Source organism: Alligator mississippiensis, chromosome 9 (genome assembly GCF_030867095.1).
Source record: "Alligator mississippiensis isolate rAllMis1 chromosome 9, rAllMis1, whole genome shotgun sequence".
Lineage (NCBI taxonomy): Eukaryota > Metazoa > Chordata > Crocodylia > Alligatoridae > Alligator > Alligator mississippiensis.
In genome coordinates, this window is record NC_081832.1 from 30,623,235 (window position 1) to 30,695,323 (window position 72,089).

Genomic DNA, 72,089 nt, shown 5'->3' on the forward strand with positions numbered 1-72,089 from the left:
ACTACTACTACTACTACTACAAGAACAACCACTACTACTACTACAAGAACAACCACTACTTCTCCTACTACTACTACTACTACTACAAGAACAACCACTACTACTACTACTAGTACTACAAGAACAGCCACTACTACTACTACTACTACTACTACTACTACTACTACTACTACTACAAGAACAACCACTACTACTTCTAAAAGTACAACCACAACTACTACTACAAGAACAACCCCTACTACTGCTACAAGAACAACCACTGCTTCTCCTACTACTACTTCTACTACAAGAACAACCACTACTACTAGTAGTATTACAAGAAAAACCACTACTACTACTACAAGAACAACTACTACTAATACTATTACAAGTACAACCACTACTACTACCAGAACAACCACTACTACTACTACAAGAGAAACCACTACTACTACAAGAACAACCACTACTACTACTACTAGCATTACAACAACAACCAGGACTACCACTACAAGAACAAACACTACTACTTCCAGATGAAAAACCACTACTACTACTACTACTACAAGAAAAACCACCACCACGACTACTACTACAAGAACAACCACTACTACCAATACAAGAACAACCGCTACTACTGCTAGTATAACAAGAACAACCAGTACTACTACTACAAGAACAACCACTACTACTACTACTTCTAGAAGAACAACAACTACTACTACTACTACTACAAGAAAACACTATTACTTCTGCTACTACTGCAAGAACAACCACTACTACTACTACAAGAACAACCACTACTTCTCCTACTACTACTACTACTTCTACAAGAACAACCACTACTACTACTACTACTAAAACTACTGCAAGAACAACCACTACTACTACTACAAGAACAACCACTACTACTACTACAAGAACAACCACTACTACTACTACAAGAACAGCCACTACTACTACTACAAGAACAACCACTACTACTACTACAAGAACAGCCACTACAGCTAGTACAAGTATTACAAGAACAACCACTACTACTACTACAAGAACAACCACTACAACTACCACTACTACCAATACAAGAACAACCGCTACTACTGCTAGTATAACAAGAACAACCAGTACTACTACTACAAGAACAACCACTACTGTTACTACTTCTAGAAGAACAACAACTACTACTACTACTACTACAAGAAACCACTATTACTTCTGCTACTACTGCAAGAACAACCACTACTACTACTACAAGAACAACCACTACTTCTCCTACTACTACTACTACTTCTACAAGAACAACCACTACTACTACTACTACTAAAACTACTGCAAGAACAACCACTACTACTACTACAAGAACAACCACTACTACTAATAGTACTAATACTACTACTACTACAAGAACAACCACTACTACTTCTACAAGTACAACCACAACTACTACTACAAGAATAACCCCTACTACTACTAGAAGAACAACCGCTGCTTCTCCTATTACTACTACTACTACGAGAACAACCACTACTACTACTACTACAAGTACAACAATTTCTACTACTACAAGAACAACCACTACTACTTCTACAAGAACAACAACTACAACTACCACTACTAAAACTACAAGAACAACCACTACTACTACAACAACAACCACCACTACTACTACTGCTACTACAAGAACAACCGCTACTACTGCTACTACTACTACTACTACTACAAGAACAGCCACTACTACTACTACAAAAACAACCACTACTTCTCCTACTACTACTACTACTACTACTACAAGAACAACCACTACTACTTCTAAAAGTACAACCACAACTACTACTACAAGAACAACCCCTACTACTGCTACAAGAACAACCACTGCTTCTCCTACTACTACTTCTACTACAAGAACAACCACTAATACTAGTAGTATTACAAGAAAAACCACTACTACTACTACAAGAACAACTACTACTAATACTATTACAAGTACAACCACTACTACTACCAGAACAACCACTACTACTACTACAAGAGAAACCACTACTACTACTACTACAAGAACAACCACTACTACTACTACTAGCATTACAACAACAACCAGGACTACCACTACAAGAACAAACACTACTACTTCCAGAAGTAAAACCACTACTACTACTACTACAAGAAAAACCACCACCACGACTACTACTACAAGAACAACCACTATTACTACTAATAGTACTACAAGTACAACCACTACTACTACTAAAAGAACAACCCCTACTACTACTACAAGAACAACCACTGCTTCTCCAACTACTAATATTACAAGAACAACCACTACATCTACTACTACTGCTACTACAAGAACAAACACTACTACTACTACTACAAGAACAACCACCACTACTACTACTACTACTACTACAAGTAGAACCACTACTACTACTACAAGAACAACCACTACTAATACTACAAGAACAGCCACTACAACTACTACACGTATTACAAGAAAAACCACTACTCTACTACAAGAACAACCACTACTACTACTACAAGAACAACCACAACTACTACTACAAGAACAGCCACTACAACTAGTACAAGTATTACAAGAAAAACCACTACTACTACTACAAGAACAATCACTACTACTACTACAAGAACAACCACTACAACTACCACTACTACCAATACAAGAACAACCGCTACTACTGCTAGTATTACAAGAACAACCAGTACTACTACTGCAAGAACAACCACTACTACTACTACTACTAGAAGAACAACAACTACTACTACTACTACTACAAGAAACCACTACTACTTCTTCTACTACTACAAGAACAACCACTATTACTACTACAAGAACAACCACTACTTCTCCTACTACTACTACTACTTCTACAAGAAGAACCACTACTACTACTACTACTAAAACTACTGCAAGAACAACCACTACTACTACAAGAACAACCACTACTAATAATAGTACTAATACTACTACTACTACAAGAACAACCACTACTACTTCTACAAGTACAACCACAACTACTACTACAAGAATAACCCCTACTACTACTAGAAGAACAACCACTGCTTCTCCAATTACTACTACTACTACAAGAACAACCACTACTACTACTACTAGCATTACAACAACAACCAGGACTACCACTACAAGAACAAACACTACTACTTCCAGAAGTAAAACCACTACTACTACTACTACTACTACAAGAACAACCACCACCACGACTACTACTACAAGAACAACCACTACTACTACTACTAATACTACAAGTACAACCACTACTACTACTAAAAGAACAACCCCTACTACTACTACAAGAACAACCACTGCTTCTCCTACTACTAATATTACAAGAACAACCACTACATCTACTACTACTGCTACTACAAGAACAAACACTACTACTACTACTACAAGAACAACCACTACTACTACTACTACTACTACAAGTAGAACCACTACTACTACTACAAGAACAACCACTGCTTCTCCTACTACTAATATTACAAGAACAACCACTACAACTACTACTATTGCTACTACAATAACAAACACTACTACTACTACTACAAGAACAACTACTACTACTACTACTACTACTACAAGAACAACCACTACTACTACTACAAGAACAGCCACTACTACTACTACAAGAACAGCCACTACAGCTAGTACAAGTATTACAAGAAAAACCACTACTACTACTACAAGAACAACCACTACTACTACTACAAGAACAACCACTACAACTACCACTACTACCAATACAAGAACAACCGCTACTACTGTCAGAATTACAAGAACAACCAGTACTACTACTACAAGAACAACCACTACTACTACTACTACTAGAAGAACAACAACTACTACTACAAGAAACCACTATTACTTCTGCTACTACTACAAGAACAACCACTACTACTACTACTACAAGAACAACCACTTCTTCTCCTACTACTACTACTACAAGAACAACCACTACTACTACTAGTACTACAAGAACAGCCACTACTACTACTACTACTACTACTACTACTAGTAGTAGTACTACAAGAACAACCACTACTACTACAAGAACAACCACTACTACTATTACTATTACTACTACTACTACTACTACAAGAACAACCACTACTACTTCTAAAAGTACAACCACAGCTACTACTACAAGAACAACCCCTACTACTGCTACAAGAACAACCACTGCTTCTCCTACTACTACTTCTACTACAAGAACAACCACTACTACTAGTAGTATTACAAGAAAAAACACTACTACTACTACAAGAACAACTACTACTAATACTATTACAAGTACAACCACTACTACTACCAGAACAACCACTACTACTACTACAAGAGAAACCACTACTACTACAAGAACAACCACTACTACTACTACTAGCATTACAACAACAACCAGGACTACCACTACAAGAACAAACACTACTACTTCCAGATGAAAAACCACTACTACTACTACTACTACAAGAAAAACCACCACCACGACTACTACTACAAGAACAACCACTACTACTACTAATAATACTACAGTACAACCACTACTACTACTAAACGAACAACCCCTACTACTACTACAAGAACAACCACTGCTTCTCCTACTACTAATATTACAAGAACAACCACTACATCTAGTACTACTGCTACTACAATAACAAACACTACTACTACTACTACAATAACAACCACTACTACTACTACTACTACAAGAACAACCACTACTACTACTACAAGAACAACCACTACTACTACTACAAGAACAGCCACTACAGCTAGTACAAGTATTACAAGAACAACCACTACTACTACTACAAGAACAACCACTACAACTACCACTACTACCAATACAAGAACAACCGCTACTACTGCTAGTATTACAAGAACAACCAGTACTACTACTACAAGAACAACCACTACTACTACTACTTCTAGAAGAACAACAACTACTACTACTACTACTACAAGAAACCACTATTACTTCTGCTACTACTGCAAGAACAACCACTACTACTACTACAAGAACAACCACTACTTCTCCTACTACTACTACTACTTCTACAAGAACAACCACTACTACTACTACTACTAAAACTACTGCAAGAACAACCACTACTACTACTACAAGAACAACCACTACTACTAATAGTACTAATACTACTACTAATACAAGAACAACCAGTACTACTTCTACAAGTACAACCACAACTACTACTACAAGAATAACCCCTACTACTACTAGAAGAACAACCGCTGCTTCTCCTATTACTACTACTACTACGAGAACAACCACTACTACTACTACTACTACAAGTACAACAATTTCTACTACTACAAGAACAACCACTACTACTTCTACAAGAACAACAACTACAACTACCACTACTAAAACTACAAGAACAACCACTACTACTACAACAACAACCACCACTACTACTACTGCTACTACAAGAACAACCGCTACTACTGCTACTACTACTACTACTACTACAAGAACAACCACTACTACTACTACAAGAACAACCACTACTTCTCCTACTACTACTACTACTACTACTACAAGAACAACCACTACTACTACTACTACTACAAGAACAACCACAACTACTACTACAAGAACAGCCACTACAACTAGTACAAGTATTACAAGAAAAACCACTACTACTACTACAAGAACAACCACTACTACTACTACAAGAACAACCACTACAACTACCACTACTACCAATACAAGAACAACCGCTACTACTGCTAGTATTACAAGAACAACCAGTACTACTACTACAAGAACAACCACTACTACTACTAGTACTAGAAGAACAACAACTACTACTACTACTACAAGAAACCACTACTACTTCTTCTACTACTACAAGAACAACCACTATTACTACTACAAGAACAACCACTACTTCTCCTACTACTACTACTACTTCTACAAGAAGAACCACTACTACTACTACTACTAAAACTACTGCAAGAACAACCACTACTACTACTACAAGAACAACCACTACTAATAATAGTACTAATACTACTACTACTACAAGAACAAACACTACTACTTCTACAAGTACAACCACAACTACTACTACAAGAATAACCCCTACTACTACTAGAAGAACAACCACTGCTTCTCCAATTACTACTACTACTACAAGAACAACCACTACTACTACTACTAGCATTACAACAACAACCAGGACTACCACTACAAGAACAAACACTACTACTTCCAGAAGTAAAACCACTACTACTACTACTACTACTACTACAAGAACAACCACCACCACGACTACTACTACAAGAACAACCACTACTACTACTACTAATACTACAAGTACAACCACTACTACTACTAAAAGAACAACCCCTACTACTACTACAAGAACAACCACTGCTTCTCCTACTACTAATATTACAAGAACAACCACTACATCTACTACTACTGCTACTACAAGAACAAACACTACTACTACTACTACAAGAACAACCACTACTACTACTACTACTACAAGTAGAACCACTACTACTACTACAAGAACAACCACTGCTTCTCCTACTACTAATATTACAAGAACAACCACTACAACTACTACTATTGCTACTACAATAACAAACACTACTACTACTACTACAAGAACAACTACTACTACTACTACTACTACTACTACAAGAACAGCCACTACTACTACTACAAGAACAGCCACTACAGCTAGTACAAGTATTACAAGAAAAACCACTACTACTATTACAAGAACAACCACTACTACTACTACAAGAACAACCACTACAACTACCACTACTACCAATACAAGAACAACCGCTACTACTGCCAGAATTACAAGAACAACCAGTACTACTACTACAAGAACAACCACTACTACTACTACTACTAGAAGAACAACTACTACTACTACAAGAAACCACTATTACTTCTGCTACTACTACAAGAACAACCACTACTACTACTACTACAAGAACAACCACTTCTTCTCCTACTACTACTACTACAAGAACAACCACTACTACTACTAGTACTACAAGAACAGCCACTACTACTACTACTACTACTACTACTACTACTACTACTAGTATTACTACAAGAACAACCACTACTACTACAAGAACAACCACTACTACTATTACTATTACTACTACTACTACTACTACTACAAGAACAACCACTACTACTTCTAAAAGTACAACCACAGCTACTACTACAAGAACAACCCCTACTACTGCTACAAGAACAACCACTGCTTCTCCTACTACTACTTCTACTACAAGAACAACCACTACTACTAGTAGTATTACAAGAAAAACCACTACTACTACTACAAGAACAACTACTACTACTATTACAAGTACAACCACTACTACTACCAGAACAACCACTACTACTACTACAAGAGAAACCACTACTACTACAAGAACAACCACTACTACTACTACTAGCATTACAACAACAACCAGGACTACCACTACAAGAACAAACACTACTACTTCCAGATGAAAAACCACTACTAGTACTACTACTACAAGAAAAACCACCACCACGACTACTACTACAAGAACAACCACTACTACTACTAATAATACTACAGTACAACCACTACTACTACTAAACGAACAACCCCTACTACTACTACAAGAACAACCACTGCTTCTCCTACTACTAATATTACAAGAACAACCACTACATCTAGAACTACTGCTACTACAATAACAAACACTACTACTACTACTACTACAATAACAACCACTACTACTACTACTACTACAAGAACAACCACTACTACTACTACAAGAACAACCACTACTACTAGTACAATAACAGCCACTACAGCTAGTACAAGTATTACAAGAACAACCACTACTACTACTACAAGAACAACCACTACAACTACCACTACTACCAATACAAGAACAACTGCTACTACTGCTAGTATAACAAGAACAACCAGTACTACTACTACAAGAACAACCACTACTACTACTACTTCTAGAAGAACAACAACTACTACTACTACTACTACAAGAAACCACTATTAGTTCTGCTACTACTGCAAGAACAACCACTACTACTACTACAAGAACAACCACTACTTCTCCTACTACTACTACTACTTCTACAAGAACAACCACTACTACTACTACTACTAAAACTACTGCAAGAACAACCACTACTACTACTACAAGAACAACCACTACTACTAATAGTACTAATACTACTACTACTACAAGAACAACCACTACTACTTCTACAAGTACAACCACAACTACTACTACAAGAATAACCCCTACTACTACTAGAAGAACAACCGCTGCTTCTCCTATTACTACTACTACTACGAGAACAACCACTACTACTACTACTACAAGTACAACAATTTCTACTACTACAAGAACAACCACTACTACTTCTACAAGAACAACAACTACAACTACCACTACTAAAACTACAAGAACAACCACTACTACTACAACAACAACCACCACTACTACTACTGCTACTACAAGAACAACCGCTACTACTGCTACTACTACTACTACTACTACAAGAACAGCCACTACTACTACTACAAAAACAACCACTACTTCTCCTACTACTACTACTACTACTACTACAAGAACAACCACTACTACTTCTAAAAGTACAACCACAACTACTACTACAAGAACAACCCCTACTACTGCTACAAGAACAACCACTGCTTCTCCTACTACTACTTCTACTACAAGAACAACCACTACTACTAGTAGTATTACAAGAAAAACCACTACTACTACTACAAGAACAACTACTACTAATACTATTACAAGTACAACCACTACTACTACCAGAACAACCACTACTACTACTACAAGAGAAACCACTACTACTACTACTACAAGAACAACCACTACTACTACTACTAGCATTACAACAACAACCAGGACTACCACTACAAGAACAAACACTACTACTTCCAGAAGTAAAACCACTACTACTACTACTACAAGAAAAACCACCACCACGACTACTACTACAAGAACAACCACTACTACTACTAATAATACTACAAGTACAACCACTACTACTACTAAAAGAACAACCCCTACTACTACTACAAGAACAACCACTGCTTCTCCTACTACTAATATTACAAGAACAACCACTACATCTACTACTACTGCTACTACAAGAACAAACACTACTACTACTACTACAAGAACAACCACTACTACTACTACTACTACTACAAGTAGAACCACTACTACTACTACAAGAACAACCACTACTAATACTACAAGAACAGCCACTACAACTACTACACGTATTAGAAGAAAAACCACTACTCTACTACAAGAACAACCACTACTACTTCTACAAGTACAACCACAACTACTACTACAAGAATAACCCCTACTACTACTAGAAGAACAACCGCTGCTTCTCCTATTACTACTACTACTACGAGAACAACCACTACTACTACTACTATAAGTACAACAATTTCTACTACTACAAGAACAACCACTACTACTTCTACAAGAACAACAACTACAACTACCACTACTAAAACTACAAGAACAACCACTACTACTACAACAACAACCACCACTACTACTACTGCTACTACAAGAACAACCGCTACTACTGCTACTACTACTACTACTACTACAAGAACAACCACTACTACTACTACAAGAACAACCACTACTTCTCCTACTACTACTACTACTACTACAAGAACAACCACTACTACTACTACTAGTACTACAAGAACAGCCACTACTACTACTACTACTACTACTACTACTACTACTACTACTACTACTACAAGAACAACCACTACTACTTCTAAAAGTACAACCACAACTACTACTACAAGAACAACCCCTACTACTGCTACAAGAACAACCACTGCTTCTCCTACTACTACTTCTACTACAAGAACAACCACTACTACTAGTAGTATTACAAGAAAAACCACTACTACTACTACAAGAACAACTACTACTAATACTATTACAAGTACAACCACTACTACTACCAGAACAACCACTACTACTACTACAAGAGAAACCACTACTACTACAAGAACAACCACTACTACTACTACTAGCATTACAACAACAACCAGGACTACCACTACAAGAACAAACACTACTACTTCCAGATGAAAAACCACTACTACTACTACTACTACAAGAAAAACCACCACCACGACTACTACTACAAGAACAACCACTACTACCAATACAAGAACAACCGCTACTACTGCTAGTATAACAAGAACAACCAGTACTACTACTACAAGAACAACCACTACTACTACTACTTCTAGAAGAACAACAACTACTACTACTACTACTACAAGAAAACACTATTACTTCTGCTACTACTGCAAGAACAACCACTACTACTACTACAAGAACAACCACTACTTCTCCTACTACTACTACTACTTCTACAAGAACAACCACTACTACTACTACTACTAAAACTACTGCAAGAACAACCACTACTACTACTACAAGAACAACCACTACTACTAATAGTACTAATACTACTACTACTACAAGAACAACCACTACTACTTCTACAAGTACAACCACAACTACTACTACAAGAATAACACCTACTACTACTAGAAGAACAACCGCTGCTTCTCCTATTACTACTACTACTATGAGAACAACCACTACTACTACTACTACAAGTACAACAATTTCTACTACTACAAGAACAACCACTACTACTTCTACAAGAACAACAACTACAACTACCACTACTAAAACTACAAGAACAACCACTACTACTACAACAACAACCACCACTACTACTACTACTGCTACTACAAGAACAACCGCTACTACTGCTACTACTACTACTACTACTACAAGAACAACCACTACTACTACTACAAGAACAACCACTACTTCTCCTACTACTACTACTACTACTACTACTACAAGAACAACCACTACTACTACTAGTACTACAAGAACAGCCACTACTACTACTACTACTACTACTACTACTACTACTACTACTACTACAAGAACAACCACAACTACTACTACAAGAACAGCCACTACAACTAGTACAAGTATTACAAGAAAAACCACTACTACTACTACAAGAACAACCACTACTACTACTACAAGAACAACCACTACAACTACCACTACTACCAATACAAGAACAACCGCTACTACTGCTAGTATTACAAGAACAACCAGTACTACTACTACAAGAACAACCACTACTACTACTAGTACTAGAAGAACAACAACTACTACTACTACTACTACAAGAAACCACTACTACTTCTTCTACTACTACAAGAACAACCACTATTACTACTACAAGAACAACCACTACTTCTCCTACTACTACTACTACTTCTACAAGAAGAACCACTACTACTACTACTACTAAAACTACTGCAAGAACAACCACTACTACTACTACAAGAACAACCACTACTAATAATAGTACTAATACTACTACTACTACAAGAACAACCACTACTACTTCTACAAGTACAACCACAACTACTACTACAAGAATAACCCCTACTACTACTAGAAGAACAACCACTGCTTCTCCAATTACTACTACTACTACAAGAACAACCACTACTACTACTACTAGCATTACAACAACAACCAGGACTACCACTACAAGAACAAACACTACTACTTCCAGAAGTAAAACCACTACTACTACTACTACTACTACAAGAACAACCACCACCACGACTACTACTACAAGAACAACCACTACTACTACTACTAATACTACAAGTACAACCACTACTACTACTAAAAGAACAACCCCTACTACTACTACAAGAACAACCACTGCTTCTCCTACTACTAATATTACAAGAACAACCACTACATCTACTACTACTGCTACTACAAGAACAAACACTACTACTACTACTACAAGAACAACCACTACTACTACTACTACTACAAGTAGAACCACTACTACTACTACAAGAACAACCACTGCTTCTCCTACTACTAATATTACAAGAACAACCACTACAACTACTACTATTGCTACTACAAGAACAACTACTACTACTACTACTACAAGAACAACTACTACTACTACTACTACAAGAACAGCCACTACTACTACTACAAGAACAGCCACTACTACTACTACAAGAACAGCCACTACAGCTAGTACAAGTATTACAAGAAAAACCAATACTACTATTACAAGAACAACCACTACTACTACTACAAGAACAACCACTACAACTACCACTACTACCAATACAAGAACAACCGCTACTACTGCCAGAATTACAAGAACAACCAGTACTACTACTACAAGAACAACCACTACTACTACTACTACTAGAAGAACAACTACTACTACTACAAGAAACCACTATTACTTCTGCTACTACTACAAGAACAACCACTTCTACTACTACTACAAGAACAACCACTTCTTCTCCTACTACTACTACTACAAGAACAACCACTACTACTACTAGTACTACAAGAACAGCCACTACTACTACTACTACTACTACTACTACTACTACTACTACTAGTATTACTACAAGAACAACCACTACTACTACAAGAACAACCACTACTACTATTACTATTACTACTACTACTACTACTACAAGAACAACCACTACTACTTCTAAAAGTAGAACCACAGCTACTACTACAAGAACAACCCCTACTACTGCTAGAAGAACAACCACTGCTTCTCCTACTACTACTTCTACTACAAGAACAACCACTACTACTAGTAGTATTACAAGAAAAACCACTACTACTACTACAAGAACAACTACTACTAATACTATTACAAGTACAACCACTACTACTACCAGAACAACCACTACTACTACTACAAGAGAAACCACTACTACTACAAGAACAACCACTACTACTACTACTAGCATTACAACAACAACCAGGACTACCACTACAAGAACAAACACTACTACTTCCAGATGAAAAACCACTACTACTACTACTACTACAAGAAAAACCACCACCACGACTACTACTACAAGAACAACCACTACTACTACTAATAATACTACAGTACAACCACTACTACTACTAAACGAACAACCCCTACTACTACTACAAGAACAACCACTGCTTCTCCTACTACTAATATTACAAGAACAACCACTACATCTAGTACTACTGCTACTACAATAACAAACACTACTACTACTACTACAATAACAACAACTACTACTACTACTACTACAAGAACAACCACTACTACTACTACAAGAACAACCACTACTAATACTACAAGAACAGCCACTACAGCTAGTACAAGTATTACAAGAACAACCACTACTACTACTACAAGAACAACCACTACAACTACCACTACTACCAATACAAGAACAACCGCTACTACTGCTAGTATAACAAGAACAACCAGTACTACTACTACAAGAACAACCACTACTACTACTACTTCTAGAAGAACAACAACTACTACTACTACTACTACAAGAAACCACTATTACTTCTGCTACTACTGCAAGAACAACCACTACTACTACTACAAGAACAACCACTACTTCTCCTACTACTACTACTACTTCTACAAGAACAACCACTACTACTACTACTACTAAAACTACTGCAAGAACAACCACTACTACTACTACAAGAACAACCACTACTACTAATAGTACTAATACTACTACTACTACAAGAACAACCACTACTACTTCTACAAGTACAACCACAACTACTACTACAAGAATAACCCCTACTACTACTAGAAGAACAACCGCTTCTTCTCCTATTACTACTACTACTACGAGAACAACCACTACTACTACTACTACTACAAGTACAACAATTTCTACTACTACAAGAACAACCACTACTACTTCTACAAGAACAACAACTACAACTACCACTACTAAAACTACAAGAACAACCACTACTACTACAACAACAACCACCACTGCTACTACTGCTACTACAAGAACAACCGCTACTACTGCTACTACTACTACTACTACTACAAGAACAACCACTATTACTACTACAAGAACAACCACTACTTCTCCTACTACTACTACTACTACTACTACTACTAGAACAACCATTACTACTACTAGTACTACAAGAACAGCCACTACTACTACTACTACTACTACTACTACTACTACTACAAGAACAACCACTACTACTTCTAAAAGTACAACCACAACTACTACTACAAGAACAACCCCTACTACTGCTACAAGAACAACCACTGCTTCTCCTACTACTACTTCTACTACAAGAACAACCACTACTACTAGTAGTATTACAAGAAAAACCACTACTACTACTACAAGAACAACTACTACTAATACTATTACAAGTACAACCACTACTACTACCAGAACAACCACTACTACTACTACAAGAGAAACCACTACTACTACTACTACAAGAACAACCACTACTACTACTACTAGCATTACAACAACAACCAGGACTACCACTACAAGAACAAACACTACTACTTCCAGAAGTAAAACCACTACTACTACTACTACTACTACAAGAACAACCACCACCACGACTACTACTACAAGAACAACCACTACTACTACTACTAATACTACAAGTACAACCACTACTACTACTAAAAGAACAACCCCTACTACTACTACAAGAACAACCACTGCTTCTCCTACTACTAATATTACAAGAACAACCACTACATCTACTACTACTGCTACTACAAGAACAAACACTACTACTACTACTAAAAGAACAACCACTACTACTACTACTACTACTACAAGTAGAACCACTACTACTACTACAAGAACAACCACTGCTTCTCCTACTACTAATATTACAAGAACAACCACTACAACTACTACTATTGCTACTACAATAACAAACACTACTACTACTACTACAAGAACAACTACTACTACTACTACTACTACTACTACAAGAACAACCACTACTACTACTACAAGAACAGCCACTACTACTACTACAAGAACAGCCACTACAGCTAGTACAAGTATTACAAGAAAAACCACTACTACTACTACAAGAACAACCACTACTACTACTACAAGAACAACCACTACAACTACCACTACTACCAATACAAGAACAACCGCTACTACTGTCAGAATTACAAGAACAACCAGTACTACTACTACAAGAACAACCACTACTACTACTACTACTAGAAGAACAACAACTACTACTACAAAAAACCACTATTACTTCTGCTACTACTACAAGAACAACCACTACTACTACTACTACAAGAACAACCACTTCTTCTCCTACTACTACTACTACAAGAACAACCACTACTACTACTAGTACTACAAGAACAGCCACTACTACTACTACTACTACTACTAGTACTACAAGAACAACCACTACTACTACAAGAACAACCACTACTACTATTACTATTACTACTACTACTACTACTACAAGAACAACCACTACTACTTCTAAAAGTACAACCACAGCTACTACTACAAGAACAACCCCTACTACTGCTACAAGTACAACCACTGCTTCTCCTACTACAACTTCTACTACAAGAACAACCACTACTACTAGTAGTATTACAAGAAAAACCACTACTACTACTACAAGAACAACTACTACTAATACTATTACAAGTACAACCACTACTACTACCAGAACAACCACTACTACTACTACAAGAGAAACCACTACTACTACAAGAACAACCACTACTACTACTACTAGCATTACAACAACAACCAGGACTACCACTACAAGAACAAACACTACTACTTCCAGATGAAAAACCACTACTACTACTACTACTACAAGAAAAACCACCACCACGACTACTACTACAAGAACAACCACTACTACTACTAATAATACTACAGTACAACCACTACTACTACTAAACGAACAACCCCTACTACTACTACAAGAACAACCACTGCTTCTCCTACTACTAATATTACAAGAACAACCACTACATCTAGAACTACTGCTACTACAATAACAAACACTACTACTACTACTACAATAACAACCACTACTACTACTACTACTACAAGAACAACCACTACTACTACTACAAGAACAACCACTACTACTAGTACAATAACAGCCACTACAGCTAGTACAAGTATTACAAGAACAACCACTACTACTACTACAAGAACAACCACTACAACTACCACTACTAGCAATACAAGAACAACTGCTACTACTGCTAGTATAACAAGAACAACCAGTACTACTACTACAAGAACAACCACTACTACTACTACTTCTAGAAGAACAACAACTACTACTACTACTACTACAAGAAACCACTATTAGTTCTGCTACTACTGCAAGAACAACCACTACTACTACTACAAGAACAACCACTACTTCTCCTACTACTACTACTACTTCTACAAGAACAACCACTACTACTACTACTACTAAAACTACTGCAAGAACAACCACTACTACTACTACAAGAACAACCACTACTACTAATAGTACTAATACTACTACTACTACAAGAACAACCACTACTACTTCTACAAGTACAACCACAACTACTACTACAAGAATAACCCCTACTACTACTAGAAGAACAACCGCTGCTTCTCCTATTACTACTACTACTACGAGAACAACCACTACTACTACTACTACAAGTACAACAATTTCTACTACTACAAGAACAACCACTACTACTTCTACAAGAACAACAACTACAACTACCACTACTAAAACTACAAGAACAACCACTACTACTACAACAACAACCACCACTACTACTACTGCTACTACAAGAACAACCGCTACTACTGCTACTACTACTACTACTACTACAAGAACAGCCACTACTACTACTACAAAAACAACCACTACTTCTCCTACTACTACTACTACTACTACAAGAACAACCACTACTACTTCTAAAAGTACAACCACAACTACTACTACAAGACCAACCCCTACTACTGCTACAAGAACAACCACTGCTTCTCCTACTACTACTTCTACTACAAGAACAACCACTACTACTAGTAGTATTACAAGAAAAACCACTACTACTACTACAAGAACAACTACTACTAATACTATTACAAGTACAACCACTACTACTACCAGAACAACCACTACTACTACTACAAGAGAAACCACTACTACTACTACTACAAGAACAACCACTACTACTACTACTAGCATTACAACAACAACCAGGACTACCACTACAAGAACAAACACTACTACTTCCAGAAGTAAAACCACTACTACTACTACTACAAGAAAAACCACCACCACGACTACTACTACAAGAACAACCACTACTACTAATAATAATACTACAAGTACAACCACTACTACTACTAAAAGAACAACCCCTACTACTACTACAAGAACAACCACTGCTTCTCCTACTACTAATATTACAAGAACAACCACTACATCTACTACTACTGCTACTACAAGAACAAACACTACTACTACTACTACAAGAACAACCACTACTACTACTACTACTACTACAAGTAGAACCACTACTACTACTACAAGAACAACCACTACTAATACTACAAGAACAGCCACTACAACTACTACACGTATTACAAGAAAAACCACTACTCTACTACAAGAACAACCACTACTACTACTACAAGAACAACCACAACTACTACTACAAGAACAGCCACTACAACTAGTACAAGTATTACAAGAAAAACCACTACTACTACTACAAGAACAACCACTACTACTACTACAAGAACAACCACTACAACTACCACTACTACCAATACAAGAACAACCGCTACTACTGCTAGTATTACAAGAACAACCAGTACTACTACTACAAGAACAACCACTACTACTACTACTACTAGAAGAACAACAACTACTACTACTACTACTACAAGAAACCACTACTACTTCTTCTACTACTACAAGAACAACCACTATTACTACTACAAGAACAACCACTACTTCTCCTACTACTACTACTACTTCTACAAGAAGAACCACTACTACTACTACTACTAAAACTACTGCAAGAACAACCACTACTACTACAAGAACAACCACTACTAATAATAGTACTAATACTACTACTACTACAAGAACAACCACTACTACTTCTACAAGTACAACCACAACTACTACTACAAGAATAACCCCTACTACTACTAGAAGAACAACCACTGCTTCTCCAATTACTACCACTACTACAAGAACAACCACTACTACTACTACTAGCATTACAACAACAACCAGGACTACCACTACAAGAACAAACACTACTACTTCCAGAAGTAAAACCACTACTACTACTACTACTACTACAAGAACATCCACCACCACGACTACTACTACAAGAACAACCACAACTACTACTACTAATACTACAAGTACAACCACTACTACTACTAAAAGAACAACCCCTACTACTACTACAAGAACAACCACTGCTTCTCCTACTACTAATATTACAAGAACAACCACTACATCTACTACTACTGCTACTACAAGAACAAACACTACTACTACTACTACAAGAACAACCACTACTACTACTACAAGAACAACCACTACAACTACCACTACTACCAATACAAGAACAACCGCTACTACTGCCAGAATTACAAGAACAACCAGTACTACTACTACAAGAACAACCACTACTACTACTACTACTAGAAGAACAACAACTACTACTACAAGAAACCACTATTACTTCTGCTACTACTACAAGAACAACCACTACTACTACAAGAACAACCACTTCTTCTCCTACTACTACTACTACAAGAACAACCACTACTACTACTAGTACTACAAGAACAGCCACTACTACTACTACTACTACTACTACTACTACTACTAGTATTACTACAAGAACAACCACTACTACTACAAGAACAACCACTACTACTATTACTATTACTACTACTACTACTACTACAAGAACAACCACTACTACTTCTAAAAGTACAACCACAGCTACTACTACAAGAACAACCCCTACTACTGCTACAAGAACAACCACTGCTTCTCCTACTACTACTTCTACTACAAGAACAACCACTACTACTAGTAGTATTACAAGAAAAACCACTACTACTACTACAAGAACAACTACTACTAATACTATTACAAGTACAACCACTACTACTACCAGAACAACCACTACTACTACTACAAGAGAAACCACTACTACTACAAGAACAACCACTACTACTACTACTAGCATTACAACAACAACCAGGACTACCACTACAAGAACAAACACTACTACTTCCAGATGAAAAACCACTACTACTACTACTACTACTACAAGAAAAACCACCACCACGACTACTACTATAAGAACAACCACAACTACTACTACTAATACTACAGTACAACCACTACTACTACTAAACGAACAACCCCTACTACTACTACAAGAACAACCACTGCTTCTCCTACTACTAATATTACAAGAACAACCACTACATCTAGTACTACTGCTACTACAATAACAAACACTACTACTACTACTACAATAACAACCACTACTACTACTACTACAAGAACAACCACTACTACTACTACAAGAACAACCACTACTACTACTACAAGAACAGCCACTACAGCTAGTACAAGTATTACAAGAACAACCACTACTACTACTACAAGAACAACCACTACAACTACCACTACTACCAATACAAGAACAACCGCTACTACTGCTAGTATAACAAGAACAACCAGTACTACTACTACAAGAACAACCACTACTGTTACTACTTCTAGAAGAACAACAACTACTACTACTACTACTACAAGAAACCACTATTACTTCTGCTACTACTGCAAGAACAACCACTACTACTACTACAAGAACAACCACTACTTCTCCTACTACTACTACTACTTCTACAAGAACAACCACTACTACTACTACTACTAAAACTACTGCAAGAACAACCACTACTACTACTACAAGAACAACCACTACTACTAATAGTACTAATACTACTACTACTACAAGAACAACCACTACTACTTCTACAAGTACAACCACAACTACTACTACAAGAATAACCCCTACTACTACTAGAAGAACAACCGCTGCTTCTCCTATTACTACTACTACTACGAGAACAACCACTACTACTACTACTACAAGTACAACAATTTCTACTACTACAAGAACAACCACTACTACTTCTACAAGAACAACAACTACAACTACCACTACTAAAACTACAAGAACAACCACTACTACTACAACAACAACCACCACTACTACTACTGCTACTACAAGAACAACCGCTACTACTGCTACTACTACTACTACTACTACAAGAACAGCCACTACTACTACTACAAAAACAACCACTACTTCTCCTACTACTACTACTACTACTACTACTACAAGAACAACCACTACTACTTCTAAAAGTACAACCACAACTACTACTACAAGAACAACCCCTACTACTGCTACAAGAACAACCACTGCTTCTCCTACTACTACTTCTACTACAAGAACAACCACTACTACTAGTAGTATTACAAGAAAAACCACTACTACTACTACAAGAACAACTACTACTAATACTATTACAAGTACAACCACTACTACTACCAGAACAACCACTACTACTACTACAAGAGAAACCACTACTACTACTACTACAAGAACAACCACTACTACTACTACTAGCATTACAACAACAACCAGGACTACCACTACAAGAACAAACACTACTACTTCCAGAAGTAAAACCACTACTACTACTACTACAAGAAAAACCACCACCACGACTACTACTACAAGAACAACCACTATTACTACTAATAGTACTACAAGTACAACCACTACTACTACTAAAAGAACAACCCCTACTACTACTACAAGAACAACCACTGCTTCTCCAACTACTAATATTACAAGAACAACCACTACATCTACTACTACTGCTACTACAAGAACAAACACTACTACTACTACTACAAGAACAACCACCACTACTACTACTACTACTACTACAAGTAGAACCACTACTACTACTACAAGAACAACCACTACTAATACTACAAGAACAGCCACTACAACTACTACACGTATTACAAGAAAAACCACTACTCTACTACAAGAACAACCACTACTACTACTACAAGAACAACCACAACTACTACTACAAGAACAGCCACTACAACTAGTACAAGTATTACAAGAAAAACCACTACTACTACTACAAGAACAATCACTACTACTACTACAAGAACAACCACTACAACTACCACTACTACCAATACAAGAACAACCGCTACTACTGCTAGTATTACAAGAACAACCAGTACTACTACTGCAAGAACAACCACTACTACTACTACTACTAGAAGAACAACAACTACTACTACTACTACTACAAGAAACCACTACTACTTCTTCTACTACTACAAGAACAACCACTATTACTACTACAAGAACAACCACTACTTCTCCTACTACTACTACTACTTCTACAAGAAGAACCACTACTACTACTACTACTAAAACTACTGCAAGAACAACCACTACTACTACAAGAACAACCACTACTAATAATAGTACTAATACTACTACTACTACAAGAACAACCACTACTACTTCTACAAGTACAACCACAACTACTACTACAAGAATAACCCCTACTACTACTAGAAGAACAACCACTGCTTCTCCAATTACTACTACTACTACAAGAACAACCACTACTACTACTACTAGCATTACAACAACAACCAGGACTACCACTACAAGAACAAACACTACTACTTCCAGAAGTAAAACCACTACTACTACTACTACTACTACAAGAACAACCACCACCACGACTACTACTACAAGAACAACCACTACTACTACTACTAATACTACAAGTACAACCACTACTACTACTAAAAGAACAACCCCTACTACTACTACAAGAACAACCACTGCTTCTCCTACTACTAATATTACAAGAACAACCACTACATCTACTACTACTGCTACTACAAGAACAAACACTACTACTACTACTACAAGAACAACCACTACTACTACTACTACTACTACAAGTAGAACCACTACTACTACTACAAGAACAACCACTGCTTCTCCTACTACTAATATTACAAGAACAACCACTACAACTACTACTATTGCTACTACAATAACAAACACTACTACTACTACTACAAGAACAACTACTACTACTACTACTACTACTACAAGAACAACCACTACTACTACTACAAGAACAGCCACTACTACTACTACAAGAACAGCCACTACAGCTAGTACAAGTATTACAAGAAAAACCACTACTACTACTACAAGAACAACCACTACTACTACTACAAGAACAACCACTACAACTACCACTACTACCAATACAAGAACAACCGCTACTACTGTCAGAATTACAAGAACAACCAGTACTACTACTACAAGAACAACCACTACTACTACTACTACTAGAAGAACAACAACTACTACTACAAGAAACCACTATTACTTCTGCTACTACTACAAGAACAACCACTACTACTACTACTACAAGAACAACCACTTCTTCTCCTACTACTACTACTACAAGAACAACCACTACTACTACTAGTACTACAAGAACAGCCACTACTACTACTACTACTACTACTACTAGTAGTAGTACTACAAGAACAACCACTACTACTACAAGAACAACCACTACTACTATTACTATTACTACTACTACTACTACTACAAGAACAACCACTACTACTTCTAAAAGTACAACCACAGCTACTACTACAAGAACAACCCCTACTACTGCTACAAGAACAACCACTGCTTCTCCTACTACTACTTCTACTACAAGAACAACCACTACTACTAGTAGTATTACAAGAAAAAACACTACTACTACTACAAGAACAACTACTACTAATACTATTACAAGTACAACCACTACTACTACCAGAACAACCACTACTACTACTACAAGAGAAACCACTACTACTACAAGAACAACCACTACTACTACTACTAGCATTACAACAACAACCAGGACTACCACTACAAGAACAAACACTACTACTTCCAGATGAAAAACCACTACTACTACTACTACTACAAGAAAAACCACCACCACGACTACTACTACAAGAACAACCACTACTACTACTAATAATACTACAGTACAACCACTACTACTACTAAACGAACAACCCCTACTACTACTACAAGAACAACCACTGCTTCTCCTACTACTAATATTACAAGAACAACCACTACATCTAGTACTACTGCTACTACAATAACAAACACTACTACTACTACTACAATAACAACCACTACTACTACTACTACTACAAGAACAACCACTACTACTACTACAAGAACAACCACTACTACTACTACAAGAACAGCCACTACAGCTAGTACAAGTATTACAAGAACAACCACTACTACTACTACAAGAACAACCACTACAACTACCACTACTACCAATACAAGAACAACCGCTACTACTGCTAGTATTACAAGAACAACCAGTACTACTACTACAAGAACAACCACTACTACTACTACTTCTAGAAGAACAACAACTACTACTACTACTACTACAAGAAACCACTATTACTTCTGCTACTACTGCAAGAACAACCACTACTACTACTACAAGAACAACCACTACTTCTCCTACTACTACTACTACTTCTACAAGAACAACCACTACTACTACTACTACTAAAACTACTGCAAGAACAACCACTACTACTACTACAAGAACAACCACTACTACTAATAGTACTAATACTACTACTAATACAAGAACAACCAGTACTACTTCTACAAGTACAACCACAACTACTACTACAAGAATAACCCCTACTACTACTAGAAGAACAACCGCTGCTTCTCCTATTACTACTACTACTACGAGAACAACCACTACTACTACTACTACTACAAGTACAACAATTTCTACTACTACAAGAACAACCACTACTACTTCTACAAGAACAACAACTACAACTACCACTACTAAAACTACAAGAACAACCACTACTACTACAACAACAACCACCACTACTACTACTGCTACTACAAGAACAACCGCTACTACTGCTACTACTACTACTACTACTACAAGAACAACCACTACTACTACTACAAGAACAACCACTACTTCTCCTACTACTACTACTACTACTACTACAAGAACAACCACTACTACTACTACTACTACAAGAACAACCACAACTACTACTACAAGAACAGCCACTACAACTAGTACAAGTATTACAAGAAAAACCACTACTACTACTACAAGAACAACCACTACTACTACTACAAGAACAACCACTACAACTACCACTACTACCAATACAAGAACAACCGCTACTACTGCTAGTATTACAAGAACAACCAGTACTACTACTACAAGAACAACCACTACTACTACTAGTACTAGAAGAACAACAACTACTACTACTACTACAAGAAACCACTACTACTTCTTCTACTACTACAAGAACAACCACTATTACTACTACAAGAACAACCACTACTTCTCCTACTACTACTACTACTTCTACAAGAAGAACCACTACTACTACTACTACTAAAACTACTGCAAGAACAACCACTACTACTACTACAAGAACAACCACTACTAATAATAGTACTAATACTACTACTACTACAAGAACAACCACTACTACTTCTACAAGTACAACCACAACTACTACTACAAGAATAACCCCTACTACTACTAGAAGAACAACCACTGCTTCTCCAATTACTACTACTACTACAAGAACAACCACTACTACTACTACTAGCATTACAACAACAACCAGGACTACCACTACAAGAACAAACACTACTACTTCCAGAAGTAAAACCACTACTACTACTACTACTACTACTACAAGAACAACCACCACCACGACTACTACTACAAGAACAACCACTACTACTACTACTAATACTACAAGTACAACCACTACTACTACTAAAAGAACAACCCCTACTACTACTACAAGAACAACCACTGCTTCTCCTACTACTAATATTACAAGAACAACCACTACATCTACTACTACTGCTACTACAAGAACAAACACTACTACTACTACTACAAGAACAACCACTACTACTACTACTACTACAAGTAGAACCACTACTACTACTACAAGAACAACCACTGCTTCTCCTACTACTAATATTACAAGAACAACCACTACAACTACTACTATTGCTACTACAAGAACAACTACTACTACTACTACTACAAGAACAACTACTACTACTACTACTACAAGAACAGCCACTACTACTACTACAAGAACAGCCACTACTACTACTACAAGAACAGCCACTACAGCTAGTACAAGTATTACAAGAAAAACCAATACTACTATTACAAGAACAACCACTACTACTACTACAAGAACAACCACTACAACTACCACTACTACCAATACAAGAACAACCGCTACTACTGCCAGAATTACAAGAACAACCAGTACTACTACTACAAGAACAACCACTACTACTACTACTACTAGAAGAACAACTACTACTACTACAAGAAACCACTATTACTTCTGCTACTACTACAAGAACAACCACTTCTACTACTACTACAAGAACAACCACTTCTTCTCCTACTACTACTACTACAAGAACAACCACTACTACTACTAGTACTACAAGAACAGCCACTACTACTACTACTACTACTACTACTACTACTACTACTACTAGTATTACTACAAGAACAACCACTACTACTACAAGAACAACCACTACTACTATTACTATTACTACTACTACTACTACTACAAGAACAACCACTACTACTTCTAAAAGTAGAACCACAGCTACTACTACAAGAACAACCCCTACTACTGCTAGAAGAACAACCACTGCTTCTCCTACTACTACTTCTACTACAAGAACAACCACTACTACTAGTAGTATTACAAGAAAAACCACTACTACTACTACAAGAACAACTACTACTAATACTATTACAAGTACAACCACTACTACTACCAGAACAACCACTACTACTACTACAAGAGAAACCACTACTACTACAAGAACAACCACTACTACTACTACTAGCATTACAACAACAACCAGGACTACCACTACAAGAACAAACACTACTACTTCCAGATGAAAAACCACTACTACTACTACTACTACAAGAAAAACCACCACCACGACTACTACTACAAGAACAACCACTACTACTACTAATAATACTACAGTACAACCACTACTACTACTAAACGAACAACCCCTACTACTACTACAAGAACAACCACTGCTTCTCCTACTACTAATATTACAAGAACAACCACTACATCTAGTACTACTGCTACTACAATAACAAACACTACTACTACTACTACAATAACAACAACTACTACTACTACTACTACAAGAACAACCACTACTACTACTACAAGAACAACCACTACTAATACTACAAGAACAGCCACTACAGCTAGTACAAGTATTACAAGAACAACCACTACTACTACTACAAGAACAACCACTACAACTACCACTACTACCAATACAAGAACAACCGCTACTACTGCTAGTATAACAAGAACAACCAGTACTACTACTACAAGAACAACCACTACTACTACTACTTCTAGAAGAACAACAACTACTACTACTACTACTACAAGAAACCACTATTACTTCTGCTACTACTGCAAGAACAACCACTACTACTACTACAAGAACAACCACTACTTCTCCTACTACTACTACTACTTCTACAAGAACAACCACTACTACTACTACTACTAAAACTACTGCAAGAACAACCACTACTACTACTACAAGAACAACCACTACTACTAATAGTACTAATACTACTACTACTACAAGAACAACCACTACTACTTCTACAAGTACAACCACAACTACTACTACAAGAATAACCCCTACTACTACTAGAAGAACAACCGCTTCTTCTCCTATTACTACTACTACTACGAGAACAACCACTACTACTACTACTACTACAAGTACAACAATTTCTACTACTACAAGAACAACCACTACTACTTCTACAAGAACAACAACTACAACTACCACTACTAAAACTACAAGAACAACCACTACTACTACAACAACAACCACCACTGCTACTACTGCTACTACAAGAACAACCGCTACTACTGCTACTACTACTACTACTACTACAAGAACAACCACTATTACTACTACAAGAACAACCACTACTTCTCCTACTACTACTACTACTACTACTACTACTAGAACAACCATTACTACTACTAGTACTACAAGAACAGCCACTACTACTACTACTACTACTACTACTACTACTACAAGAACAACCACTACTACTTCTAAAAGTACAACCACAACTACTACTACAAGAACAACCCCTACTACTGCTACAAGAACAACCACTGCTTCTCCTACTACTACTTCTACTACAAGAACAACCACTACTACTAGTAGTATTACAAGAAAAACCACTACTACTACTACAAGAACAACTACTACTAATACTATTACAAGTACAACCACTACTACTACCAGAACAACCACTACTACTACTACAAGAGAAACCACTACTACTACTACTACAAGAACAACCACTACTACTACTACTAGCATTACAACAACAACCAGGACTACCACTACAAGAACAAACACTACTACTTCCAGAAGTAAAACCACTACTACTACTACTACTACTACAAGAACAACCACCACCACGACTACTACTACAAGAACAACCACTACTACTACTACTAATACTACAAGTACAACCACTACTACTACTAAAAGAACAACCCCTACTACTACTACAAGAACAACCACTGCTTCTCCTACTACTAATATTACAAGAACAACCACTACATCTACTACTACTGCTACTACAAGAACAAACACTACTACTACTACTAAAAGAACAACCACTACTACTACTACTACTACTACAAGTAGAACCACTACTACTACTACAAGAACAACCACTGCTTCTCCTACTACTAATATTACAAGAACAACCACTACAACTACTACTATTGCTACTACAATAACAAACACTACTACTACTACTACAAGAACAACTACTACTACTACTACTACTACTACTACAAGAACAACCACTACTACTACTACAAGAACAGCCACTACTACTACTACAAGAACAGCCACTACAGCTAGTACAAGTATTACAAGAAAAACCACTACTACTACTACAAGAACAACCACTACTACTACTACAAGAACAACCACTACAACTACCACTACTACCAATACAAGAACAACCGCTACTACTGTCAGAATTACAAGAACAACCAGTACTACTACTACAAGAACAACCACTACTACTACTACTACTAGAAGAACAACAACTACTACTACAAAAAACCACTATTACTTCTGCTACTACTACAAGAACAACCACTACTACTACTACTACAAGAACAACCACTTCTTCTCCTACTACTACTACTACAAGAACAACCACTACTACTACTAGTACTACAAGAACAGCCACTACTACTACTACTACTACTACTAGTACTACAAGAACAACCACTACTACTACAAGAACAACCACTACTACTATTACTATTACTACTACTACTACTACTACAAGAACAACCACTACTACTTCTAAAAGTACAACCACAGCTACTACTACAAGAACAACCCCTACTACTGCTACAAGTACAACCACTGCTTCTCCTACTACAACTTCTACTACAAGAACAACCACTACTACTAGTAGTATTACAAGAAAAACCACTACTACTACTACAAGAACAACTACTACTAATACTATTACAAGTACAACCACTACTACTACCAGAACAACCACTACTACTACTACAAGAGAAACCACTACTACTACAAGAACAACCACTACTACTACTACTAGCATTACAACAACAACCAGGACTACCACTACAAGAACAAACACTACTACTTCCAGATGAAAAACCACTACTACTACTACTACTACAAGAAAAACCACCACCACGACTACTACTACAAGAACAACCACTACTACTACTAATAATACTACAGTACAACCACTACTACTACTAAACGAACAACCCCTACTACTACTACAAGAACAACCACTGCTTCTCCTACTACTAATATTACAAGAACAACCACTACATCTAGAACTACTGCTACTACAATAACAAACACTACTACTACTACTACAATAACAACCACTACTACTACTACTACTACAAGAACAACCACTACTACTACTACAAGAACAACCACTACTACTAGTACAATAACAGCCACTACAGCTAGTACAAGTATTACAAGAACAACCACTACTACTACTACAAGAACAACCACTACAACTACCACTACTAGCAATACAAGAACAACTGCTACTACTGCTAGTATAACAAGAACAACCAGTACTACTACTACAAGAACAACCACTACTACTACTACTTCTAGAAGAACAACAACTACTACTACTACTACTACAAGAAACCACTATTAGTTCTGCTACTACTGCAAGAACAACCACTACTACTACTACAAGAACAACCACTACTTCTCCTACTACTACTACTACTTCTACAAGAACAACCACTACTACTACTACTACTAAAACTACTGCAAGAACAACCACTACTACTACTACAAGAACAACCACTACTACTAATAGTACTAATACTACTACTACTACAAGAACAACCACTACTACTTCTACAAGTACAACCACAACTACTACTACAAGAATAACCCCTACTACTACTAGAAGAACAACCGCTGCTTCTCCTATTACTACTACTACTACGAGAACAACCACTACTACTACTACTACAAGTACAACAATTTCTACTACTACAAGAACAACCACTACTACTTCTACAAGAACAACAACTACAACTACCACTACTAAAACTACAAGAACAACCACTACTACTACAACAACAACCACCACTACTACTACTGCTACTACAAGAACAACCGCTACTACTGCTACTACTACTACTACTACTACAAGAACAGCCACTACTACTACTACAAAAACAACCACTACTTCTCCTACTACTACTACTACTACTACAAGAACAACCACTACTACTTCTAAAAGTACAACCACAACTACTACTACAAGACCAACCCCTACTACTGCTACAAGAACAACCACTGCTTCTCCTACTACTACTTCTACTACAAGAACAACCACTACTACTAGTAGTATTACAAGAAAAACCACTACTACTACTACAAGAACAACTACTACTAATACTATTACAAGTACAACCACTACTACTACCAGAACAACCACTACTACTACTACAAGAGAAACCACTACTACTACTACTACAAGAACAACCACTACTACTACTACTAGCATTACAACAACAACCAGGACTACCACTACAAGAACAAACACTACTACTTCCAGAAGTAAAACCACTACTACTACTACTACAAGAAAAACCACCACCACGACTACTACTACAAGAACAACCACTACTACTAATAATAATACTACAAGTACAACCACTACTACTACTAAAAGAACAACCCCTACTACTACTACAAGAACAACCACTGCTTCTCCTACTACTAATATTACAAGAACAACCACTACATCTACTACTACTGCTACTACAAGAACAAACACTACTACTACTACTACAAGAACAACCACTACTACTACTACTACTACTACAAGTAGAACCACTACTACTACTACAAGAACAACCACTACTAATACTACAAGAACAGCCACTACAACTACTACACGTATTACAAGAAAAACCACTACTCTACTACAAGAACAACCACTACTACTACTACAAGAACAACCACAACTACTACTACAAGAACAGCCACTACAACTAGTACAAGTATTACAAGAAAAACCACTACTACTACTACAAGAACAACCACTACTACTACTACAAGAACAACCACTACAACTACCACTACTACCAATACAAGAACAACCGCTACTACTGCTAGTATTACAAGAACAACCAGTACTACTACTACAAGAACAACCACTACTACTACTACTACTAGAAGAACAACAACTACTACTACTACTACTACAAGAAACCACTACTACTTCTTCTACTACTACAAGAACAACCACTATTACTACTACAAGAACAACCACTACTTCTCCTACTACTACTACTACTTCTACAAGAAGAACCACTACTACTACTACTACTAAAACTACTGCAAGAACAACCACTACTACTACAAGAACAACCACTACTAATAATAGTACTAATACTACTACTACTACAAGAACAACCACTACTACTTCTACAAGTACAACCACAACTACTACTACAAGAATAACCCCTACTACTACTAGAAGAACAACCACTGCTTCTCCAATTACTACCACTACTACAAGAACAACCACTACTACTACTACTAGCATTACAACAACAACCAGGACTACCACTACAAGAACAAACACTACTACTTCCAGAAGTAAAACCACTACTACTACTACTACTACTACAAGAACATCCACCACCACGACTACTACTACAAGAACAACCACAACTACTACTACTAATACTACAAGTACAACCACTACTACTACTAAAAGAACAACCCCTACTACTACTACAAGAACAACCACTGCTTCTCCTACTACTAATATTACAAGAACAACCACTACATCTACTACTACTGCTACTACAAGAACAAACACTACTACTACTACTACAAGAACAACCACTACTACTACTACAAGAACAACCACTACAACTACCACTACTACCAATACAAGAACAACCGCTACTACTGCCAGAATTACAAGAACAACCAGTACTACTACTACAAGAACAACCACTACTACTACTACTACTAGAAGAACAACAACTACTACTACAAGAAACCACTATTACTTCTGCTACTACTACAAGAACAACCACTACTACTACAAGAACAACCACTTCTTCTCCTACTACTACTACTACAAGAACAACCACTACTACTACTAGTACTACAAGAACAGCCACTACTACTACTACTACTACTACTACTACTACTACTAGTATTACTACAAGAACAACCACTACTACTACAAGAACAACCACTACTACTATTACTATTACTACTACTACTACTACTACAAGAACAACCACTACTACTTCTAAAAGTACAACCACAGCTACTACTACAAGAACAACCCCTACTACTGCTACAAGAACAACCACTGCTTCTCCTACTACTACTTCTACTACAAGAACAACCACTACTACTAGTAGTATTACAAGAAAAACCACTACTACTACTACAAGAACAACTACTACTAATACTATTACAAGTACAACCACTACTACTACCAGAACAACCACTACTACTACTACAAGAGAAACCACTACTACTACAAGAACAACCACTACTACTACTACTAGCATTACAACAACAACCAGGACTACCACTACAAGAACAAACACTACTACTTCCAGATGAAAAACCACTACTACTACTACTACTACTACAAGAAAAACCACCACCACGACTACTACTATAAGAACAACCACAACTACTACTACTAATACTACAGTACAACCACTACTACTACTAAACGAACAACCCCTACTACTACTACAAGAACAACCACTGCTTCTCCTACTACTAATATTACAAGAACAACCACTACATCTAGTACTACTGCTACTACAATAACAAACACTACTACTACTACTACAATAACAACCACTACTACTACTACTACAAGAACAACCACTACTACTACTACAAGAACAACCACTACTACTACTACAAGAACAGCCACTACAGCTAGTACAAGTATTACAAGAACAACCACTACTACTACTACAAGAACAACCACTACAACTACCACTACTACCAATACAAGAACAACCGCTACTACTGCTAGTATAACAAGAACAACCAGTACTACTACTACAAGAACAACCACTACTGTTACTACTTCTAGAAGAACAACAACTACTACTACTACTACTACAAGAAACCACTATTACTTCTGCTACTACTGCAAGAACAACCACTACTACTACTACAAGAACAACCACTACTTCTCCTACTACTACTACTACTTCTACAAGAACAACCACTACTACTACTACTACTAAAACTACTGCAAGAACAACCACTACTACTACTACAAGAACAACCACTACTACTAATAGTACTAATACTACTACTACTACAAGAACAACCACTACTACTTCTACAAGTACAACCACAACTACTACTACAAGAATAACCCCTACTACTACTAGAAGAACAACCGCTGCTTCTCCTATTACTACTACTACTACGAGAACAACCACTACTACTACTACTACAAGTACAACAATTTCTACTACTACAAGAACAACCACTACTACTTCTACAAGAACAACAACTACAACTACCACTACTAAAACTACAAGAACAACCACTACTACTACAACAACAACCACCACTACTACTACTGCTACTACAAGAACAACCGCTACTACTGCTACTACTACTACTACTACTACAAGAACAGCCACTACTACTACTACAAAAACAACCACTACTTCTCCTACTACTACTACTACTACTACTACAAGAACAACCACTACTACTTCTAAAAGTACAACCACAACTACTACTACAAGAACAACCCCTACTACTGCTACAAGAACAACCACTGCTTCTCCTACTACTACTTCTACTACAAGAACAACCACTACTACTAGTAGTATTACAAGAAAAACCACTACTACTACTACAAGAACAACTACTACTAATACTATTACAAGTACAACCACTACTACTACCAGAACAACCACTACTACTACTACAAGAGAAACCACTACTACTACTACTACAAGAACAACCACTACTACTACTACTAGCATTACAACAACAACCAGGACTACCACTACAAGAACAAACACTACTACTTCCAGAAGTAAAACCACTACTACTACTACTACAAGAAAAACCACCACCACGACTACTACTACAAGAACAACCACTATTACTACTAATAGTACTACAAGTACAACCACTACTACTACTAAAAGAACAACCCCTACTACTACTACAAGAACAACCACTGCTTCTCCAACTACTAATATTACAAGAACAACCACTACATCTACTACTACTGCTACTACAAGAACAAACACTACTACTACTACTACAAGAACAACCACCACTACTACTACTACTACTACTACAAGTAGAACCACTACTACTACTACAAGAACAACCACTACTAATACTACAAGAACAGCCACTACAACTACTACACGTATTACAAGAAAAACCACTACTCTACTACAAGAACAACCACTACTACTACTACAAGAACAACCACAACTACTACTACAAGAACAGCCACTACAACTAGTACAAGTATTACAAGAAAAACCACTACTACTACTACAAGAACAATCACTACTACTACTACAAGAACAACCACTACAACTACCACTACTACCAATACAAGAACAACCGCTACTACTGCTAGTATTACAAGAACAACCAGTACTACTACTGCAAGAACAACCACTACTACTACTACTACTAGAAGAACAACAACTACTACTACTACTACTACAAGAAACCACTACTACTTCTTCTACTACTACAAGAACAACCACTATTACTACTACAAGAACAACCACTACTTCTCCTACTACTACTACTACTTCTACAAGAAGAACCACTACTACTACTACTACTAAAACTACTGCAAGAACAACCACTACTACTACAAGAACAACCACTACTAATAATAGTACTAATACTACTACTACTACAAGAACAACCACTACTACTTCTACAAGTACAACCACAACTACTACTACAAGAATAACCCCTACTACTACTAGAAGAACAACCACTGCTTCTCCAATTACTACTACTACTACAAGAACAACCACTACTACTACTACTAGCATTACAACAACAACCAGGACTACCACTACAAGAACAAACACTACTACTTCCAGAAGTAAAACCACTACTACTACTACTACTACTACAAGAACAACCACCACCACGACTACTACTACAAGAACAACCACTACTACTACTACTAATACTACAAGTACAACCACTACTACTACTAAAAGAACAACCCCTACTACTACTACAAGAACAACCACTGCTTCTCCTACTACTAATATTACAAGAACAACCACTACATCTACTACTACTGCTACTACAAGAACAAACACTACTACTACTACTACAAGAACAACCACTACTACTACTACTACTACTACAAGTAGAACCACTACTACTACTACAAGAACAACCACTGCTTCTCCTACTACTAATATTACAAGAACAACCACTACAACTACTACTATTGCTACTACAATAACAAACACTACTACTACTACTACAAGAACAACTACTACTACTACTACTACTACTACAAGAACAACCACTACTACTACTACAAGAACAGCCACTACTACTACTACAAGAACAGCCACTACAGCTAGTACAAGTATTACAAGAAAAACCACTACTACTACTACAAGAACAACCACTACTACTACTACAAGAACAACCACTACAACTACCACTACTACCAATACAAGAACAACCGCTACTACTGTCAGAATTACAAGAACAACCAGTACTACTACTACAAGAACAACCACTACTACTACTACTACTAGAAGAACAACAACTACTACTACAAGAAACCACTATTACTTCTGCTACTACTACAAGAACAACCACTACTACTACTACTACAAGAACAACCACTTCTTCTCCTACTACTACTACTACAAGAACAACCACTACTACTACTAGTACTACAAGAACAGCCACTACTACTACTACTACTACTACTACTACTAGTAGTAGTACTACAAGAACAACCACTACTACTACAAGAACAACCACTACTACTATTACTATTACTACTACTACTACTACTACAAGAACAACCACTACTACTTCTAAAAGTACAACCACAGCTACTACTACAAGAACAACCCCTACTACTGCTACAAGAACAACCACTGCTTCTCCTACTACTACTTCTACTACAAGAACAACCACTACTACTAGTAGTATTACAAGAAAAAACACTACTACTACTACAAGAACAACTACTACTAATACTATTACAAGTACAACCACTACTACTACCAGAACAACCACTACTACTACTACAAGAGAAACCACTACTACTACAAGAACAACCACTACTACTACTACTAGCATTACAACAACAACCAGGACTACCACTACAAGAACAAACACTACTACTTCCAGATGAAAAACCACTACTACTACTACTACTACAAGAAAAACCACCACCACGACTACTACTACAAGAACAACCACTACTACTACTAATAATACTACAGTACAACCACTACTACTACTAAACGAACAACCCCTACTACTACTACAAGAACAACCACTGCTTCTCCTACTACTAATATTACAAGAACAACCACTACATCTAGTACTACTGCTACTACAATAACAAACACTACTACTACTACTACAATAACAACCACTACTACTACTACTACTACAAGAACAACCACTACTACTACTACAAGAACAACCACTACTACTACTACAAGAACAGCCACTACAGCTAGTACAAGTATTACAAGAACAACCACTACTACTACTACAAGAACAACCACTACAACTACCACTACTACCAATACAAGAACAACCGCTACTACTGCTAGTATTACAAGAACAACCAGTACTACTACTACAAGAACAACCACTACTACTACTACTTCTAGAAGAACAACAACTACTACTACTACTACTACAAGAAACCACTATTACTTCTGCTACTACTGCAAGAACAACCACTACTACTACTACAAGAACAACCACTACTTCTCCTACTACTACTACTACTTCTACAAGAACAACCACTACTACTACTACTACTAAAACTACTGCAAGAACAACCACTACTACTACTACAAGAACAACCACTACTACTAATAGTACTAATACTACTACTAATACAAGAACAACCAGTACTACTTCTACAAGTACAACCACAACTACTACTACAAGAATAACCCCTACTACTACTAGAAGAACAACCGCTGCTTCTCCTATTACTACTACTACTACGAGAACAACCACTACTACTACTACTACTACAAGTACAACAATTTCTACTACTACAAGAACAACCACTACTACTTCTACAAGAACAACAACTACAACTACCACTACTAAAACTACAAGAACAACCACTACTACTACAACAACAACCACCACTACTACTACTGCTACTACAAGAACAACCGCTACTACTGCTACTACTACTACTACTACTACAAGAACAACCACTACTACTACTACAAGAACAACCACTACTTCTCCTACTACTACTACTACTACTACTACAAGAACAACCACTACTACTACTACTACTACAAGAACAACCACAACTACTACTACAAGAACAGCCACTACAACTAGTACAAGTATTACAAGAAAAACCACTACTACTACTACAAGAACAACCACTACTACTACTACAAGAACAACCACTACAACTACCACTACTACCAATACAAGAACAACCGCTACTACTGCTAGTATTACAAGAACAACCAGTACTACTACTACAAGAACAACCACTACTACTACTAGTACTAGAAGAACAACAACTACTACTACTACTACAAGAAACCACTACTACTTCTTCTACTACTACAAGAACAACCACTATTACTACTACAAGAACAACCACTACTTCTCCTACTACTACTACTACTTCTACAAGAAGAACCACTACTACTACTACTACTAAAACTACTGCAAGAACAACCACTACTACTACTACAAGAACAACCACTACTAATAATAGTACTAATACTACTACTACTACAAGAACAAACACTACTACTTCTACAAGTACAACCACAACTACTACTACAAGAATAACCCCTACTACTACTAGAAGAACAACCACTGCTTCTCCAATTACTACTACTACTACAAGAACAACCACTACTACTACTACTAGCATTACAACAACAACCAGGACTACCACTACAAGAACAAACACTACTACTTCCAGAAGTAAAACCACTACTACTACTACTACTACTACTACAAGAACAACCACCACCACGACTACTACTACAAGAACAACCACTACTACTACTACTAATACTACAAGTACAACCACTACTACTACTAAAAGAACAACCCCTACTACTACTACAAGAACAACCACTGCTTCTCCTACTACTAATATTACAAGAACAACCACTACATCTACTACTACTGCTACTACAAGAACAAACACTACTACTACTACTACAAGAACAACCACTACTACTACTACTACTACAAGTAGAACCACTACTACTACTACAAGAACAACCACTGCTTCTCCTACTACTAATATTACAAGAACAACCACTACAACTACTACTATTGCTACTACAATAACAAACACTACTACTACTACTACAAGAACAACTACTACTACTACTACTACTACTACAAGAACAGCCACTACTACTACTACAAGAACAGCCACTACAGCTAGTACAAGTATTACAAGAAAAACCACTACTACTATTACAAGAACAACCACTACTACTACTACAAGAACAACCACTACAACTACCACTACTACCAATACAAGAACAACCGCTACTACTGCCAGAATTACAAGAACAACCAGTACTACTACTACAAGAACAACCACTACTACTACTACTACTAGAAGAACAACTACTACTACTACAAGAAACCACTATTACTTCTGCTACTACTACAAGAACAACCACTACTACTACTACTACAAGAACAACCACTTCTTCTCCTACTACTACTACTACAAGAACAACCACTACTACTACTAGTACTACAAGAACAGCCACTACTACTACTACTACTACTACTACTACTACTAGTATTACTACAAGAACAACCACTACTACTACAAGAACAACCACTACTACTATTACTATTACTACTACTACTACTACTACTACAAGAACAACCACTACTACTTCTAAAAGTACAACCACAGCTACTACTACAAGAACAACCCCTACTACTGCTACAAGAACAACCACTGCTTCTCCTACTACTACTTCTACTACAAGAACAACCACTACTACTAGTAGTATTACAAGAAAAACCACTACTACTACTACAAGAACAACTACTACTACTATTACAAGTACAACCACTACTACTACCAGAACAACCACTACTACTACTACAAGAGAAACCACTACTACTACAAGAACAACCACTACTACTACTACTAGCATTACAACAACAACCAGGACTACCACTACAAGAACAAACACTACTACTTCCAGATGAAAAACCACTACTAGTACTACTACTACAAGAAAAACCACCACCACGACTACTACTACAAGAACAACCACTACTACTACTAATAATACTACAGTACAACCACTACTACTACTAAACGAACAACCCCTACTACTACTACAAGAACAACCACTGCTTCTCCTACTACTAATATTACAAGAACAACCACTACATCTAGAACTACTGCTACTACAATAACAAACACTACTACTACTACTACTACAATAACAACCACTACTACTACTACTACTACAAGAACAACCACTACTACTACTACAAGAACAACCACTACTACTAGTACAATAACAGCCACTACAGCTAGTACAAGTATTACAAGAACAACCACTACTACTACTACAAGAACAACCACTACAACTACCACTACTACCAATACAAGAACAACTGCTACTACTGCTAGTATAACAAGAACAACCAGTACTACTACTACAAGAACAACCACTACTACTACTACTTCTAGAAGAACAACAACTACTACTACTACTACTACAAGAAACCACTATTAGTTCTGCTACTACTGCAAGAACAACCACTACTACTACTACAAGAACAACCACTACTTCTCCTACTACTACTACTACTTCTACAAGAACAACCACTACTACTACTACTACTAAAACTACTGCAAGAACAACCACTACTACTACTACAAGAACAACCACTACTACTAATAGTACTAATACTACTACTACTACAAGAACAACCACTACTACTTCTACAAGTACAACCACAACTACTACTACAAGAATAACCCCTACTACTACTAGAAGAACAACCGCTGCTTCTCCTATTACTACTACTACTACGAGAACAACCACTACTACTACTACTACAAGTACAACAATTTCTACTACTACAAGAACAACCACTACTACTTCTACAAGAACAACAACTACAACTACCACTACTAAAACTACAAGAACAACCACTACTACTACAACAACAACCACCACTACTACTACTGCTACTACAAGAACAACCGCTACTACTGCTACTACTACTACTACTACAAGAACAGCCACTACTACTACTACAAAAACAACCACTACTTCTCCTACTACTACTACTACTACTACTACAAGAACAACCACTACTACTTCTAAAAGTACAACCACAACTACTACTACAAGAACAACCCCTACTACTGCTACAAGAACAACCACTGCTTCTCCTACTACTACTTCTACTACAAGAACAACCACTACTACTAGTAGTATTACAAGAAAAACCACTACTACTACTACAAGAACAACTACTACTAATACTATTACAAGTACAACCACTACTACTACCAGAACAACCACTACTACTACTACAAGAGAAACCACTACTACTACTACTACAAGAACAACCACTACTACTACTACTAGCATTACAACAACAACCAGGACTACCACTACAAGAACAAACACTACTACTTCCAGAAGTAAAACCACTACTACTACTACTACAAGAAAAACCACCACCACGACTACTACTACAAGAACAACCACTACTACTACTAATAATACTACAAGTACAACCACTACTACTACTAAAAGAACAACCCCTACTACTACTACAAGAACAACCACTGCTTCTCCTACTACTAATATTACAAGAACAACCACTACATCTACTACTACTGCTACTACAAGAACAAACACTACTACTACTACTACAAGAACAACCACTACTACTACTACTACTACTACAAGTAGAACCACTACTACTACTACAAGAACAACCACTACTAATACTACAAGAACAGCCACTACAACTACTACACGTATTAGAAGAAAAACCACTACTCTACTACAAGAACAACCACTACTACTTCTACAAGTACAACCACAACTACTACTACAAGAATAACCCCTACTACTACTAGAAGAACAACCGCTGCTTCTCCTATTACTACTACTACTACGAGAACAACCACTACTACTACTACTATAAGTACAACAATTTCTACTACTACAAGAACAACCACTACTACTTCTACAAGAACAACAACTACAACTACCACTACTAAAACTACAAGAACAACCACTACTACTACAACAACAACCACCACTACTACTACTGCTACTACAAGAACAACCGCTACTACTGCTACTACTACTACTACTACTACAAGAACAACCACTACTACTACTACAAGAACAACCACTACTTCTCCTACTACTACTACTACTACTACTACAAGAACAACCACTACTACTACTACTAGTACTACAAGAACAGCCACTACTACTACTACTACTACTACTACTACTACTACTACTACTACTACTACTACAAGAACAACCACTACTACTTCTAAAAGTACAACCACAACTACTACTACAAGAACAACCCCTACTACTGCTACAAGAACAACCACTGCTTCTCCTACTACTACTTCTACTACAAGAACAACCACTACTACTAGTAGTATTACAAGAAAAACCACTACTACTACTACAAGAACAACTACTACTAATACTATTACAAGTACAACCACTACTACTACCAGAACAACCACTACTACTACTACAAGAGAAACCACTACTACTACAAGAACAACCACTACTACTACTACTAGCATTACAACAACAACCAGGACTACCACTACAAGAACAAACACTACTACTTCCAGATGAAAAACCACTACTACTACTACTACTACAAGAAAAACCACCACCACGACTACTACTACAAGAACAACCACTACTACCAATACAAGAACAACCGCTACTACTGCTAGTATAACAAGAACAACCAGTACTACTACTACAAGAACAACCACTACTACTACTACTTCTAGAAGAACAACAACTACTACTACTACTACTACAAGAAAACACTATTACTTCTGCTACTACTGCAAGAACAACCACTACTACTACTACAAGAACAACCACTACTTCTCCTACTACTACTACTACTTCTACAAGAACAACCACTACTACTACTACTACTAAAACTACTGCAAGAACAACCACTACTACTACTACAAGAACAACCACTACTACTAATAGTACTAATACTACTACTACTACAAGAACAACCACTACTACTTCTACAAGTACAACCACAACTACTACTACAAGAATAACACCTACTACTACTAGAAGAACAACCGCTGCTTCTCCTATTACTACTACTACTATGAGAACAACCACTACTACTACTACTACAAGTACAACAATTTCTACTACTACAAGAACAACCACTACTACTTCTACAAGAACAACAACTACAACTACCACTACTAAAACTACAAGAACAACCACTACTACTACAACAACAACCACCACTACTACTACTACTGCTACTACAAGAACAACCGCTACTACTGCTACTACTACTACTACTACTACAAGAACAACCACTACTACTACTACAAGAACAACCACTACTTCTCCTACTACTACTACTACTACTACTACTACAAGAACAACCACTACTACTACTAGTACTACAAGAACAGCCACTACTACTACTACTACTACTACTACTACTACTACTACTACTACAAGAACAACCACAACTACTACTACAAGAACAGCCACTACAACTAGTACAAGTATTACAAGAAAAACCACTACTACTACTACAAGAACAACCACTACTACTACTACAAGAACAACCACTACAACTACCACTACTACCAATACAAGAACAACCGCTACTACTGCTAGTATTACAAGAACAACCAGTACTACTACTACAAGAACAACCACTACTACTACTAGTACTAGAAGAACAACAACTACTACTACTACTACTACAAGAAACCACTACTACTTCTTCTACTACTACAAGAACAACCACTATTACTACTACAAGAACAACCACTACTTCTCCTACTACTACTACTACTTCTACAAGAAGAACCACTACTACTACTACTACTAAAACTACTGCAAGAACAACCACTACTACTACTACAAGAACAACCACTACTAATAATAGTACTAATACTACTACTACTACAAGAACAACCACTACTACTTCTACAAGTACAACCACAACTACTACTACAAGAATAACCCCTACTACTACTAGAAGAACAACCACTGCTTCTCCAATTACTACTACTACTACAAGAACAACCACTACTACTACTACTAGCATTACAACAACAACCAGGACTACCACTACAAGAACAAACACTACTACTTCCAGAAGTAAAACCACTACTACTACTACTACTACTACAAGAACAACCACCACCACGACTACTACTACAAGAACAACCACTACTACTACTACTAATACTACAAGTACAACCACTACTACTACTAAAAGAACAACCCCTACTACTACTACAAGAACAACCACTGCTTCTCCTACTACTAATATTACAAGAACAACCACTACATCTACTACTACTGCTACTACAAGAACAAACACTACTACTACTACTACAAGAACAACCACTACTACTACTACTACTACAAGTAGAACCACTACTACTACTACAAGAACAACCACTGCTTCTCCTACTACTAATATTACAAGAACAACCACTACAACTACTACTATTGCTACTACAAGAACAACTACTACTACTACTACTACAAGAACAACTACTACTACTACTACTACAAGAACAGCCACTACTACTACTACAAGAACAGCCACTACTACTACTACAAGAACAGCCACTACAGCTAGTACAAGTATTACAAGAAAAACCAATACTACTATTACAAGAACAACCACTACTACTACTACAAGAACAACCACTACAACTACCACTACTACCAATACAAGAACAACCGCTACTACTGCCAGAATTACAAGAACAACCAGTACTACTACTACAAGAACAACCACTACTACTACTACTACTAGAAGAACAACTACTACTACTACAAGAAACCACTATTACTTCTGCTACTACTACAAGAACAACCACTTCTACTACTACTACAAGAACAACCACTTCTTCTCCTACTACTACTACTACAAGAACAACCACTACTACTACTAGTACTACAAGAACAGCCACTACTACTACTACTACTACTACTACTACTACTACTACTACTACTAGTATTACTACAAGAACAACCACTACTACTACAAGAACAACCACTACTACTATTACTATTACTACTACTACTACTACTACAAGAACAACCACTACTACTTCTAAAAGTAGAACCACAGCTACTACTACAAGAACAACCCCTACTACTGCTAGAAGAACAACCACTGCTTCTCCTACTACTACTTCTACTACAAGAACAACCACTACTACTAGTAGTATTACAAGAAAAACCACTACTACTACTACAAGAACAACTACTACTAATACTATTACAAGTACAACCACTACTACTACCAGAACAACCACTACTACTACTACAAGAGAAACCACTACTACTACAAGAACAACCACTACTACTACTACTAGCATTACAACAACAACCAGGACTACCACTACAAGAACAAACACTACTACTTCCAGATGAAAAACCACTACTACTACTACTACTACAAGAAAAACCACCACCACGACTACTACTACAAGAACAACCACTACTACTACTAATAATACTACAGTACAACCACTACTACTACTAAACGAACAACCCCTACTACTACTACAAGAACAACCACTGCTTCTCCTACTACTAATATTACAAGAACAACCACTACATCTAGTACTACTGCTACTACAATAACAAACACTACTACTACTACTACAATAACAACAACTACTACTACTACTACTACAAGAACAACCACTACTACTACTACAAGAACAACCACTACTAATACTACAAGAACAGCCACTACAGCTAGTACAAGTATTACAAGAACAACCACTACTACTACTACAAGAACAACCACTACAACTACCACTACTACCAATACAAGAACAACCGCTACTACTGCTAGTATAACAAGAACAACCAGTACTACTACTACAAGAACAACCACTACTACTACTACTTCTAGAAGAACAACAACTACTACTACTACTACAAGAAACCACTATTACTTCTGCTACTACTGCAAGAACAACCACTACTACTACTACAAGAACAACCACTACTTCTCCTACTACTACTACTACTTCTACAAGAACAACCACTACTACTACTACTACTAAAACTACTGCAAGAACAACCACTACTACTACTACAAGAACAACCACTACTACTAATAGTACTAATACTACTACTACTACAAGAACAACCACTACTACTTCTACAAGTACAACCACAACTACTACTACAAGAATAACCCCTACTACTACTAGAAGAACAACCGCTTCTTCTCCTATTACTACTACTACTACGAGAACAACCACTACTACTACTACTACTACAAGTACAACAATTTCTACTACTACAAGAACAACCACTACTACTTCTACAAGAACAACAACTACAACTACCACTACTAAAACTACAAGAACAACCACTACTACTACAACAACAACCACCACTGCTACTACTGCTACTACAAGAACAACCGCTACTACTGCTACTACTACTACTACTACTACAAGAACAACCACTATTACTACTACAAGAACAACCACTACTTCTCCTACTACTACTACTACTACTACTACTACTAGAACAACCATTACTACTACTAGTACTACAAGAACAGCCACTACTACTACTACTACTACTACTACTACTACTACTACTACAAGAACAACCACTACTACTTCTAAAAGTACAACCACAACTACTACTACAAGAACAACCCCTACTACTGCTACAAGAACAACCACTGCTTCTCCTACTACTACTTCTACTACAAGAACAACCACTACTACTAGTAGTATTACAAGAAAAACCACTACTACTACTACAAGAACAACTACTACTAATACTATTACAAGTACAACCACTACTACTACCAGAACAACCACTACTACTACTACAAGAGAAACCACTACTACTACTACTACAAGAACAACCACTACTACTACTACTAGCATTACAACAACAACCAGGACTACCACTACAAGAACAAACACTACTACTTCCAGAAGTAAAACCACTACTACTACTACTACTACTACAAGAACAACCACCACCACGACTACTACTACAAGAACAACCACTACTACTACTACTAATACTACAAGTACAACCACTACTACTACTAAAAGAACAACCCCTACTACTACTACAAGAACAACCACTGCTTCTCCTACTACTAATATTACAAGAACAACCACTACATCTACTACTACTGCTACTACAAGAACAAACACTACTACTACTACTAAAAGAACAACCACTACTACTACTACTACTACTACAAGTAGAACCACTACTACTACTACAAGAACAACCACTGCTTCTCCTACTACTAATATTACAAGAACAACCACTACAACTACTACTATTGCTACTACAATAACAAACACTACTACTACTACTACAAGAACAACTACTACTACTACTACTACTACTACTACAAGAACAACCACTACTACTACTACAAGAACAGCCACTACTACTACTACAAGAACAGCCACTACAGCTAGTACAAGTATTACAAGAAAAACCACTACTACTACTACAAGAACAACCACTACTACTACTACAAGAACAACCACTACAACTACCACTACTACCAATACAAGAACAACCGCTACTACTGTCAGAATTACAAGAACAACCAGTACTACTACTACAAGAACAACCACTACTACTACTACTACTACTAGAAGAACAACAACTACTACTACAAAAAACCACTATTACTTCTGCTACTACTACAAGAACAACCACTACTACTACTACTACAAGAACAACCACTTCTTCTCCTACTACTACTACTACAAGAACAACCACTACTACTACTAGTACTACAAGAACAGCCACTACTACTACTACTACTACTACTACTAGTACTACAAGAACAACCACTACTACTACAAGAACAACCACTACTACTATTACTATTACTACTACTACTACTACTACAAGAACAACCACTACTACTTCTAAAAGTACAACCACAGCTACTACTACAAGAACAACCCCTACTACTGCTACAAGTACAACCACTGCTTCTCCTACTACAACTTCTACTACAAGAACAACCACTACTACTAGTAGTATTACAAGAAAAACCACTACTACTACTACAAGAACAACTACTACTAATACTATTACAAGTACAACCACTACTACTACCAGAACAACCACTACTACTACTACAAGAGAAACCACTACTACTACAAGAACAACCACTACTACTACTACTAGCATTACAACAACAACCAGGACTACCACTACAAGAACAAACACTACTACTTCCAGATGAAAAACCACTACTACTTCTACTACTACAAGAAAAACCACCACCACGACTACTACTACAAGAACAACCACTACTACTACTAATAATACTACAGTACAACCACTACTACTACTAAACGAACAACCCCTACTACTACTACAAGAACAACCACTGCTTCTCCTACTACTAATATTACAAGAACAACCACTACATCTAGTACTACTGCTACTACAATAACAAACACTACTACTACTACTACAATAACAACCACTACTACTACTACTACAAGAACAACCACTACTACTACTACAAGAACAACCACTACTACTAGTACAATAACAGCCACTACAGCTAGTACAAGTATTACAAGAACAACCACTACTACTACTACAAGAACAACCACTACAACTACCACTACTACCAATACAAGAACAACTGCTACTACTGCTAGTATAACAAGAACAACCAGTACTACTACTACAAGAACAACCACTACTACTACTACTTCTAGAAGAACAACAACTACTACTACTACTACTACAAGAAACCACTATTAGTTCTGCTACTACTGCAAGAACAACCACTACTACTACTACAAGAACAACCACTACTTCTCCTACTACTACTACTACTTCTACAAGAACAACCACTACTACTACTACTACTAAAACTACTGCAAGAACAACCACTACTACTACTACAAGAACAACCACTACTACTAATAGTACTAATACTACTACTACTACAAGAACAACCACTACTACTACAAGAACAACCACTACTACTATTACTATTACTACTACTACTACTACTACAAGAACAAACACTACTACTTCCAGATGAAAAACCACTACTACTACTACTACTACAAGAAAAACCACCACCACGACTACTACTATAAGAACAACCACAACTACTACTACTAATACTACAGTACAACCACTACTACTACTAAACGAACAACCCCTACTACTACTACAAGAACAACCACTGCTTCTCCTACTACTAATATTACAAGAACAACCACTACATCTAGTACTACTGCTACTACAATAACAAACACTACTACTACTACTACAAGAACAACCACTACTACTACTACAAGAACAAGCACTACTACTTCTACAAGAACAACAACTACAACTACCACTACTAAAACTACAAGAACAACCACTACTACTACAACAACAACCACCACTGCTACTACTGCTACTACAAGAACAACCGCTACTACTGCTACTACTACTACTACTACTACAAGAACAACCACTAATACTACTACAAGAACAACCACTACTTCTCCTACTACTACTACTACTACTACTACTACTACTAGAACAACCATTACTACTACTAGTACTACAAGAACAGCCACTACTACTACTACTACTACTACTACTACTACTACAAGAACAACCACTACTACTTCTAAAAGTACAACCACAACTACTACTACAAGAACAACCCCTACTACTGCTACAAGAACAACCACTGCTTCTCCTACTACTACTTCTACTACAAGAACAACCACTACTACTAGTAGTATTACAAGAAAAACCACTACTACTACTACAAGAACAACTACTACTAATACTATTACAAGTACAACCACTACTACTACCAGAACAACCACTACTACTACTACAAGAGAAACCACTACTACTACTACTACAAGAACAACCACTACTACTACTACTAGCATTACAACAACAACCAGGACTACCACTACAAGAACAAACACTACTACTTCCAGAAGTAAAACCACTACTACTACTACTACTACTACAAGAACAACCACCACCACGACTACTACTACAAGAACAACCACTACTACTACTACTAATACTACAAGTACAACCACTACTACTACTAAAAGAACAACCCCTACTACTACTACAAGAACAACCACTGCTTCTCCTACTACTAATATTACAAGAACAACCACTACATCTACTACTACTGCTACTACAAGAACAAACACTACTACTACTACTAAAAGAACAACCACTACTACTACTACTACTACTACAAGTAGAACCACTACTACTACTACAAGAACAACCACTGCTTCTCCTACTACTAATATTACAAGAACAACCACTACAACTACTACTATTGCTACTACAATAACAAACACTACTACTACTACTACAAGAACAACTACTACTACTACTACTACTACTACTACAAGAACAACCACTACTACTACTACAAGAACAGCCACTACTACTACTACAAGAACAGCCACTACAGCTAGTACAAGTATTACAAGAAAAACCACTACTACTACTACAAGAACAACCACTACTACTACTACAAGAACAACCACTACAACTACCACTACTACCAATACAAGAACAACCGCTACTACTGTCAGAATTACAAGAACAACCAGTACTACTACTACAAGAACAACCACTACTACTACTACTACTAGAAGAACAACAACTACTACTACAAAAAACCACTATTACTTCTGCTACTACTACAAGAACAACCACTACTACTACTACTACAAGAACAACCACTTCTTCTCCTACTACTACTACTACAAGAACAACCACTACTACTACTAGTACTACAAGAACAGCCACTACTACTACTACTACTACTACTACTAGTACTACAAGAACAACCACTACTACTACAAGAACAACCACTACTACTATTACTATTACTACTACTACTACTACTACAAGAACAACCACTACTACTTCTAAAAGTACAACCACAGCTACTACTACAAGAACAACCCCTACTACTGCTACAAGTACAACCACTGCTTCTCCTACTACAACTTCTACTACAAGAACAACCACTACTACTAGTAGTATTACAAGAAAAACCACTACTACTACTACAAGAACAACTACTACTAATACTATTACAAGTACAACCACTACTACTACCAGAACAACCACTACTACTACTACAAGAGAAACCACTACTACTACAAGAACAACCACTACTACTACTACTAGCATTACAACAACAACCAGGACTACCACTACAAGAACAAACACTACTACTTCCAGATGAAAAACCACTACTACTTCTACTACTACAAGAAAAACCACCACCACGACTACTACTACAAGAACAACCACTACTACTACTAATAATACTACAGTACAACCACTACTACTACTAAACGAACAACCCCTACTACTACTACAAGAACAACCACTGCTTCTCCTACTACTAATATTACAAGAACAACCACTACATCTAGTACTACTGCTACTACAATAACAAACACTACTACTACTACTACAATAACAACCACTACTACTACTACTACAAGAACAACCACTACTACTACTACAAGAACAACCACTACTACTAGTACAATAACAGCCACTACAGCTAGTACAAGTATTACAAGAACAACCACTACTACTACTACAAGAACAACCACTACAACTACCACTACTACCAATACAAGAACAACTGCTACTACTGCTAGTATAACAAGAACAACCAGTACTACTACTACAAGAACAACCACTACTACTACTACTTCTAGAAGAACAACAACTACTACTACTACTACTACAAGAAACCACTATTAGTTCTGCTACTACTGCAAGAACAACCACTACTACTACTACAAGAACAACCACTACTTCTCCTACTACTACTACTACTTCTACAAGAACAACCACTACTACTACTACTACTAAAACTACTGCAAGAACAACCACTACTACTACTACAAGAACAACCACTACTACTAATAGTACTAATACTACTACTACTACAAGAACAACCACTACTACTACAAGAACAACCACTACTACTATTACTATTACTACTACTACTACTACTACAAGAACAAACACTACTACTTCCAGATGAAAAACCACTACTACTACTACTACTACAAGAAAAACCACCACCACGACTACTACTATAAGAACAACCACAACTACTACTACTAATACTACAGTACAACCACTACTACTACTAAACGAACAACCCCTACTACTACTACAAGAACAACCACTGCTTCTCCTACTACTAATATTACAAGAACAACCACTACATCTAGTACTACTGCTACTACAATAACAAACACTACTACTACTACTACAAGAACAACCACTACTACTACTACAAGAACAAGCACTACTACTTCTACAAGAACAACAACTACAACTACCACTACTAAAACTACAAGAACAACCACTACTACTACAACAACAACCACCACTGCTACTACTGCTACTACAAGAACAACCGCTACTACTGCTACTACTACTACTACTACTACAAGAACAACCACTATTACTACTACAAGAACAACCACTACTTCTCCTACTACTACTACTACTACTACTACTACTAGAACAACCATTACTACTACTAGTACTACAAGAACAGCCACTACTACTACTACTACTACTACTACTACTACTACAAGAACAACCACTACTACTTCTAAAAGTACAACCACAACTACTACTACAAGAACAACCCCTACTACTGCTACAAGAACAACCACTGCTTCTCCTACTACTACTTCTACTACAAGAACAACCACTACTACTAGTAGTATTACAAGAAAAACCACTACTACTACTACAAGAACAACTACTACTAATACTATTACAAGTACAACCACTACTACTACCAGAACAACCACTACTACTACTACAAGAGAAACCACTACTACTACTACTACAAGAACAACCACTACTACTACTACTAGCATTACAACAACAACCAGGACTACCACTACAAGAACAAACACTACTACTTCCAGAAGTAAAACCACTACTACTACTACTACTACTACAAGAACAACCACCACCACGACTACTACTACAAGAACAACCACTACTACTACTACTAATACTACAAGTACAACCACTACTACTACTAAAAGAACAACCCCTACTACTACTACAAGAACAACCACTGCTTCTCCTACTACTAATATTACAAGAACAACCACTACATCTACTACTACTGCTACTACAAGAACAAACACTACTACTACTACTAAAAGAACAACCACTACTACTACTACTACTACTACAAGTAGAACCACTACTACTACTACAAGAACAACCACTGCTTCTCCTACTACTAATATTACAAGAACAACCACTACAACTACTACTATTGCTACTACAATAACAAACACTACTACTACTACTACAAGAACAACTACTACTACTACTACTACTACTACTACAAGAACAACCACTACTACTACTACAAGAACAGCCACTACTACTACTACAAGAACAGCCACTACAGCTAGTACAAGTATTACAAGAAAAACCACTACTACTACTACAAGAACAACCACTACTACTACTACAAGAACAACCACTACAACTACCACTACTACCAATACAAGAACAACCGCTACTACTGTCAGAATTACAAGAACAACCAGTACTACTACTACAAGAACAACCACTACTACTACTACTACTAGAAGAACAACAACTACTACTACAAAAAACCACTATTACTTCTGCTACTACTACAAGAACAACCACTACTACTACTACTACAAGAACAACCACTTCTTCTCCTACTACTACTACTACAAGAACAACCACTACTACTACTAGTACTACAAGAACAGCCACTACTACTACTACTACTACTACTACTAGTACTACAAGAACAACCACTACTACTACAAGAACAACCACTACTACTATTACTATTACTACTACTACTACTACTACAAGAACAACCACTACTACTTCTAAAAGTACAACCACAGCTACTACTACAAGAACAACCCCTACTACTGCTACAAGTACAACCACTGCTTCTCCTACTACAACTTCTACTACAAGAACAACCACTACTACTAGTAGTATTACAAGAAAAACCACTACTACTACTACAAGAACAACTACTACTAATACTATTACAAGTACAACCACTACTACTACCAGAACAACCACTACTACTACTACAAGAGAAACCACTACTACTACAAGAACAACCACTACTACTACTACTAGCATTACAACAACAACCAGGACTACCACTACAAGAACAAACACTACTACTTCCAGATGAAAAACCACTACTACTTCTACTACTACAAGAAAAACCACCACCACGACTACTACTACAAGAACAACCACTACTACTACTAATAATACTACAGTACAACCACTACTACTACTAAACGAACAACCCCTACTACTACTACAAGAACAACCACTGCTTCTCCTACTACTAATATTACAAGAACAACCACTACATCTAGTACTACTGCTACTACAATAACAAACACTACTACTACTACTACAATAACAACCACTACTACTACTACTACAAGAACAACCACTACTACTACTACAAGAACAACCACTACTACTAGTACAATAACAGCCACTACAGCTAGTACAAGTATTACAAGAACAACCACTACTACTACTACAAGAACAACCACTACAACTACCACTACTACCAATACAAGAACAACTGCTACTACTGCTAGTATAACAAGAACAACCAGTACTACTACTACAAGAACAACCACTACTACTACTACTTCTAGAAGAACAACAACTACTACTACTACTACTACAAGAAACCACTATTAGTTCTGCTACTACTGCAAGAACAACCACTACTACTACTACAAGAACAACCACTACTTCTCCTACTACTACTACTACTTCTACAAGAACAACCACTACTACTACTACTACTAAAACTACTGCAAGAACAACCACTACTACTACTACAAGAACAACCACTACTACTAATAGTACTAATACTACTACTACTACAAGAACAACCACTACTACTACAAGAACAACCACTACTACTATTACTATTACTACTACTACTACTACTACAAGAACAAACACTACTACTTCCAGATGAAAAACCACTACTACTACTACTACTACAAGAAAAACCACCACCACGACTACTACTATAAGAACAACCACAACTACTACTACTAATACTACAGTACAACCACTACTACTACTAAACGAACAACCCCTACTACTACTACAAGAACAACCACTGCTTCTCCTACTACTAATATTACAAGAACAACCACTACATCTAGTACTACTGCTACTACAATAACAAACACTACTACTACTACTACAAGAACAACCACTACTACTACTACAAGAACAAGCACTACTACTACTACAAGAACAGCCACTACAGCTAGTACAAGTATTACAAGAACAACCACTACTACTACTACAAGAACAACCACTACAACTACCACTACTACCAATACAAGAACAACCGCTACTACTGCTAGTATAACAAGAACAACCAGTACTACTACTACAAGAACAACCACTACTACTACTACTTCTAGAAGAACAACAACTACTACTACTACTACTACAAGAAACCACTATTACTTCTGCTACTACTGCAAGAACAACCAGTACTACTACTACAAGAACAACCACTACTTCTCCTACTACTACTACTACTTCTACAAGAACAACCACTACTACTACTACTACTAAAACTACTGCAAGAACAACCACTACTACTACTACAAGAACAACCACTACTACTAATAGTACTAATACTACTACTACTACAAGAACAACCACTACTACTTCTACAAGTACAACCACAACTACTACTACAAGAATAACCCCTACTACTACTAGAAGAACAACCGCTGCTTCTCCTATTACTACTACTACTACGAGAACAACCACTACTACTACTACTACAAGTACAACAATTTCTACTACTACAAGAACAACCACTACTACTTCTACAAGAACAACAACTACAACTACCACTACTAAAACTACAAGAACAACCACTACTACTACAACAACAACCACCACTACTACTACTGCTACTACAAGAACAACCGCTACTACTGCTACTACTACTACTACTACTACAAGAACAGCCACTACTACTACTACAAAAACAACCACTACTTCTCCTACTACTACTACTACTACTACTACAAGAACAACCACTACTACTTCTAAAAGTACAACCACAACTACTACTACAAGAACAACCCCTACTACTGCTACAAGAACAACCACTGCTTCTCCTACTACTACTTCTACTACAAGAACAACCACTACTACTAGTAGTATTACAAGAAAAACCACTACTACTACTACAAGAACAACTACTACTAATACTATTACAAGTACAACCACTACTACTACCAGAACAACCACTACTACTACTACAAGAGAAACCACTACTACTACTACTACAAGAACAACCACTACTACTACTACTAGCATTACAACAACAACCAGGACTACCACTACAAGAACAAACACTACTACTTCCAGAAGTAAAACCACTACTACTACTACTACAAGAAAAACCACCACCACGACTACTACTACAAGAACAACCACTATTACTACTAATAGTACTACAAGTACAACCACTACTACTACTAAAAGAACAACCCCTACTACTACTACAAGAACAACCACTGCTTCTCCTACTACTAATATTACAAGAACAACCACTACATCTACTACTACTGCTACTACAAGAACAAACACTACTACTACTACTACAAGAACAACCACTACTACTACTACTACTACTACAAGTAGAACCACTACTACTACTACAAGAACAACCACTACTAATACTACAAGAACAGCCACTACAACTACTACACGTATTACAAGAAAAACCACTACTCTACTACAAGAACAACCACTACTACTACTACAAGAACAACCACAACTACTACTACAAGAACAGCCACTACAACTAGTACAAGTATTACAAGAAAAACCACTACTACTACTACAAGAACAATCACTACTACTACTACAAGAACAACCACTACAACTACCACTACTACCAATACAAGAACAACCGCTACTACTGCTAGTATTACAAGAACAACCAGTACTACTACTACAAGAACAACCACTACTACTACTACTACTAGAAGAACAACAACTACTACTACTACTACTACAAGAAACCACTACTACTTCTTCTACTACTACAAGAACAACCACTATTACTACTACAAGAACAACCACTACTTCTCCTACTACTACTACTACTTCTACAAGAAGAACCACTACTACTACTACTACTAAAACTACTGCAAGAACAACCACTACTACTACAAGAACAACCACTACTAATAATAGTACTAATACTACTACTACTACAAGAACAACCACTACTACTTCTACAAGTACAACCACAACTACTACTACAAGAATAACCCCTACTACTACTAGAAGAACAACCACTGCTTCTCCAATTACTACTACTACTACAAGAACAACCACTACTACTACTACTAGCATTACAACAACAACCAGGACTACCACTACAAGAACAAACACTACTACTTCCAGAAGTAAAACCACCACTACTACTACTACTACTACAAGAACAACCACCACCACGACTACTACTACAAGAACAACCACTACTACTACTACTAATACTACAAGTACAACCACTACTACTACTAAAAGAACAACCCCTACTACTACTACAAGAACAACCACTGCTTCTCCTACTACTAATATTACAAGAACAACCACTACATCTACTACTACTGCTACTACAAGAACAAACACTACTACTACTACTACAAGAACAACCACTACTACTACTACTACTACAAGTAGAACCACTACTACTACTACAAGAACAACCACTGCTTCTCCTACTACTAATATTACAAGAACAACCACTACAACTACTACTATTGCTACTACAATAACAAACACTACTACTACTACTACAAGAACAACTACTACTACTACTACTACTACAAGAACAACCACTACTACTACTACAAGAACAGCAACTACTACTACTACAAGAACAGCCACTACAACTACCACTACTACCAATACAAGAACAACCGCTACTACTGCCAGAATTACAAGAACAACCAGTACTAATACTACAAGAACAACCACTACTACTACTACTACTACAAGAACAGCCACTACTACTACTACAAGAACAGCCACTACAGCTAGTACAAGTATTACAAGAAAAACCACTACTACTATTACAAGAACAACCACTACTACTACTACAAGAACAACCACTACAACTACCACTACTACCAATACAAGAACAACCGCTACTACTGCCAGAATTACAAGAACAACCAGTACTACTACTACAAGAACAACCACTACTACTACTACTACTAGAAGAACAACTACTACTACTACAAGAAACCACTATTACTTCTGCTACTACTACAAGAACAACCACTACTACTACTACTACAAGAACAACCACTTCTTCTCCTACTACTACTACTACAAGAACAACCACTACTACTACTAGTACTACAAGAACAGTCACTACTACTACTACTACTACTACTACTACTACTACTACTAGTATTACTACAAGAACAACCACTACTACTACAAGAACAACCACTACTACTATTACTATTACTACTACTACTACTACTACAAGAACAACCACTACTACTTCTAAAAGTAGAACCACAGCTACTACTACAAGAACAACCCCTACTACTGCTAGAAGAACAACCACTGCTTCTCCTACTACTACTTCTACTACAAGAACAACCACTACTACTAGTAGTATTACAAGAAAAACCACTACTACTACTACAAGAACAACTACTACTAATACTATTACAAGTACAACCACTACTACTACCAGAACAACCACTACTACTACTACAAGAGAAACCACTACTACTACAAGAACAACCACTACTACTACTACTAGCATTACAACAACAACCAGGACTACCACTACAAGAACAAACACTACTACTTCCAGATGAAAAACCACTACTACTACTACTACTACAAGAAAAACCACCACCACGACTACTACTACAAGAACAACCACTATTACTACTAATAATACTACAGTACAACCACTACTACTACTAAACGAACAACCCCTACTACTACTACAAGAACAACCACTGCTTCTCCTACTACTAATATTACAAGAACAACCACTACATCTAGTACTACTGCTACTACAATAACAAACACTACTACTACTACTACAATAACAACTACTACTACTACTACTACTACAAGAACAACCACTACTACTACTACAAGAACAACCACTACTACTACTACAAGAACAGCCACTACAGCTAGTACAAGTATTACAAGAACAACCACTACTACTACTACAAGAACAACCACTACAACTACCACTACTACCAATACAAGAACAACCGCTACTACTGCTAGTATAACAAGAACAACCAGTACTACTACTACAAGAACAACCACTACTACTACTACTTCTAGAAGAACAACAACTACTACTACTACTACTACAAGAAACCACTATTACTTCTGCTACTACTGCAAGAACAACCACTACTACTACTACAAGAACAACCACTACTTCTCCTACTACTACTACTACTTCTACAAGAACAACCACTACTACTACTACAAGAACAACCACTACTTCTCCTACTACTACTACTACTACTACTACAAGAACAACCACTACTACTACTACTAGTACTACAAGAACAGCCACTACTACTACTACTACTACTACTACTACTACTACTACTACTACAAGAACAACCACTACTACTTCTAAAAGTACAACCACAACTACTACTACAAGAACAACCCCTACTACTGCTACAAGAACAACCACTGCTTCTCCTACTACTACTTCTACTACAAGAACAACCACTACTACTATTAGTATTACAAGAAAAACCACTACTACTACTACAAGAACAACTACTACTAATACTATTACAAGTACAACCACTACTACTACCAGAACAACCACTACTACTACTACAAGAGAAACCACTACTACTACTACTACAAGAACAACCACTGCTACTACTACTAGCATTACAACAACAACCAGGACTACCACTACAAGAACAAACACTACTACTTCCAGAAGTAAAACCACTACTACTACTACTACAAGAAAAACCACCATCACGACTACTACTACAAGAACAACCACTACTACTACTAATAATACTACAAGTACAACCACTACTACTACTAAAAGAACAACCCCTACTACTACTACAAGAACAACCACTGCTTCTCCTACTACTAATATTACAAGAACAACCACTACATCTACTACTACTGCTACTACAAGAACAAACACTACTACTACTACTACAAGAACAACCACTACTACTACTACTACTACTACAAGTAGAACCACTACTACTACTACAAGAACAACCACTACTAATACTACAAGAACAGCCACTACAACTACTACACGTATTACAAGAAAAAGCAATACTACTACTACAAGAACAACCACTACTACTACTACAAGAACAACCACTACTACTACTACAAGAAAAGCCACTACAACTAGTACAAGTATTACAAGAAAAACCACTACTACTACTACAAGAACAACCACTACTACTACTACAAGAACAACCACTACAACTACCACTACTACCAATACAAGAACAACCGCTACTACTGCTAGTATTACAAGAACAACCAGTACTACTACTACAAGAACAACCACTACTACTACTACTACTAGAAGAACAACAACTACTACTACTACTACTACTACAAGAAACCACTACTACTTCGTCTACTACTACAAGAACAAACACTATTACTACTACAAGAACAACCACTACTTCTCCTACTACTACTACTACTTCTGCAAGAACAACCACTACTACTACTACTACTAAAACTACTGCAAGAACAACCACTACTACTACTACAAGAACAACCACTACTAATAATAGTACTAATACTACTACTACTACAAGAACAACCACTACTACTTCTACAAGTACAACCACAACTACTACTACAAGAATAACCCCTACTACTACTAGAAGAACAACCACTGCTTCTCCAATTACTACTACTACTACAAGAACAACCACTACTACTACTACTAGCATTACAACAACAACCAGGACTACCACTACAAGAACAAACACTACTACTTCCAGAAGTAAAACCACTACTACTACTACTACTACTACTACAAGAACAACCACCACCACGACTACTAATACAAGAACAACCACTACTACTACTACTAATACTACAAGTACAACCACTACTACTACTAAAAGAACAACCCCTACTACTACTACAAGAACAACCACTGCTTCTCCTACTACTAATATTACAAGAACAACCACTACATCTACTACTATTGCTACTACAATAACAAACACTACTACTACTACTACAAGAACAACTACTACTACTACTACTACTACAAGAAGAACCACTACTACTACTACAAGAACAACCACTACTACTACTACAAGAACAGCCACTACAGCTAGTACAAGTATTACAAGAAAAACCACTACTACTACTACAAGAACAACCACTACTACTACTACAAGAACAACCACTACAACTACCACTACTACCAATACAAGAACAACCGCTACTACTGCTAGTATAACAAGAACAACCAGTACTACTACTACAAGAACAACCACTACTACTACTACTTCTAGAAGAACAACAACTACTACTACTACTACTACAAGAAACCACTATTACTTCTGCTAATACTGCAAGAACAACCACTACTACTACTACAAGAACAACCACTACTTCTCCTACTACTACTACTACTTCTACAAGAACAACCACTACTACTACTACTACTAAAACTACTGCAAGAACAACCACTACTACTACTACAAGAACAACCACTACTACTAATAGTACTAATACTACTACTACTACAAGAACAACCACTACTACTTCTACAAGTACAACCACAACTACTACTACAAGAATAACCCCTACTACTACTAGAAGAACAACCGCTGCTTCTCCTATTACTACTACTACTACGAGAACAACCACTACTACTACTACTACTACAAGTACAACAATTTCTACTACTACAAGAACAACCACTACTACTTCTACAAGAACAACAACTACAACTACCACTACTAAAACTACAAGAACAACCACTACTACTACAACAACAACCACCACTACTACTACTGCTACTACAAGAACAACCGCTACTACTGCTACTACTACTACTACTACTACAAGAACAACCACTATTACTACTACAAGAACAACCACTACTTCTCCTACTACTACTACTACTACTACTACTACTAGAACAACCATTACTACTACTAGTACTACAAGAACAGCCACTACTACTACTACTACTACTACTACTACTACAAGAACAACCACTACTACTTCTAAAAGTACAACCACAATTACTACTACAAGAACAACCCCTACTACTGCTACAAGAACAACCACTGCTTCTCCTACTACTACTTCTACTACAAGAACAACCACTACTACTAGTAGTATTACAAGAAAAACCACTACTACTACTACAAGAACAACTACTACTAATACTATTACAAGTACAACCACTACTACTACCAGAACAACCACTACTACTACTACAAGAGAAACCACTACTACTACTACTACAAGAACAACCACTACTACTACTACTAGCATTACAACAACAACCAGGACTACCACTACAAGAACAAACACTACTACTTCCAGAAGTAAAACCACTACTACTACTACTACTACTACAAGAACAACCACCACCACGACTACTACTACAAGAACAACCACTACTACTACTACTAATACTACAAGTACAACCACTACTACTTCTAAAAGAACAACCCCTACTACTACTACAAGAACAACCACTGCTTCTCCTACTACTAATATTACAAGAACAACCACTACATCTACTACTACTGCTACTACAAGAACAAACACTACTACTACTACTACTACAAGAACAACCACTACTACTACTACTACTACTACAAGTAGAACCACTACTACTACTACAAGAACAACCACTGCTTCTCCTACTACTAATATTACAAGAACAACCACTACAACTACTACTATTGCTACTACAATAACAAACACTACTACTACTACTACAAGAACAACTACTACTACTACTACTACTACTACAAGAACAACCACTACTACTACTACAAGAACAGCCACTACTACTACTACAAGAACAGCCACTACAGCTAGTACAAGTATTACAAGAAAAACCACTACTACTACTACAAGAACAACCACTACTACTACTACAAGAACAACCACTACAACTACCACTACTACCAATACAAGAACAACCGCTACTACTCTCAGAAGTACAAGAACAACCAGTACTACTACTACAAGAACAACCACTACTACTACTACTACTAGAAGAACAACAACTACTACTACAAGAAACCACTATTACTTCTGCTACTACTACAAGAACAACCACTACTACTACTACTACAAGAACAACCACTTCTTCTCCTACTACTACTACTACAAGAACAACCACTACTACTACTAGTACTACAAGAACAGCCACTACTACTACTACTACTACTACTACTAGTACTACAAGAACAACCACTACTACTACAAGAACAACCACTACTACTATTACTATTACTACTACTACTACTACTACAAGAACAACCACTACTACTTCTAAAAGTACAACCACAGCTACTACTACAAGAACAACCCCTACTACTGCTACAAGAACAACCACTGCTTCTCCTACTACTACTTCTACTACAAGAACAACCACTACTAGTAGTAGTATTACAAGAAAAACCACTACTACTACTACAAGAACAACTACTACTAATACTATTACAAGTACAACCACTACTACTACCAGAACAACCACTACTACTACTACAAGAGAAACCACTACTACTACAAGAACAACCACTACTACTACTACTAGCATTACAACAACAACCAGGACTACCACTACAAGAACAAACACTACTACTTCCAGATGAAAAACCACTACTACTACTACTACTACTACAAGAAAAACCACCACCACGACTACTACTACAAGAACAACCACAACTACTACTACTAATACTACAGTACAACCACTACTACTACTAAACGAACAACCCCTACTACTACTACAAGAACAACCACTGCTTCTCCTACTACTAATATTACAAGAACAACCACTACATCTAGTACTACTGCTACTACAATAACAAACACTACTACTACTACTACAATAACAACCACTACTACTACTACTACAAGAACAACCACTACTACTACTACAAGAACAACCACTACTACTACTACAAGAACAGCCACTACAGCTAGTACAAGTATTACAAGAACAACCACTACTACTACTACAAGAACAACCACTACAACTACCACTACTACCAATACAAGAACAACCGCTACTACTGCTAGTATAACAAGAACAACCAGTACTACTACTACAAGAACAACCACTACTGTTACTACTTCTAGAAGAACAACAACTACTACTACTACTACTACAAGAAACCACTATTACTTCTGCTGCTACTGCAAGAACAACCACTACTACTACTACAAGAACAACCACTACTTCTCCTACTACTACTACTACTTCTACAAGAACAACCACTACTACTACTACTACTAAAACTACTGCAAGAACAACTACTACTACTACTACAAGAACAACCACTACTACTAATAGTACTAATACTACTACTACTACAAGAACAACCACTACTACTTCTACAAGTACAACCACAACTACTACTACAAGAATAACCCCTACTACTACTAGAAGAACAACCGCTGCTTCTCCTATTACTACTACTACTACGAGAACAACCACTACTACTACTACTACAAGTACAACAATTTCTACTACTACAAGAACAACCACTACTACTTCTACAAGAACAACAACTACAACTACCACTACTAAAACTACAAGAACAACCACTACTACTACAACAACAACCACCACTACTACTACTGCTACTACAAGAACAACCGCTACTACTGCTACTACTACTACTACTACTACAAGAACAGCCACTACTACTACTACAAAAACAACCGCTACTTCTCCTACTACTACTACTACTACTACTACAAGAACAACCACTACTACTTCTAAAAGTACAACCACAACTACTACTACAAGAACAACCCCTACTACTGCTACAAGAACAACCACTGCTTCTCCTACTACTACTTCTACTACAAGAACAACCACTACTACTAGTAGTATTACAAGAAAAACCACTACTACTACTACAAGAACAACTACTACTAATACTATTACAAGTACAACCACTACTACTACCAGAACAACCACTACTACTACTACAAGAGAAACCACTACTACTACTACTACAAGAACAACCACTACTACTACTACTAGCATTACAACAACAACCAGGACTACCACTACAAGAACAAACACTACTACTTCCAGAAGTAAAACCACTACTACTACTACTACAAGAAAAACCACCACCACGACTACTACTACAAGAACAACCACTATTACTACTAATAGTACTACAAGTACAACCACTACTACTACTAAAAGAACAACCCCTACTACTACTACAAGAACAACCACTGCTTCTCCAACTACTAATATTACAAGAACAACCACTACATCTACTACTACTGCTACTACAAGAACAAACACTACTACTACTACTACAAGAACAACCACCACTACTACTACTACTACTACTACAAGTAGAACCACTACTACTACTACAAGAACAACCACTACTAATACTACAAGAACAGCCACTACAACTACTACACGTATTACAAGAAAAACCACTACTCTACTACAAGAACAACCACTACTACTACTACAAGAACAACCACAACTACTACTACAAGAACAGCCACTACAACTAGTACAAGTATTACAAGAAAAACCACTACTACTACTACAAGAACAATCACTACTACTACTACAAGAACAACCACTACAACTACCACTACTACCAATACAAGAACAACCGCTACTACTGCTAGTATTACAAGAACAACCAGTACTACTACTGCAAGAACAACCACTACTACTACTACTACTAGAAGAACAACAACTACTACTACTACTACTACAAGAAACCACTACTACTTCTTCTACTACTACAAGAACAACCACTATTACTACTACAAGAACAACCACTACTTCTCCTACTACTACTACTACTTCTACAAGAAGAACCACTACTACTACTACTACTAAAACTACTGCAAGAACAACCACTACTACTACAAGAACAACCACTACTAATAATAGTACTAATACTACTACTACTACAAGAACAACCACTACTACTTCTACAAGTACAACCACAACTACTACTACAAGAATAACCCCTACTACTACTAGAAGAACAACCACTGCTTCTCCAATTACTACTACTACTACAAGAACAACCACTACTACTACTACTAGCATTACAACAACAACCAGGACTACCACTACAAGAACAAACACTACTACTTCCAGAAGTAAAACCACTACTACTACTACTACTACTACAAGAACAACCACCACCACGACTACTACTACAAGAACAACCACTACTACTACTACTAATACTACAAGTACAACCACTACTACTACTAAAAGAACAACCCCTACTACTACTACAAGAACAACCACTGCTTCTCCTACTACTAATATTACAAGAACAACCACTACATCTACTACTACTGCTACTACAAGAACAAACACTACTACTACTACTACAAGAACAACCACTACTACTACTACTACTACTACAAGTAGAACCACTACTACTACTACAAGAACAACCACTGCTTCTCCTACTACTAATATTACAAGAACAACCACTACAACTACTACTATTGCTACTACAATAACAAACACTACTACTACTACTACAAGAACAACTACTACTACTACTACTACTACTACAAGAACAACCACTACTACTACTACAAGAACAGCCACTGCTACTACTACAAGAACAGCCACTACAGCTAGTACAAGTATTACAAGAAAAACCACTACTACTACTACAAGAACAACCACTACTACTACTACAAGAACAACCACTACAACTACCACTACTACCAATACAAGAACAACCGCTACTACTGTCAGAATTACAAGAACAACCAGTACTACTACTACAAGAACAACCACTACTACTACTACTACTAGAAGAACAACAACTACTACTACAAGAAACCACTATTACTTCTGCTACTACTACAAGAACAACCACTTCTTCTCCTACTACTACTACTACAAGAACAACCACTACTACTACTAGTACTACAAGAACAGCCACTACTACTACTACTACTACTACTACTACTAGTAGTAGTACTACAAGAACAACCACTACTACTACAAGAACAACCACTACTACTATTACTATTACTACTACTACTACTACTACAAGAACAACCACTACTACTTCTAAAAGTACAACCACAGCTACTACTACAAGAACAACCCCTACTACTGCTACAAGAACAACCACTGCTTCTCCTACTACTACTTCTACTACAAGAACAACCACTACTACTAGTAGTATTACAAGAAAAAACACTACTACTACTACAAGAACAACTACTACTAATACTATTACAAGTACAACCACTACTACTACCAGAACAACCACTACTACTACTACAAGAGAAACCACTACTACTACAAGAACAACCACTACTACTACTACTAGCATTACAACAACAACCAGGACTACCACTACAAGAACAAACACTACTACTTCCAGATGAAAAACCACTACTACTACTACTACTACAAGAAAAACCACCACCACGACTACTACTACAAGAACAACCACTACTACTACTAATAATACTACAGTACAACCTCTACTACTACTAAACGAACAACCCCTACTACTACTACAAGAACAACCACTGCTTCTCCTACTACTAATATTACAAGAACAACCACTACATCTAGTACTACTGCTACTACAATAACAAACACTACTACTACTACTACAATAACAACCACTACTACTACTACTACTACAAGAACAACCACTACTACTACTACAAGAACAACCACTACTACTACTACAAGAACAGCCACTACAGCTAGTGCAAGTATTACAAGAACAACCACTACTACTACTACAAGAACAACCACTACAACTACCACTACTACCAATACAAGAACAACCGCTACTACTGCTAGTATTACAAGAACAACCAGTACTACTACTACAAGAACAACCACTACTACTACTACTTCTAGAAGAACAACAACTACTACTACAAGAAACCACTATTACTTCTGCTACTACTGCAAGAACAACCACTACTACTACTACAAGAACAACCACTACTTCTCCTACTACTACTACTACTTCTACAAGAACAACCACTACTACTACTACTACTAAAACTACTGAAAGAACAACCACTACTACTACTACAAGAACAACCACTACTACTAATAGTACTAATACTACTACTACTACAAGAACAACCACTACTACTTCTACAAGTACAACCACAACTACTACTACAAGAATAACCCCTACTACTACTAGAAGAACAACCGCTGCTTCTCCTATTACTACTACTACTACGAGAACAACCACTACTACTACTACTACTACAAGTACAACAATTTCTACTACTACAAGAACAACCACTACTACTTCTACAAGAACAACAACTACAACTACCACTACTAAAACTACAAGAACAACCACTACTACTACAACAACAACCACCACTACTACTACTGCTACTACAAGAACAACCGCTACTACTGCTACTACTACTACTACTACTACAAGAACAACCACTACTACTACTACAAGAACAACCACTACTTCTCCAACTACTACTACTACTACTACTACTAGAACAACCACTACTACTACTAGTACTACAAGAACAGCCACTACTACTACTACTACTACTACTACTACTACTACTACAAGAACAACCACAACTACTACTACAAGAACAGCCACTACAACTAGTACAAGTATTACAAGAAAAACCACTGCTACTACTACAAGAACAACCACTACTACTACTACAAGAACAACCACTACAACTACCACTACTACCAATACAAGAACAACTGCTACTACTGCTAGTATTACAAGAACAACCAGTACTACTACTACAAGAACAACCACTACTACTACTACTACTAGAAGAACAACAACTACTACTGCTACTACTACAAGAAACCACTACTACTTCTTCTACTACTACAAGAACAACCACTATTACTACTACAAGAACAACCACTACTTCTCCTACTACTACTACTACTTCTACAAGAAGAACCACTACTACTACTACTACTAAAACTACTGCAAGAACAACCACTACTACTACTACAAGAACAACCACTACTAATAATAGTACTAATACTACTACTACTACAAGAACAACCACTACTACTTCTACAAGTACAACCACAACTACTACTACAAGAATAACCCCTACTACTACTAGAAGAACAACCACTGCTTCTCCAATTACTACTACTACTACAAGAACAACCACTACTACTACTACTAGCATTACAACAACAACCAGGACTACCACTACAAGAACAAACACTACTACTTCCAGAAGTAAAACCACTACTACTACTACTACTACTACAAGAACAACCACCACCACGACTACTACTACAAGAACAACCACTACTACTACTACTAATACTACAAGTACAACCACTACTACTACTAAAAGAACAACCCCTACTACTACTACAAGAACAACCACTGCTTCTCCTACTACTAATATTACAAGAACAACCACTACATCTACTACTACTGCTACTACAAGAACAAACACTACTACTACTACTACAAGAACAACCACTACTACTACTACTACTACTACAAGTAGAACCACTACTACTACTACAAGAACAACCACTGCTTCTCCTACTACTAATATTACAAGAACAACCACTACAACTACTACTATTGCTACTACAATAACAAACACTACTACTACTACTACAAGAACAACTACTACTACTACTACTACTACTACAAGAACAACCACTACTACTACTACAAGAACAGCCACTACTACTACTACAAGAACAGCCACTACAGCTAGTACAAGTATTACAAGAAAAACCACTACTACTACTACAAGAACAACCACTACTACTACTACAAGAACAACCACTACAACTACCACTACTACCAATACAAGAACAACCGCTACTACTGTCAGAATTACAAGAACAACCAGTACTACTACTACAAGAACAACCACTACTACTACTACTACTAGAAGAACAACAACTACTACTACAAGAAACCACTATTACTTCTGCTACTACTACAAGAACAACCACTACTACTACTACTACAAGAACAACCACTTCTTCTCCTACTACTACTACTACAAGAACAACCACTACTACTACTAGTACTACAAGAACAGCCACTACTACTACTACTACTACTACTACTACTAGTACTACAAGAACAACCACTACTACTACAAGAACAACCACTACTACTATTACTATTACTACTACTACTACTACTACAAGAACAACCACTACTACTTCTAAAAGTACAACCACAGCTACTACTACAAGAACAACCCCTACTACTGCTACAAGAACAACCACTGCTTCTCCTACTACAACTTCTACTACAAGAACAACCACTACTACTAGTAGTATTACAAGAAAAACCACTACTACTACTACAAGAACAACTACTACTAATACTATTAGAAGTACAACCACTACTACTACCAGAACAACCACTACTACTACTACAAGAGAAACCACTACTACTACAAGAACAACCACTACTACTACTACTAGCATTACAACAACAACCAGGACTACCACTACAAGAACAAACACTACTACTTCCAGATGAAAAACCACTACTACTACTACTACAAGAAAAACCACCACCACGACTACTACTACAAGAACAACCACTACTACTACTAATAATACTACAGTACAACCACTACTACTACTAAACGAACAACCCCTACTACTAATACAAGAACAACCACTGCTTCTCCTACTACTAATATTACAAGAACAACCACTACATCTAGTACTACTGCTACTACAATAACAAACACTACTACTACTACTACAATAACAACCACTACTACTACTACTACTACAAGAACAACCACTACTACTACTACAAGAACAACCACTACTACTAGTACAATAACAGCCACTACAGCTAGTACAAGTATTACAAGAACAACCACTACTACTACTACAAGAACAACCACTACAACTACCACTACTACCAATACAAGAACAACTGCTACTACTGCTAGTATAACAAGAACAACCAGTACTACTACTACAAGAACAACCACTACTACTACTACTTCTAGAAGAACAACAACTACTACTACTACTACTACAAGAAACCACTATTAGTTCTGCTACTACTGCAAGAACAACCACTACTACTACTACAAGAACAACCACTACTTCTCCTACTACTACTACTACTTCTACAAGAACAACCACTACTACTACTACTACTAAAACTACTGCAAGAACAACCACTACTAATACTACAACAAGAACAACCACTACTACTAATAGTACTAATACTACTACTACTACAAGAACAACCACTACTACTTCTACAAGTACAACCACAACTACTACTACAAGAATAACCCCTACTACTACTAGAAGAACAACCGCTGCTTTTCCTATTACTACTACTACTACGAGAACAACCACTACTACTACTACTACTACAAGTACAACAATTTCTACTACTACAAGAACAACCACTACTACTTCTACAAGAACAACAACTACAACTACCACTACTAAAACTACAAGAACAACCACTACTACTACAACAACAACCACCACTACTACTACTGCTACTACAAGAACAACCGCTACTACTGCTACTACTACTACTACTACTACTACAAGAACAACCACTACTACTACTACAAGAACAACCAGTACTTCTCCTACTACTACTACTACTACTACTACAAGAACAACCACTACTACTACTAGTACTACAAGAACAGCCACTACTACTACTACTACTACTACTACTACTACTACTACAAGAACAACCACAACTATTACTACAAGAACAGCCACTACAACTAGTACAAGTATTACAAGAAAAACCACTACTACTACTACAAGAACAACCACTACTACTACTACAAGAACAACCACTACAACTACCACTACTACCAATACAAGAACAACCGCTACTACTGCTAGTATTACAAGAACAACCAGTACTACTACTACAAGAACAACCACTACTACTACTACTACTTGAAGAACAACAACTACTACTACTACTACTACAAGAAACCACTACTACTTCTTCTACTACTACAAGAACAACCACTATTACTACTACAAGAACAACCACTACTTCTCCTACTACTACTACTACTTTTACAAGAAGAACCACTACTACTACTACTACTAAAACTACTGCAAGAACAACCACTACTACTACTACAAGAACAACCACTACTAATAATAGTACTAATACTACTACTACTACAAGAACAACCACTACTACTTCTACAAGTACAACCACAACTACTACTACAAGAATAA